Consider the following 72089-nt stretch of genomic DNA (forward strand, 5'->3'; position numbering starts at 1 on the left):
GCAGAGTCCCAACACCTTACCACTGCTACACCTGGCTATCAGAGGAGCCTTGTCTGGCAACGAAACAGTTAATTCAGCCTCATTTACTGCCTTTTAAAAAAACATAGCTGACATGGCTGACTTGCTTAAACAAATGTGGTTTCTACTGACAATTGAGATGTAGAAACTATGGCATAAGGGGACGACAAGCGGATAAGAGGCAATCCGTAATTTCAATTAAGACATTAATGAGCGAGCGACGATGGACGTAGTCAACATAACTATTGTTTAACACTTTTGAAATGTACAGTGGCAGAATTCAGAACAGGCCATTCTTAGTGTTCTCCCTGTACACCAAGTCAGAACCATAGGATAAATAAAGGGGGCATATAAGCAGACAATGAAAGCTCTTAAAATATTAAATGATTACATTCCTGTAGGTTATAGGCTACATGTGCACCACCAAGTACGTACAGTAGGTGAAATTAAGAGGGGAAAATAGACCAACTTATTAGGGTGAAGCCCAACAGGCTACTAACAGCTTACTACACAAATTACACTTAGTATTACTGTAGCTAATTGTTGGCTGCTTTTCCTTCACTCTGCGGTCCAACTCATTTCAAACCATCTCAATTTGATTGAGGTTGGGGGGCTGTGGAGGCCAGGTCATCTGATGCAGCACTCCATCACTCTCAATCTTGGTAAAATGGCCCTTACACAGCCTGGAGGTGTGTTGGTTCATTGTCCTGTTGAAAAACAAATGATAGTCCCACTAAGCCCAAACCAGATGGGATGGAGTATCGCTGCAGAATGCTGTGGTAGCCATGTTGGTTAAGTCTGTCTTGAATTCTAAATAAATCACAGACTGTGTCACCAACAAAGCACCCCTACGCTATAATACCTCCTCCATGCTTTACGGTGGGAATCACACATGCTGAGATCATCTGTTCACCCACACCGCGTCTCACAAAGACACAGCAGTTGGAACCAAAAATATCCAATTTGGACTCCAGACCAAAGGATACATTTCCACCGGTCTAATGTCCATTGCTCGTATTTCTTGTCCCAAGCAAGTCTCTTCTTATTGGTGTCCTTTAGTAGTGGTTTCTTTGCAGTAATTCGACCATGAAAGCCTGATTCACACAGTCTCCTTTGAACAGTTGATGTTGAGATGTGTCTGTTACTTGAACTCTGTGAAGCATTTATTCCGGCTGCAATCTGAGGCTGGTAACTCTAATGAACTTATCCACTGCAGCAGAGGTAACTTTGGGTCTTCCATTCCTGTGGCGGTCCTCATGAGAGCCAGTTTCATCATAGCGCTTGATGGTTTTTGCGACTGCACTTGAAGAAACTTTCAAAGTTCTTGACATTTTCCCTATTGACTGACCTTCATGTCTTAAAGTAATGATGGACTGTCATTTCTCTTTGCTTATTTGAGCTGTTCTTGCCATAATATGGACTTGGTCTTTTACCAAATAGGGCTATCTTCTGTATACCCCCCTACCTTGTCACAACACAAGTAATTGGCTCAAAAGCATTAAGAAGGAAAGAAATTCCACAAATGTACTTTTAAGAAGGCACCCTGTTAATTGAAATGCATTCCAGGTGACTACCTCATGAAGCTGGTTGAAAGAATGCCAAGAGTGTGCAAAGGTTTCATCAAGGCAAAGGGTGGCTACTTTGAAGAATAGGGGTTGCAACAATGGCGGCGGATAATTTTAGAAAGAGAGGGTCCAGATTGTCTAGCCCAGCTGATTTGTACGGGTCCAGGTTTTGCAGCTCTTTCAGAACATCTGCTATCTGGATTTGGGTGAAGGAGAAGCTGGGGAGGCTCGGGCAAGAACCTGCGGGAGGTGCGGAGCTGTTGGCCGGGGTTGGGGTAGCCAGGAGGAAAGCATGGCCAGCCGTAGAGAAATGCTTAATGAAATTTTCGATTATCATGGATTTATCGGTGGTGACCGTGTTACCTAGCCTCAGTGCAGTGGGCAGCTGAGCGGAGGTGCTCTTGTTCTCCATGGACTTTACAGTGTCCCAAAACTTTTTGGAGTTAGAGCTACAGGATGCTAATTTCTGTTTGAAAAAGCTAGCCTTTGCTTTCCTGACTGACTGTGTGTATTGGTTCCTGACTTCCCTGAACAGTTGCATATCGCGGGGACTCTTCGATGGTATTGCAGTCCACCACAGGATGTTTTTGTGCTGGTCAAGGGCAGTCAGGTCTGGAGTGAACCAAGGCCTATATCTGTTCTTAGTTCTACATTTTTTGAAAGGGGCATGCTTATTTAAGATGGTGAGGATATTACTTTTAAAGAACGACCAGGCATCCTCGACTGACGGGAGGAGGTCAATATCCTTCCAGGATACCAGGGCCAGGTTGATAAGAAAGGCCTGCTCGCGGAAGTGTTTTAGGAAGCGTTTGACAGTGATGAGCGGTGGTCGTTTGACCGAGGACCCATAGCGGATGCAGGCAATGAGGCAGTGATCGCTGAGATCCTGATTGAAAACAGCAGAGGTGTATTTGGAGGGCAAGTTGGTCAGGATAATATCTATGAGGGTGCCCATGTTTACGGATTTAGGGTTGTACCTGGTGGTTTCCTTGATAATTTGTGTGAGATTGAGGGCATCAAGCTTAGATTGTAGGACTGCTGGGGTGTTAAGCATATCCCAGTTTAGGTCACCTAACAGAACGAACTCTGAAGATAGATGGGGGGCAATCAATTCACATATGGTCTCCAGGGCACAGCTGGGAGCTGAGGGGGGTCTATAACAGGCGGCAACAGTGAGAGACTTATTTCTGGAGAGATTCACTTTTAAAATTAGAAGCTCGAACTGTTTGAGCATAGACCTGGAAAGTATGACAGAACTTTGCAAGCTATCTCTGCAGTAGATTGCAACTCCTCCCCCTTTGGCAGTTCTATCTTGACGGAAATGTTGTAGTTGGGGATGGAAATCTCAGAATTTTTGGTGGCCTTCCTAAACCAGGATTCAGACACGAAAAGGACATCAGGGTTGGCGGAGTGTGCTAAAGCAGTGAGTAAAACAAACTTAGGGAGGAGGCTTCTGATGTTAACATGCATGAAACCAAGGCTTTTTCGATGACAGAAGTCAACAAATGAGAGTGCCTGGGGACACGCAAGGCCTGGGTTAGCCTCCACATCACCCGAAGAACAGAGGAGGAGTAGGATTAGGGTACGGCTAAAGGCTAGCAAAACTGGTCGTCTAGTGCGTTGGAGACAGAGAATAAAAGGAGCAGATTTCTGGGAATGGTAGAACAGATTCAGGGCATAATGTGCAGACAGGGGTATGGTGGAGTGCGGGTACAGTGGAGGTAAGCCCAGGCACTGAGTGATGATAAGAGAGTTTGCATCTCTTTGACATGCTGGTTATACTGGGTGAGGTCACCAAATGTGTGGGAGGTGGGACAAAGGAGGTATCTGAGGCATGTACAGTGGGACTAGGAGCTCCGCAGTAAACTAAAACAATGATAACTATCATAAACAACAGTATACAAGGCATATTGACATTTGAGAGAGACCTAAAGCGAGGCATAAAGCAATCACAGGTGTTGATTGGGAGAGCTAGCTGAGACAACAACGGGTAAGACAACAACAGCTAATCAGATAAGACAACAACAACAGGTAAAAGGGCGATGAATGGGCAGAGAAGGTCGGTTAACTACACACAGGGCCTGAGTTCGGGGCTAGGGCCGACAGATAAACAAAGGTAAACAAAGTGGAGTATGTGATAAATGAACAGTCCAGCAGGCATCAGCTATGTAGCCAAGTGATCATAGAGTCCAGGGGACAGCAATAGATGGAACAGGGAAGCCGCGGGGTAGTCGTTGCTACGCTAGCACGCGGGAGACACAGTGTTTAAAGTTAGCAGGCCAGGGTAAGTAGAAGCGTCTGCTCCGACATCCGGCAAAAGCCGGTTGAAGGCACAGCGGATGTAATTACGTCTGCGGATCAGTCGTGGTGGTACTGCGGGGCGCCGTGTCAACGAAGGGACCGGGCCAGATGGCGAAAGAGGTATTGTAGTTGTGGTAATTTTGTTTGCTAGCCAGGAGATGCACCTGGCTCAGGGCTAGCTTCGGGGCTGGGTCACTCGGTGGCAGCTAGCTAGCTGTGATGATCAGGAGTAATGGTCCAGGGTTTATGGCAGGAATCCGGCGTTGTAGTGGAGAAAAACAGTCCGAGGCTGGCAGGTATTATTGCTGGCAGGTTTGTTGTCTGTAGTTTATGCCTGCCCATACCATAACCCCTCCGCCACCATGGGGCACTCTGTTCACAACGTTAACATCAGCAAATCTCTCGCTCACACAATGCCATACATGTGGTCTGCGGTTGTCAAATTCTCTAAAATTAAGTTTGAGGCAGTTTATGGTAGAAAAATTAACATTAAGTTCTCTTTCAAGAGCTCTGGTGGACATTCCTGCAGCCAGCAGGCCAAAATGAAAAAAGCTGATTTCCTTTTATGTCCAACAATAAATAAATGAAACATATATATATATATATTTTTTTTTGGACTGCTCAGAATACTTGCGGAACCAAATCAAACCAAATAGAACCCTGGTCTAGGGGTTGATTTGGGATTTGGCCAGACTTTTGTTGAAAGGAGAAATTCCCCTTGTCCTTCTGCAGAGGTGTAACTGTAGAGATAGAAAAACGATTCATCTTTATATCTCTGCTATTCGAGCGTGCTCATGCTAAAATTGATCTTTGGCCATTTTGGCCGAAGAGGAAGAGAGAGGCCCAACTCGGCGGAAAATCTGTCTTCCTCCAGCAGGTGGCGGTGTTTCGTTGTTTTGCCCATCAAGTGGAGGAGGTCAAATAGAGCGTGTCGAATTTGTTCAACAAAAACATGAATGGCTTATGTGCTACGTGACGTTTATTTAATCGAATATAAGTTTTGTAATGCTTATTAAGTTGTTACGAGTGTACTGATATAAGTAGGACTCGTGACATCCCGGCAACTTTGAGAGAAAAACATCTATTATATTAGAGTCTAGAGATGGCTATGCATATTCATGACATGAGGCTAGTAGCATCGTATAGCTCTCGATTGAATACAGGCGGTAGAAGTAAACAATCCTATTCGAATATATAAAAAAAATGTAATTAAATAAATATAAATAATTTAAATAAAGAAGGGGGCTGTCATTTAAAGGACTACAGTTCCCATGTGATAAAGTAAAATTGTGCTTTACGTCATGACGGTCACACAACACACCCACCCTTTCAAGGTTGCGGTTTTTGCGGTGACAGCACACGCCATGTTTAGTGGAAACAAAAGGGGCAAGTTTCACTGCTTGGTTGCCGGTTAAAGAAATAACATCGCTGGCTAGCTAGCTAAGATTGATGAAAAATAAAAAACGAGTATGAGAAGGGAATTTTGGGGGGGGCTGATTGGATTTGTTGGAGGTTGTTACAATGCCCTTGTAAGTATCTCCCTTGGACAGTATGTACTGAGTGTGTTTGGAAAGGGGATTGATTGGGCCTACCGATGCGAGGTTGCCAGTCCATGTCTGCTATAAAAAAAAAAAGAGAAGAGTTAGCAGGTTGTGTAGCGGGAAATGGCATTGAAACAAGATGGAGCACATTGTTTTTGAGTATTGGCTAAGCTAACGTTACTTAGGTCTGACGTTCTAGTCTAGACATTTTAAGAGGTCTTGAAAAGTTGCAAACGGTATCAAGCTAGTTAGCTACATTTCGTAGTTAGTAACGCTAGCTACCGTTAGTTATTTTTTAGCTAGCACGCCGCAATTCGGAACAGCAGTAAATTTGCTATTTTGTGATCACATGTACCTGACTAGTTACCAATCACAATTGACCGCTAACTACGTGTTTTTACTAGCGTCCATGTTGTTGAAGTGTAAATTAATATCCGCAGAAGTAGTTTACTTAGTTAAATAGTCATCAGTGCACGTGACGGAACTTTTGCAATATTGCATGTTGTCTGTAAGATGTAACGTTACTAGTTTTATAATCCTTTTCTCAAACTAAACATGATCATATTCTTCTGGTAGACTACTTAAGTTATAGCTTTTTTTAGCCGTCTCTGACACGAACCTATAGCAGATGCCATCATAATTGCGGAGGACAAATCACGTTTTGGGAGTCTGAGTTACTACTTTTTTTGTGTGTGTATTGTAATGGGACACAATAAGACATGCAAAACATTCTCTTTCGCCATTACAATGTCATGTCAACATGAAACTGTACGATAGGTCACCAAGTTGATGATGATTTCCTTGTTGGTGCTTTACACCCAAACGCAGTCAAAAGACATTTGACTATAACGTATGAGAATACACGTACATGTTTTTACCCAGAGACCAACATTTTATACGTATACCTTCTACCACATCCAAATAAACCACAGCAAGCAACGTAGCTATGTAAATCTGCATAGACATAAACTAAAAGGACACAGTACGAGCAGCAGTTGTAGCTCACTATGTGCTTTTAGATACCATGGAACACTCTGTACGGGTTATCAGGTATATTTTTATGGATATTCAAATCCTTTATTTTTTTTAAAATGTGTTTCTTTGCACAACACCAAGAGAAATTCCTAGTAACATATGTTGCATGGCTATAACGTCTTCTTATTCCGATCACAACCACATCTGTCCTGTTTTCAGTCCGTCTACAAACCAGGTGTTGTTGGGTCGGGAGACACCCAAACACTATGGGATCACTTCTCCTATCAGCCTGGCCCAAGCCAAGGAGGCTGACCTGGTCCTCACACACAGGCTGACTGAGGCCCTGAAACCATACGGGGTGTTTGAAGAGGAGCTGGAACTACAGCGCAGGTAAGAGTAGTGGTAGGATGCGGTCTATTAGGAGAAGTAGTGGTGGTGGTAGGATGAGGCCTATTAGGAGAAGTAGTGGTGGTGGTAGGATGAGGCCTATTAGGAGAGGTAGTGGTATGATGTGGCCTATTAGGAGAAGTAGTGGTGGTGGTAGGATGAGGCCTATTAGGAGAAGTAGTGGTAGGATGACGCCTATTAGGAGTAGTGGTGGTGGTGGTAGGATGAGGCTTATTAGGAGAAGTAGTGGTGGTGGTAGGATGAGGCCTATTGGGAGAAGTGGTGGTAGGATGAGGCCTATTAGAAGTGGTGGTAGGATGAGGCCTATTAGGAGAAGTAGTGGTAGGATGCGGCCTATTAGGAGAAGTAGTGGTGGTAGGATGAGGCCTATTAGGAGAAGGAGTGGTAGGATGACGCCTATTAGGAGTGGTGGTGGTGGTAGGATGAGGCCTATTAGGAGAAGTAGTGGTAGGATGAGGCCTATTAGAAGTAGTGTTGGTGGTAGAATGAGGCCTATTAGGGTAAGTCGTGGTAGGATGACGCCAATTAGGAGTAGTGGTGGTAGGATGACGCCTATTAGGAGAAGTAGTGGTAGGATACGGCCTATTAGAAGTAGTGGTAGGATACGGCCTATTAGAAGTAGTGGTAGGATGCGGCCTATTAGGAGAAGTAGTGGTAGGATGCGGCCTATTAGGAGAAGTAGTGGTTGGATGCGGCCTATTAGGAGACGTAGTGGTAGGATGCGGCCTATTAGTAGAAGTAGTGGTAGGATGCGGCCTATTAGGAGAAGTGGTGGTAGGATGAGGCCTATTAGGAGAAGTAGTGGTAGGATGCGGCCTATTAGGAGAAGTAGTGGTGGTAGGATGAGGCCTATTAGGAGAAGGAGTGGTAGGATGACGCCTATTAGGAGTGGTGGTGGTGGTAGGATGAGGCCTATTAGGAGAAGTAGTGGTAGGATGAGGCCTATTAGAAGTAGTGTTGGTGGTAGAATGAGGCCTATTAGGGTAAGTCGTGGTAGGATGACGCCAATTAGGAGTAGTGGTGGTAGGATGACGCCTATTAGGAGAAGTAGTGGTAGGATACGGCCTATTAGAAGTAGTGGTAGGATACGGCCTATTAGAAGTAGTGGTAGGATGCGGCCTATTAGGAGAAGTAGTGGTAGGATGCGGCCTATTAGGAGAAGTAGTGGTTGGATGCGGCCTATTAGGAGACGTAGTGGTAGGATGCGGCCTATTAGTAGAAGTAGTGGTAGGATGCGGCCTATTAGGAGAAGTGGTGGTAGGATGAGGCCTATTAGGAGAAGTGGTGGTAGGATGAGGCCTATTAGGAGAAGTGGTGGTAGGATGAGGCCTATTAGGAGAAGTGGTGGTAGGATGAGGCCTATTAGGAGAAGTGGTGGTAGGATGAGGCCTATTAGGAGTAGTGGTGGTAGGATGAGGCCTATTAGGAGTAGTGGTGGTAGGATGAGGCCTATTAGGAGTAGTGGTGGTAGGATGAGGCCTATTAGGAGAAGTGGTGGTAGGATGAGGCCTATTAGGAGAAGTGGTGGTAGGATGAGGCCTATTAGGAGAAGTGGTGGTGGTAGGATGAGGCCTATTAGGAGAAGTAGTGGTAGGATGCGGCCTATTAGGAGACGTAGTGGTAGGATGCGGCCTATTAGGAGAAGTAGTGGTAGGATGCGGCCTATTAGGAGAAGTAGTGGTGGTAGGATGAGGCCTATTAGGAGAAGGAGTGGTAGGATGACGCCTATTAGGAGAAGTAGTGGTAGGATGAGGCCTATTAGGGGGGGTGGTGGTGGTGGTAGGATGAGGAGAATAATAACTTGATCCAATATCTTGCCAGTACATCAGCCAATTATTCTTGGCTGATGGGGCGGCAGGTGGCCTAGTGGTTAGAGTGTTGGACTAGTAACCGAAAGGTTGCCAGATCGAATCCATGAGCTGACAAGGTAAAAATAGGTCGTTCTGCCCCTGAACAAGGCAGTTAACCCACTGGTCCTAGGCTGTCATTGAAAATCTGAATTTGTTCTTAACTGACTTGCCTAGTTAAATAAATGTAAAATAAGAACGTTCTTAGGTTGGCGTTTCGGTCAGTACTAGGTAGACTGTATTTGTGGTTATAAAGTGCCATACGTGTTTAGTTATGATTATTATTATTTTTATGTCAAAATATCAAAGACTTCCTCTAAATCATACGTTGTTTTCCATAGAATACATGTGTTGGGAAAACTGAACACATTGGTGAAGGAATGGATCCGTGACGTCAGTGAGACAAAGGTATGCTTTTACTTCCTCCTCCTGACGGTTTCTCTCTGCTACAGCAGGAGTCTGGGGATCAATGTCTGTGTCCCAAATGTACCCTTTTTAGTGCACTACTTTTGACCAGGGTTTTGCACTATGAATGGAATAGGGTGCCATTTGGGACATGGTTGATATTCCAACAACAAGGCAGTGTTGCCTACCATGATGCAGCAGGTTATAATGATTTGAATGTACTGTTTTTTTTTTTTTTTTTGTCCTCCTAGAATCTGCCTGCCTCAGTGATTGAAACGGTTGGAGGGAAGATATTCACATTTGGGTCCTACAGGTTAGGAGTCCACACTAAAGGTAATTATGTCATCTTTAGGAGGGATACAGGTTATTGAGTTGTGGTTAACACATTTGGGATCCTACAGGTCAGGAGTTCACACTGAACGTAGGCTGAACTATTGTACGGTCAGCCTTTCCATTTTAATGTTGTCCTCTAATCTTAGGAGGACTTGTCCAATAGCAACAATTGTTTTTGGTTTCAAAACATTTTCTCCTGTTTGGTTTTTAAAGTTCCTTTGAGATTCTCTTTGAAAAGCACTATATAATACGCTATATAATATACTTATTAAACACAGCCTGGGCGCACTGCACAGGTAAAACATTTCACAAAACTCCTTATCACAATGAACTTAAATAAATTGTTATGTCTTGTCCTTGTGTAGGCGCTGACATTGATGCCCTGTGTGTGGCTCCTCGACATGTGGAGAGAACAGATTTCTTCTCCTCGTTCCTGGACAAGCTGAAGGAGCAGGAGGAGGTCAAAGATTTGAGGGTGGGTATCTGGACTATCTCAATTACATTGCCTTCATTCCTTGCGTCTTCTTTCCTCTTCTCAAACCCCATTTTTACCTCGACTAACCTCTACCCCCGCACATTGCCTTGGTACCGGTACCCCCGCACATTGCCTTGGTACCGGTACCCCCGCACATTGACTCGGTACCGGTACCCCCTGTATATAGCCTCCACATTGACTTGGTACCGGTACCCCCTGTATATAGCTTCCACATTGACTCGGTACCGGTACCCCCTGTATATAGTCTCCACATTGACTCTGTACCGGTACCCCCTGTATATAGCCTCCACATTGACTCGGTACCGGTACCCACTGTATATAGCCTCCACATTGACTCTGTATCGGTACCCCCCTGTATATAGTCTCCACATTGACTCGGTACCGGTACCCCTGTATATAGCCTCCACATTGACTCGGTACCGGTACCCCCTGTATATAGCCTCCACATTTACTCGGTACCGGTACCCCCTGTATATAGCCTCCACATTGACTCGGTACCGGTACCCCCTGTATATAGCCTCCACATTGACTCGGTACCGGTACCCCCTGTATATAGCCTCCACATTGACTCGGTACCGGTACCCCCTGTATATAGCCTCCACATTGACTCGGTACCGGTACCCACTGTATATAGCCTCATTGTTTTATTGTTACTCTTTATTTTAGTAAATATTTTCTTAACTCTATTTCTTGAACTGTGTTGTTGGTTAAGGGCTTGTAAGTAAGCATTTCACAGTATAGTCTACACCGGTTGTATTCGGCGCATGTGACATACCATTTGATGAGAAGGTAAGAGACCCCGCCCCTCTGACCTTCTTATCCAATGGGTTTTGAGAAGGAGGCGAGAAGAGGACGTGAGGAATTAAGGCAATGTAATTGCGATTCTGGTGTTGGTAGACTAGGAGGGGAAGATGCGTGCAACGAGGTGCAAACTGTTCATCAACTCTTCTTTTTTCCCAGGCTGTTGAGGAGGCATTTGTCCCCGTTATAAAGCTGTCTTTCGACAGCATTGAGGTATGACATTTGAAAGTATTTATTGTTTATGATTTTATTTATAGGCCTAAATGTGAAGTTGGTTCAGTTCATCCAATATGAGTTGAGATTTGCAGCTTTTTTTTAAATGAGTTTTGTGTATTTCTAGATTGATATCCTGTTTGCCCGGTTAGCGTTGCAAACCATCCCAGAGAATCTGGACCTCCGAGATGACGGGTTGCTGAAGAACCTTGACATCCGCTGCATAAGGAGCCTTAATGGTAACACAGCTCTTTATATCTCCTGAGCTCTGGTCCTGATGTGGTTCAGTTGGTAAAAGGGTGCCGCTGTCGTCAACGGTGTTGTGGGTTATCGCTGGGGTCACATGGTAAAATGTATGTCGCTTTGGATAAAATCATCTGCTGCATGGTTTCTCCACTTCACTGATGTTGATATCGGATCCATGTTAAAAACACAAGGTCTAACAATTGGTTGTTGGCTCACCTCTGACCCTACCTACACTTAGTTGAAAGGAGCAGGAGGAGTGTTGTAGATTTCAAGTAATCTGCATTGTCAATGTTGTCCCCCTCTCTATTGTGAGTGATAATGACTTGGAAGTTTTTTGATTTCAGGTTGTAGAGTTACAGATGAAATCCTCCATCTTGTGCCCAACATTGAGAACTTCAGACTGACACTGAGGACCATCAAGCTGTGGGCTAAACGTGAGTTGGATCTGTGTGGTGTAGTGTCAAGCATAGGAGTACAATCATTTGCCTTGGTGGAAACGACTGTTGGGTCGGCAGCTCCTGTAAGCGTGTGTCTGTACTTGTGTGTTTTGAGCCGGTCCCTGTACTATATTAGTTTGTACGTCTTGTTGTGTAACACTAGGCAGGTGGGATTATCTCATTCTCACCTTGTCCTCTTCACACAAACAATCAACTAATGGCATGTCAACACGCTGGGCCCAAACTGACAGCCTTCAGGTCCTATTCCTTTAACAGCATTATCCTCTAAAATAAACTGAGTCATGGCATTTTTACACAGGACAGACCACGCCCCTCTTGGCCATGGTGAATTTGTTTGGCTTGCATACGCTGCCTGGCAACCAACTGTCCAATCATGTTTTGTCTTGTGGGAACAACTGCCGCGGAGTCACTCACTGGCTTGTATAATAGGCCAGGTGCATAACTAAGTCCAATTCAGTTACATCCCCAGACCCCCCAACCCTTTGGTGAGCATTATAAACTAGGTAGATGTAAGCTATTTGGAATAAGCATTTCCAAGTTTATTGGGAGGCAAGGCAGAACCATCAAGGAACTAGGAACACTGGTGCCTTGTGGTCATTGACATAATGCCCTTATTAGGTCTGTTTGTCTCACCTGTACCACGTCCTCCCCCAGGTCATAACATTACAGTGATGGACACGTCCTCCCCCAGGTCATAACATCTACAGTGCTATACATGTCCTACAGGTCATAACATCTACAGTAACATCCTGGGCTTCCTGGGTGGTGTATCCTGGGCCATGCTGGTAGCCAGGACCTGCCAGCTCTACCCCAACGCTGTGGCCTCCACCCTTGTACACAAGTTCTTCCTCGTCTTCTCCAAATGGTAAGCAGTCGTTCTCCATTCGGATGTACTCTGTGACCTGTTTCTCATGGCCGTTTAGTTGTTCTGTCTTTTTCTTTGAAGGAGATTTCTTTGTTTCTCTTTAGTCTGAAGTGTTTATGAACCGTGTTTCCATTAGAACACCCTTTCTACGTTGTCCTCACATTTTCTCCCTCCTTGGTGCTTGTGGCAGCTCTACTACTGCTGTTTTCCATAGGAACATAGTGAAACAAGATGGTGTGTGTCTAAACGGGTGACTGACTGGTATAGTGGGGTTGCCTGACCTACTGGTATTACCTGGTCTGTATCATCACACTAAACTTGAGTTGTGTTATGCAGGGAATGGCCCAACCCTGTTCTCCTGAAGCAGCCAGAGGACTGCAACCTGAACCTGCCAGTCTGGGACCCCAGGGTAATGTTGAACCTGTCAGTCTGGGACCCCGGGGTAATGTTGAACCTGTCAGTCTGGGACCCCGGGGTAATGTTGAACCTGTCAGTCTGGGACCCCCGGGTAATGTTGAACCTGCCAGTCTGGGACCCCGGGGGTAATGTTGAACCTGTCAGTCTGGGGCCCCGGGGTAATGTTGAACCTGTCAGTCTGGTTGATACTAGTCCGGTCCTGAGCAACACTGATACGTCAAGGACTGTCATGAACTTAACTACCTCAAGCATTTTACCTGCAGAGCTGCCAAGTTAAGGAAAATACAATAAAAACAGGTGATTAATAAACCCTGTTCCTCCAGGACATATCCCATGGTGTTAACCATTTAAAGTCTATGGCCAGGGGTTTTCCCCTGTAACATCAGTCAGTCCCACTTCTTTCATCTGTTCCAATACAAACACATTTGATTCACCTGCATTAGATGCTTCATAACACTATTATCAAGATGGAACTCTGAGAATGTGTGTAAATATCGTACCATGTGACCCCTTCTGCATGTAGTGTAGGGTTTTGATTGGCTCTGAGTGTCCTAAATGCTGTTCCAGGTGACCCCCAGTGACCGGTATCACCTGATGCCCATCATCACACCAGCCTACCCTCAGCAGAACTCCACCTACAACGTCTCTGCCTCTACACGTGCCGTCATGGTGGACGAGTTCAAACAGGGTGCGTAAAGCCGTCTCAAATTCTAACTTTATACACAAACTCTTGCATCCACTCTTAGGTGCAGACTCTCTGAAACCGGATGCTCTTAATACAAAACCCTTCAGGCCAGAGTCCTAATTTTAAGAGACTTGAGCAAGAAACATACTCCCAACATTCACATAAATGATCCATTGATGTCAAAAAGGGAAGTTACATCAAATGTAAATAGTTTATGCCTATGTCAAGTAAATTCAGCCTCGTCGGGTGACTTTTCTCAAGGGGTTCCTAACGTCTGTCTTCATTGTAGCCTTTAGATGCGTTGTCTCAGCTGTAGTTTTTCCTTTGGTTCTCGTTTTGGTAAACACATTTTCCTTCCTGCTACAGGTCTGTCCATCACAGATGAAATTTTGCAGAGTAAAGCAGAGTGGTCCAAACTATTTGAAGCACCAAACTTCTTTCAGAAATACAAGTATGTATTAAGCAGCTTATCCTGTGGGACACGCATGGTGAGACAAACCAACTATTTCAATAAAGATTTTGATTTTCAAAATACACCAACCACCTCACTCGCACCTTTTTCAGTAAATGTGACGTTCTCTTGTTCCTCTCTGTATATGTAATCCACTCATTCAGTTTGATTTATTTGTGTTATTAAATAAACACTTCAGGCTTAGACAAGACTCAAAATATGCTTTCTTCTGCCCTAAGCACGCTCTCTGATTCTCCAAAACGATGATCGTAAAAACAAATACAATGTTAATGTTATGCAGAGCCTGAAGCCCAGTATAATCACTGCTATTACCTATAGACCTTGCTTCTCTAATGTAAGCACAACTCAATATTTGATGTTTGTATATTTTAATATCTTACTAAAGGTAGGTACTTCAGCTGTAAGGTTTTCTTATTATACTGTACATCTACTTCCCAAATAAAATGCTTTAGTTAAACATTTGCACTATGTATTTCTTGTTAGTCTTCATTTTGTAGATATGTTTTTAAAATTTTTCTTATCAGGTTTTGATCGTGACAAATCCGTAAATTGTAGCACAACATTAGCAGGAAGCCATGTGAAGAATACAAGATTTAAGTAATTGGATCTTTGTTTCGTTCTATACATGTGGGTACCACATCCCTTTTCACTTATCAGTTCTGCTCAATCTTGAGAAATGTACTTGAATGTTGAAATCTGAAGTGGGGAAAAAGTAAAGATGAAAAGTTAATTTTGTTTATCAGTAATATGCATGAGCATGATTCTAGCCTTGGACAGTGGCAACAATTATGTTACTGAAGAGGCCTTGGAAGAGGAGACATTCCTCCTTCTGCAGCTCCAATCAACATGTAGACCTATTTTTTGTTGTTGCTGCCCAGTCCCCTATTCTAGATTGACTTGTGTTCCAATCCCCTTTCATTTACCAAAATCTTCTATTCCTGAGGCTCTATTGGAAATCAAATCCCCTCAAGTCATTTGGGAAATCAGTTTGATCCAGCAACCCTTTCTTTGACAGAGAAGTATCAGAACATGTTGATGTATTATTGCCTTAAAGCACACCCTGGCTTAAGCACCTCTTCTCACCCTCTGGGTTGCTGACAGAGGAAAGGACAAAATGCACCAGCACATTCTGGACAGTCATTTGACAGCACTGGAGAGCCTGAAAAAATGGATACAATTTAAAATGATTTAAATAAATCCAGCCTGTGGATTGGACTGCAGAGTTAGAGGAGACAGTATATATCCAGCCTGTGGATTGGACTGGCGCATTAGAGGAGACATATGTTATTATGCTTTGATTGTTATCCAGGTTAGACTTTTTCCACATCAGGCTTGATGAACATATTTCATAATCAGACCATCCTGCTGGTCTGGTTGGCACCCTGCTGATTACTGCACCGGATTCTCTGTACTGTCGTTGTTTGAATAAATCAATCATTTGTCCTGGGCTCAGACCTTTTATTTTCAACGTGGCCTGAAAATGAAATATCTATCCTTTCCATTCATCTGCTTGGCAATGTAATCCTATTTTATAATATTCTAACCTTATGGGATATGATCAGAACAAGTTCCTGTGATTGGACTAACAGTGAGGTAGTGTGGTTTTCAACAGGTGCAAGGCAGAGCATACAGTAGGAAATAACTATGCTTGGTGCTACTGTGACAACTGTATGGAGATTGTACATGTAGGCAGACAAGAAATGTAAGTGAATACTTTTGTACAGTTAGTGTAATAATAGTGACTTTCACTATACTTGAATATTGTGGAAGATATATTTTACACTAAATTAGGTTCATTCTCAGTTGACGTGAAGAGGCTTTGGTGAATGAATTATCTTGGTAGTGCGATTGGTTTTCTCGGGCTAGTTGGATTTGCTACGGAGCGTTTGTAGCTGTTACTGTGACATGTTTGTGTTCAGTTTAGGACAATGTAGTTTCTTGCCTTTAAAACACAGACGTTGGTAATTATTTGTAGTTTTTAGCTGTTTTAGTTTGACAGAAGTATGTTTTTATAAAGAAACATATTTCTATGACCTGCTGTAGGGTGGTGGCGAGGACTGGGTGATCTGGTACGGGCCTCTCCTAGCCTGGGGCTCTCCTAGCCTGGGTTTCTCCTAGCCTGGGTTTCTCCTAGCCTGGGTTCTCCTAGCCTGGGTCCATTGCCTGGCTGCTGTCTTTAGGGTGTAATGGTAATGTTCTGTCTCTTATGTTCCAAGGCATTATATTGTGTTGCTAGCGAGCGCCCCCACCGAGAAGCAGCACCTGGAGTGGTGAGTACTGGGGGTGGGGGGGGACTTAGAAAAACCTTTGGATGAAATTAAATGACTGACTGAATGAATGAGGGTGGAGACATGGTGTATTACATTTGAATCAATTTCAATGTTACTCTTTAAAGCCTTTATTCGCCTACTGTTAGGGAATACATTAGGAAAAGTGCTGTTTTACTCTGTCCTGGCAGGGTTGGTCTGGTTGAGTCTAAGATCAGGATCTTAGTAGGAAACCTGGAGAAGAATGAGTTCATAACGTTGGCCCATGTCAACCCCCAGTCATTCCCCGGACCCAAGGAAAGCAGGGAGAAGTGAGTATATTATGCAAGGTTGTAGTAAGCTCTTAATGGACTATTTCTCACCTGTCTTGTCTTTTTCCAGAGAGGAGGTCAGCACCATGTGGGTGATAGGGGTTATCTTTAAGAAGATGGAGGCATCAGAGAACCTCAACGTTGACCTGACCATTGACATCCAGTCCTTTACTGACACGGGTATAAAATCACCTCGCTCAATTCAACTCAGGATGTAGAATTTGAAAACGATATTTGTCATGTTTTCTGCATTTGTATCGAGTTCTATTATTTGACACAAACTAGCATGCTAATGTTATATTACAAATATTATATTTTCTAAATGCTTCCTGCAGTGTACCGGCAGGCGATGAACAGCAAGATGTTTGAGGCGGACATGAAGATCCAGGCCATGCATGTGAAGAGGAGACAACTTCACCAGCTACTGCCCAACCTGGTCATGCCCAAACGCAGGAAGGTACCACAGCCTTCCTCCTGTAGCTGCATGTCATTTCATTATTTCTTCTGCTCCTTGTTAACGTTTGGATGTGCATCTGCAGCATCAATAGAGGTGTAACACTCCTTTTATAGAGTGTTTTTATATTTTGCTTTTCACACAGTCTCTTAGCTGACTGCTTGCTTGCTTGCGGTATTGAGTTGTAACCAGTGTCATTTTGTTCTGTCCTCCAGCACTCGACAGAGGGGCTTCGTCAGATGAATGACAGTAGTCTGGACCTATCGTTGGACAGCGACAACAGTATGTCAGTGCCGTCCCCCACGGCCTTGCCAGCCACTGTGCCCACGTCAACCCCAGTGAAGTGTGGCCCACTAGGTCCCCCTCCAAGTCCCATGGCGGCTGCGGCCAGCCAGCCTGAGGCCCCGGCTGTGAAGAGACCTGGCTCCCCTATGCAGGAAGACAGGAAGAGGTTCAAATCAGATGCTGAGGTATTCAATCTTTATTGTCCCACTAGAGAAATTCCATTTTCATTGTGTAGCCAGGAGTTTACAGATAATACTGTAAAATGTATATTCCCTATATGTTTTGTTCCAACTGTTTACTGTCATTTTGGGACGCCTCTCTTCTGTCTACAGATTTGTCTCTTATTTCTGGCATAGTAGTGGGCAGTGTTGGGATAAAAAAAAGAAACACTATATATTATCTTGCGTTACTTTCATTAAAGAAATCTGTTTGTTTGACTGTCGGGAGGAGCAAGGACGAGCTACCAAAGATAGTCTACTTACTATGCGGCAGGTAGCCTAGTGGTTAGAGCGTTGGGCCAGTAACCGAAAGGTTGCTAGATCAAATCCCTGAGCTGACAAGGTAAAAATATGTCATTCTGCCCTGAACAAGACAGTTAACCCACTGTTCCCCGGTAGGCCGTCATTGTAAATAAGAATTTGTTCTTAACTGACTTGCCTAGTAAAGGTTAAATAAAAAAAATACTGACTCCGGTTTGAGCACTAGTTCCCCCTCCTCGATGGCACTGCTTTCCTGTGCTGCTGAATTAGCCATGTACACTGCAAGACAAACATATGTACAGACCCCCCCCCCCCCCCCAAAAAGAAAATGTTAATTCAAGTTCTGGTTATAGACCGCACCTACACAGACCCATAGAGATGTATAGAGGACACACTTCCCACTAGACGGGATAGCCCTCTGTGGGCTTTGCGATCAGAGAAGCGATCAATGGCAAAGATCAGAGGTGCACCCTCTATACATTTCTATTGGACAGCAGCTGTCATGGCGTTTCCCCGAACAGTTTTTCTACGCTCGCATGAGAACTAAATGAGGAAATGAGATATGATTGTGACGTAACCACGCAAGTAACTAATAAAGTTACCCAATTTAAAAAGTAAACCGTTACTTAACTCCGTTACTCATATGAAGTCATCGGAATACGTAACGCGTTACCCTCCAACACCGAGTCCATTTATTGATCTACTAAATAGACTGATAAACTTCTCTTCCTTTGTAGGATTCAGCCATTGAGAAGAAGCCTTCAGGAGACCCAGTCCCCACAAGCCTGACCCCCTCTCCTCCGCCCACCATGGGCCCCCCAGCGGCCCCCCAGACCTCTCGCCAGGAGATGCTGGAGGAGGAGGACCCCTCCCCGGTCCCAGAGACTAGGACAACAGAGGATGGTGCAGCTGCTGGAGAGGAGTGCACCACTGTGGAGACACAGGTACGTTCCAAGCTTATCCATAGTGTCACATCATCATGTATAAATATATTAATTGTTGTAGTCTTTATCTTTTCAGAATATGTTTGACTACATCTTGATGATATTATAAGAAACATATACTGTTAATTAGTGCTAGATTTAGAAGAGTCAGGTGAACATGGTTAGATAGTTGTGATAAACTGTTGTGTGGGTCTTGCTGTTCCCAGGTCAGTGAGGACAGGATGTCTGAGGAGATGCATGCTTCTGAAGGGGAAGGCAAGATGGAGGCAGATATTAAGGTATCAATGCTCTCTATTTTTCTGTCTGTCTTCTCTCTCTCTCTCTCTGCCTCTCACTTTCAGAATTCCTGTCTGAAAAGTGTACAGATCATTTTCTATATGGTCTATATTTCCACTTTGGTCTGTTTGTTGTTAGTTTTGCAGCCAAACTACAACTTAATTATCTTACTCTTCCCTCAGCGAATGGTCAGTGCGGACCTGTCTGATGTGCCCCTCCTGCCAGCCAACCCAATTCCAGTGGTCAAGAACTCTATAAAGCTTCGCCTCAGCAGGTAGGAGAGAGGACAGACAGACGCATCTACTCGCCTCCCCGGCCCCCATACCCTGAACTCTACTGTGGATGTCATAAGACATTCTCAGTCCTCTGCGGAATGCCCACAGTGCTGCAGATAAAGACAGACAGACAACACAGGCGACTAGACAGACGTCACTCTTTTCAACCAGGGACATTGTCAGTTGACATGTAGGACGTAGCTGCAACTGTCTCCACAAGAGGGCGATGTTGCTCTTCTGCTGAATTCTCCTAGGTGGCTTCCAACCTATACCTTACTGGTTAATGGGTAGAAGTCGTCCCATAGACACAGATCTAGGATCAGCACACCTTCCCCTGAGTCTTAGTAAAACACAAAACGGACCCGAGATCACCATGTCGGCATCTTCATCCTACTCCTTCCAAAGCTGCTGGTTACCAGGAATACACAACGTGACATAGAGATGTCATCTTTCCTGTGCATGCAGACGTGTGTTCTGTGCGTGTACGTGGATGCTCATTGGTTCTCTCTCTTCTTCGCTCCTCTTTGTGTTGTCCAGAGAACAGACGATGACGGAACAAGTTCTGACTAATGATATTGGGATTTCTTTGTCCCAGTGGTTTACGGTGTGTGTGAGTGAAGCACCTTGGTATGATGTCAAAACGTACTTTGAGTAATAAAGAAGAGCAGAACGGAAAATGAAGATTGGGTCAGTGGTGTTAGATGTCTTCCTGTTACCGTTGTGATATACTGTAGTGTATAACAGATGACAGGTTGCGTCAAAGGTAGTACACTATTAAAGGGAATAGGGTGCCATTTGGAACGCCCAAGCTAATCACTGTCGGTCAGTCAACTGTTGGGATGTGAGGTGGCCTTTGGGGTTGTATGGAGATGTATAGAAAAGGGTATGAGGATGTTTGAGATGCATCTAAAAGACATGGACACAGTCAGACACATGCAGCTCACGCTCGCTAAAGGAACTAGCTCAGGTTTGAGAACATACACAATAACTTTGACCAAAAACAGCTCACAACTTCTGTGCGAACAGAATAGCTTAGTCTCTTCAGGATAGTTTCCTGTTTTATTAGTCGTATGTACAGGATACACATGGAAAACATCGTCTGACAAAATGCTAACTGGTTCCTCCTGGACAATGCAACAACAATAATAACTAATAAAAGATAAGAATAGGAACATGAAGTAGATGGCTCAGTAGAATAGAACAACTTTTTTTTTATTTTTTAATCATAAGTATAATAACAGGATGTCACAATTTATAGTACAATATTTGGACAGGGTAGGATAGTCAATAGCGATACAGGTTAAGAGTTGAGTTCTACAGGAAGGTTCAGATTATATCAGAGGAGTGCTATGGGTGGCATATTGAGTGGAGAAGTGGTCTGGTGTCTGAGTAGACCATTTAGTTATATATGCATAGAATTAGAATGAATAGAACGGGCGTACTACCTCTGACCATTCTATTCATTCTGATTCTATGTTTACATGCATTGTACAGTAACTGTTAGTGTCATGTACCAAAAACATTAAAATGATGAAAAACAATGCTTTTTCTTTTGCGTGGCACATATAAGACTTGAGCTTTCGCATTGATGGATTATTTGAATGTTGCATAAAGTGGTTGCGATTTGAATAGAAATATAATTACTCAACCATCACACAGAAGGTTAAGAGCACCAGGTTAAGAGCACCAATGTTCTTTGTTGGCTATTAATTTCTGATTTACTAGGTCATAACATAATTGGAATTTGCAAGAATAGTCGACGGGTTGAAAAGTTGATAGTATTGTTAGAGGACGACGCAACAGTTATTTTTGGTTCACTGTTTTTTTGAAAAGTTTTAAAACAACGTGTACTGAATTTTCACTTTCTCAATATTTTGTTGATGTATTAACAAAATGTAGCTTTTGTCTCGATTGTTTTGTGCTAATTGTGTGGGACTCGTATGTTAACGATGAATCTGAATTTAGACCACTGTCAACCTATGGTGCGTTAATCTACATGAATAGATACTTTTCTTCAATGACGAAACATTATTTCCCGTTCTTACAATGCTCTTTTTCAGTTCAAAGTTTTTTCTTGGGTGTATTTGTAAGGACGAGGTATTGTACTTTTTTCCCCTCAAAAATAAAGCTCTACGTTGTTGCAAAGATGCGTTGGTCTTGTGTTCTTGTTCAAAGTACCCCCCCACCATGAACAAAAATAGTGAGCTCTTACACCACAGCGAACTCTTACCCACCGCTGCGGTAGGGTAGGGGCCTCATGGTGCTGTAGGGGCCTCATGGTTCTGTAGGAGTCTCATGGTGCTGTAGGGGCCTCATGGTGCTGTAGGGGCCTCATGGTGCTGTAGGAGTCCTCATGGTTCTGTAGGAGTCTCATGGTGCTGTAGGGGCCTCATGGTGCTGTAGGAGTCTCATGGTGCTGTAGGAGTCCTCATGGTGCTGTAGGAGTCTCATGGTTCTGTAGGAGTCTCATGGTGCTGTAGGGGCCTCATGGTGCTGTAGGAGTCTCATGGTGCTGTAGGAGTCTCATGGTGCTGTAGGAGTCCTCATGGTTCTGTAGGAGTCCTCATGGTTCTGTAGGAGTCATGGTTCTGTAGGAGTCTCATGGTGCTGTAGGGGCCTCATGGTGCTGTAGGGGCCTCATAGTGCTGTAGGAGTCCTCATGGTGCTGTAGGGGCCGCATGGTGCTGTAGGAGTCTCATGGTGCTGTAGGGGCCTCATGGTGCTATAGGGGCCTCATGGTGCTGTAGGAGTCTCATGGTGCTGTAGGGGCCTCATGGTGCTGTAGGGGCCTCATGGTGCTGTAGGAGTCTCATGGTGCTGTAGGGGCCTCATGGTGCTATAGGAGACTCATGGTACTGGTGCTGTAGATGGTTCAAATTACTTTGGCAGTGCTTACATCAGATGTTTCATCACATTTTTTAATAATTGCTGGTAGTTTTGACATTTTCATTACTATTTAAAATGTGGTTAAAATATTTCAGTGAAATCACAGAAGAAATCCTAAAAATCTGAGATGGGAGGAAAGTAAATTCTAAAGTAGAAAAAGTTTCAACTCCTAGTAGACGAAGAGACTCCTACCCAGAGAGTAGAATCACAAGTCAGACAATAGTTTCTGAAATATCACAAAGGAAATGTAAAAGACTGAAATACTGGCTACCCAGAGAGCAGGCTCATAACTCGGCCTAGTTAAAGGTGTCTGTAGTCTGTTGTTATTCCTGTCTGCAACCCGATCCGGTCCGAATTTCCCAAGACGTTATACGGATCTTACAAGAGTTTTTCTCGTTGCTTAGGAACAGTCTTCCTCCTGGCTCAGCAGGTGGTCTGTCTTTTTTTGAATATCATTATGGTACACACACACACCACCTTATTCACTCCCAGATCATCTTTATCACTTTAATTTATTGCTTCAATATGGTAAGGTGTTCATGTCTCTGCTTTACATAGGGCCTAACTTAGACTCTATAGGTCCTATGTATTTACAGCTAGTTGTATATGTGGCACACAGCGTTCAGTCAGCAATCCCTTAGATAAAGAGGCAGAGGTACATAAGAAATACTAAACTTGGTAGTTTGTGTGACTGTCTCTGCTGGCTGTTCCTATGGCGTCGTGATCACATGCAGACTCAGTTTCTGCTATAGCTGGGCTAATTCAGATGGATCCTCATCATAACCCACCGTGTACGTTTCAACCACAGCAGTGGCACCACCATAGAACGTGGATAGGTATGTTCGTTCTAGTGATTCTAGTTCTATGCGTGGATATCCGTCCATACCGTTCTCCATAGAAACACATTCAATTACTGTTGCATTTAATTATATGCTGTTCTCATAAATCATCCTCTACGTGTGGCCTTCATCCAGAGGTGTGTCTGCTCTGTGGGAGAGAAATGGGCTGGGCCATGGGTTACCCCGGTGTTGTGGCCCCTCTTAGCCCAGCAGAGTGTTCTCTGTGTGGGGTAGAGGCCCAGGGCATTGCCCCCTGTCCTCCTGCTGGGCCTCCATCTGCTGGAGGTTGTTAGACCACCAGATTGACGAGACAAGGAGGAAGTGACACGTGTACCATGTGAGTGACAGAGGGGCTCTGTACCACCTACTGGCAAACTTCTATGTTGCCATGACCACACACTATGGTCACCAGGAGGGAATAGTCTGGCAATGCATACTGGGACTTGTATTTTAGTTCAGGATGGCTCCTTTTGAGAGTACTGCGCTGTCTTTAGGTAGTCTGGTTTATCGGCACGCCTGGATTCTATCAGTGAATGAATAGAACATTTTCCTTATTTTCTACGTTGGCTTTTCAATTAATTAATTAAATTTAATTAATTAATTTAGTGATATTATGAGTTGACATAGGGCCATAGTGATATTATGGATTGACATAGGGCCATAGTAATATGAGTTGACATAGGGCCATGGTGATATTATGAGTTGACATAGGTTTAGAGTGACCTTAATAACCTAAGTTGCACCCAGGAGAGTGCAGCCCGGTTCATATTGCAACCATATATTTGGTGCTATGTATATCTACACAGACAGACACACAGACAGACACACAGACACACACACACAGACAGACAGACAGACAGACAGACCAGACTTCCCTTTGCCTTGGATGCCTCCTCCTCCTACCCTGCCTTCTCCTCCCCTGCTTCCTCCTTTTCCTCTCTGAGTTGCTGTCTGTGAAGTCTGCTAAATCCTTTGGTATCCTGACTAATTCAAGTTTCCCTCCCAGTTAATTTCCTTTTAGATGCTCTCCTCTTTACCATGCTATATCTGTTATTGATGCTATCCTCTTTATCGTGGTATACCTGCTATACCTGTTATTGATGCTCTCCTCTTTACCATGTTATACCTGCTATACCTGTTATTGATGCTATCCTCATTACCATGTTATACCTGTTATTGATGCTATCCTCTTTACCATGTTATACCTGTTATTGATGCTCTCCTCTTTACCATGTTATACCTGCTATACCTGTTATTGATGCTCTCCTCTTTACCATGCTATACCTGTTATTGATGCTCTCCTCTTTACCATGCTATACCTGTTATTGATGCTATCCTCTTTATCGTGGTATACCTGCTATACCTGTTATTGATGCTCTCCTCTTTACCATGTTATACCTGCTATACCTGTTGTTGATGCTCTCCTCTTTACCATGTTATACCTGTTATTGATGCTCTCCTCTTTACCATGTTATACCTGTTATTGATGCTCTCCTCTTTACCATGTTATACCTGTCATTGATGCTCTCCTCTTTACCATGTTATACCTGTTATTGATGCTCTCCTCTTTACCATGCTATACCTGTTATTGATGCTCTCCTCTTTATTGTGGTATACCTGCTATACCTGTTATTGATGCTCTCCTCATTACCATGTTATATCTGTTATACCTGTCATTGATGCTATCCTCTTTACCATGTTATACCTGTTATTGATGCTCTCCTCTTTACCATGTTATACCTGTTATTGATGCTCTCCTCTTTACCATGCTATACCTGTTATTGATGCTCTCCTCTTTACCATGCTATACCTGTTATTGATGCTCTCCTCTTTACCATGGTATACCTGTTATTGATGCTCTCATCTTTACCATGCTATACCTGTTATTGATGCTCTCCTCTTTACCATGCTATACCTGTTATTGATGCTATCCTCTTTACCATGTTATACCTGTTATTGATGCTCTCCTCTTTACCATGCTATACCTGTTATTGATGCTCTCCTCTTTACCATGCTATACCTGTTATTGATGCTCTCCTCTTTACCATGGTATACCTGCTATACCTGTTGTTGATGCTCTCCTCTTTACCATGCTATACCTGTTATTGATGCTCTCCTCTTTACCATGCTATACCTGCTATACCTGTTATTGATGCTCTCCTCTTTACCATGCTATACCTGCTATACCTGTTATTGATGCTCTCCTCTTTACCATGCTATACCTGCTATACCTGTTATTGATGCTCTCCTCTTTACCATGTTATACCTGTTATTGATGCTCTCCTCTTTACCATGTTATACCTGTTATTGATGCTCTCCTCTTTACCATGTTATACCTGTTATTGATGCTCTCCTCTTTACCATGCTATACCTGTTATTGATGCTCTCCTCTTTACCATGCTATACCTGCTATACCTGTTATTGATGCTCTCCTCTTTACCATGCTATACCTGCTATACCTGTTATTGATGCTCTCCTCTTTACCATGTTATACCTGTTATTGATGCTCTCCTCTTTACCATGTTATACCTGTTATTGATGCTCTCCTCTTTACCATGCTATACCTGTTATTGATGCTATCCTCATTACCATGTTATACCTGATATTGATGCTCTCCTCTTTACCATGCTATACCTGTTATTGATGCTATCCTCATTACCATGCTATACCTGTTATTGATGCTCTACTCTTTACCATGGTATACCTGCTATACCTGTTATTGATGCTCTCCTCTTTATCGTGGTATACCTGCTATACCTGTTATTGATGCTCTCCTCTTTACCATGTTATACCTGTTATTGATGCTCTCCTCTTTATCGTGGTATACCTGCTATACCTGTTATTGATGCTCTCCTCTTTACCATGCTATACCTGTTATTGATGCTCTCCTCTTTACCATGTTATACCTGTTATTGATGCTATCCTCTTTACCATGCTATACCTGTTATTGATGCTATCCTCATTACCATGTTATACCTGTTATTGATGCTATCCTCATTACCATGTTATACCTGTTATTGATGCTATCCTCTTTACCATGGTATACCTGTTATTGATGCTATCCTCTTTACCATGCTATACCTGTTATTGATGCTATCCTCATTACCATGTTATACCTGTTATTGATGCTATCCTCATTACCATGTTATACCTGTTATTGATGCTATCCTCTTTACCATGTTATACCTGTTATTGATGCTATCCTCATTACCATGTTATACCTGATATTGATGCTCTCCTCTTTACCATGGTATACCTGTTATTGATGCTATCCTCTTTACCATGTTATACCTGTTATTGATGCTATCCTCTTTACCATGGTATACCTGTTATTGATGCTCTCCTCTTTACCATGGTATACCTGCTATACCTGTTATTGATGGTATCCTCTTTACCATGCTATACCTGTTATTGATGCTCTCCTCTTTATCGTGGTATACCTGCTATACCTGCTATTGATGCTATCCTCTTTACCATGGTATACCTGCTATACCTGTTATTGATGCTCTCCTCTTTACCATGTTATACATGTTATTGATGCTCTCCTCTTTACCATGGTATACCTGCTATACCTGTTATTGATGCTCTCCTCTTTACCATGCTATACCTGTTATTGATGCTATCCTCTTTACCATGCTATACCTGTTATTGATGCTATCCTCATTACCATGTTATACCTGTTATTGATGCTATCCTCATTACCATGTTATACCTGTTATTGATGCTATCTTCTTTACCATGCTATACCTGTTATTGATGCTCTCCTCTTTACCATGTTATATCTGCTATTGATGCTCTCCTCTTAGATGCTTCCTATGCCTGGCTGTCATTGTCCAAGTTGAAAAGAAATCTCTCCTGACTGTTTTCAAGCATCTCCACTCGGCAAACAGGTGATAAAAGCGGGAACGGCTTTCACAAACTGAGAGGTGAGGTGAAAATAATGAAACGATGGATGCTACTGTACTGTATACCTTCAAAAGAAAAGCATTTCCAGGGAAACGCCATAATGTGAGACTGTTGGGAGACAGGAAGGGAAACACCATAATGTCTGTTGGGAGACAGGAAGGGAAACACCATAATGTCTGTTGGGAGACAGGAAGGGAAACACCATAATGTCTGTTGGGAGACAGGAAGGGAAACACCATAATGTCTGTTGGGAGACAGGAAGGGAAACACCATAATTTGAGACTGTTGGGAAACACCATAATGTCTGTTGGGAGACAGGAAGAGAAACACCATAATGTCTGTTGGGAGACAGGAAGGGAAACACCATAATGTCTGTTGGGAGACAGGAAGGGAAACACCATAATGTCTGTTGGGAGACAGGAAGGGAAACACCATAATGTCTGTTGGGAGACAGGAAGGGAAACACCATAATTTGAGACTGTTGGAAGGCAGGAATATTAAAGAGTTGTCTACTCAGGGAGATCAGAGAAGATAAACCGAGGTGTGTTATGGTGATGTGATGCACTGAGTGATCTGACCCAGCCTGGTCTTCTAGACTAGGCGTAACATAGTACTTTAAATGCAAATCCGGGACACTCAAAGGGGTATGATAAATGTTATGTTTTGTATGTTTACAGACATACCCGACGACTGAAAGCTGTAATAACTACCAAAGGCGCTTCTGCAAAGTATTGATTTCAGTAAATTAGATCTATTTCATTTTCAGTGTTGCTAAAACTTAAAATAACATGTTTTCATTTTGTCGCTATGAGGTATTTGCATGTTGAGAAATATTTAAACCATTCTGAAATCAGGCTGATAAAAAAAATAGTGGAGTAGGTCAAGGGGTTGAATACTTCGAAGGCACTGTGAATGCCAAGCGTCACGTCTGGAGGAAACCTGGCACCATCCCTACAGTGAAGCATGGTGGTGGCAGCATCATGCTGTGGGGATGTTTTTCAGCTGCAGGGAATCGGAGACTAGTCAGGATCGAGGGAAAGATGAACGGAGCAAAGTACAGAGAGATCCTTGATGAAAACCTGCTCCAGAGTGCTTATTGATGCTCTCCTCTTTACCATGCTATACCTGTTATTGATGCTCTCCTCTTTACCATGCTATACCTGTTATTGATGCTATCCTCTTTATCGTGGTATACCTGCTATACCTGTTATTGATGCTATCCTCTTTACCATGTTATACCTGTTATACCTGTTATTGATGCTATCCTCTTTATCGTGGTATACCTGCTATACCTGTTATTGATGCTCTCCTCTTTACCATGTTATACCTGCTATACCTGTTGTTGATGCTCTCCTCTTTACCATGTTATACCTGTTATTGATGCTCTCCTCTTTACCATGTTATACCTGTTATTGATGCTCTCCTCTTTACCATGTTATACCTGTTATTGATGCTCTCCTCTTTACCATGTTATACCTGTTATTGATGCTCTCCTCTTTACCATGCTATACCTGTTATTGATGCTCTCCTCTTTATTGTGGTATACCTGCTATACCTGTTATTGATGCTCTCCTCATTACCATGTTATATCTGTTATACCTGTCATTGATGCTATCCTCTTTACCATGTTATACCTGTTATTGATGCTCTCCTCTTTACCATGTTATACCTGTTATTGATGCTCTCCTCTTTACCATGCTATACCTGTTATTGATGCTCTCCTCTTTACCATGCTATACCTGTTATTGATGCTATCCTCTTTACCATGGTATACCTGTTATTGATGCTCTCATCTTTACCATGCTATACCTGTTATTGATGCTCTCCTCTTTACCATGCTATACCTGTTATTGATGCTATCCTCTTTACCATGTTATACCTGTTATTGATGCTCTCCTCTTTACCATGCTATACCTGTTATTGATGCTCTCCTCTTTACCATGCTATACCTGTTATTGATGCTCTCCTCTTTACCATGGTATACCTGCTATACCTGTTGTTGATGCTCTCCTCTTTACCATGCTATACCTGTTATTGATGCTCTCCTCTTTACCATGCTATACCTGCTATACCTGTTATTGATGCTCTCCTCTTTACCATGCTATACCTGCTATACCTGTTATTGATGCTCTCCTCTTTACCATGCTATACCTGCTATACCTGTTATTGATGCTCTCCTCTTTACCATGTTATACCTGTTATTGATGCTCTCCTCTTTACCATGTTATACCTGTTATTGATGCTCTCCTCTTTACCATGCTATACCTGCTATACCTGTTATTGATGCTCTCCTCTTTACCATGCTATACCTGCTATACCTGTTATTGATGCTCTCCTCTTTACCATGTTATACCTGTTATTGATGCTCTCCTCTTTACCATGTTATACCTGTTATTGATGCTCTCCTCTTTACCATGCTATACCTGTTATTGATGCTATCCTCATTACCATGTTATACCTGATATTGATGCTCTCCTCTTTACCATGCTATACCTGTTATTGATGCTATCCTCATTACCATGCTATACCTGTTATTGATGCTCTCCTCTTTACCATGGTATACCTGCTATACCTGTTATTGATGCTCTCCTCTTTATCGTGGTATACCTGCTTAGGACCTCAGACTGTGGCGAAGGTTGACGTTCCAACAGGACAACGACCCTAAGCACACAGCCAAGACAACGCAGGAGTGTCTTCGGGACAAGTCTCTGAAAGTCCTTGAGTGGCCCAGCCAGAGCCCGGACTTGAACCCGATCGGCCATCTCTGGAGAGACCTGAAAATAGCTGTGCAGCGACGCTCCCCATCTAACCTGACAGAGCTTGAGAGGATCTGCAGAGAAGAATGGTAGAAACTCCCCAAATACAGGTGTGCCAAGCTTGTAGCATCATACCCAAGAAGACTCAAGGCTGTAATCGCTGCCAAAGGTACTTCAACAAAGTAATGAGTAAAAGGTCTGAATACTTATATAAATGTGATATTTCCGTTTTTCAAAATGTAATACATTTGTAAAAAAATTCTAAAAACCTGTTTTTGCTTTGTCATTATGGGGTGTTGTGATGTCATTATGGGGTGTTGTGATGTCATTATGGGGTATTGTGATGTCATTATGGGGTGTTGTGTGTAGATTAAACAATTGAATCAATTTTAGAATAACGCTGTAACTTAATAAAATGTGGAAAAAGTCAAGGGATCTGAAAACTTTCTGAATGCACTGTAAGACAGAAGGTTACAATCTGCAGTTGCTACATCCATCTTTTGGACCGGTGCTTTAGAGGAGAGAAGACAGTGGTGTCATGGCAGACAGGTTGAGGAGGTCTACATGGATTACAGCTCATGTCAAATTGACTTCAAAAGTATACTTTTTTTTGTTGTTCATTTTTACTAACCTAACTCTTTTCCCAAACCGTAACCTAATTCTCCTAACCTGCTATGTTAATTCTCCTAACTTGCGTAGGTTCTCCTAACTTGCTATGAAAAGTCAATTTTGACATAAAAGCATAAAATAAAATCTTGTCGTAACTGGTTAAGGGTGTGTGGATAATTAGTTGTACTGTTGGAGGTAAGGGAAGGTACAGTTAGCAAAGGCTTAGCTATAGAGGAGACAGTAGCAACGTTGGCCAACTTTTCAGACAGAGGTGTAATGGTGGGGAGGACATGTATGTAGAGGAGGATGTGGAGGGCTGTTTTATAGTTCTGTTTTCAATTAAAATGGGCAAAAAGAAACAAACATTTCTTCTTAGCAAAGAACAATTTCTCAAACACAGAGAGTCTGGGAGTGGTCTGAGTGAGGAAGGGGAAACTGAAAACTAGCTGTTATTGGCAGAGAGGTTTGGACCTCTTTTTCTTATTGATCTATTAATTAATTTATCGCCTGGGGATGTCACCAAAAATACATCCCACCAAAACAGGCAGACATTTCAGACAGTCTTTTCAAACAGCTCTTATGCTAAAATGGCATTATCATAATTTTCACAATTTCACAGTATTATTCCAACATCATAGTGTGGAAATATATATAAAACACAGCAAAATCACATTTTTGACTGCATTGGGCCTTTAACCAATAGAAGAATAGGACCAACTATTGTATTTGGAGCACTAGGAATGTTTAACAGAAAGTTAACAGAAAAATATCCATCGGACGTTATCGGCCCTCAAACAGTATGAGAGACATAGGCCTAACTGAAGTCCACTACAGCAACCGTCAGCATGGCATCGAGGGAAAGGCCAGTGTCTGCCAGGAGACTCTGCCCAGGATGCCTCTCTGTCTGGGGGCTACAGCTACGTCCTGGCTGTGCCTAGGTCTATCTGGAAGACAGGTCTGGGGTCAGATAAACACTGATAACAGATCATAGAGTCGTTAAGGAACGCACACATACTATACCGCAGGCAACCTAGTGGTTAGAGCATTGGGCCAGTAACCGAAAGGTTGCTGGATCGAATCCTCGTAGCTGACAAGGTAAAAATCTGTCGTTCTGCCCCTGAACAAGGCAGTTAAAACCCACTGTTCCTAGGCCGTCATTGTAAATATGAATTTGTTCTTAACTGACTTGCCTAGTTAAATAAAGTTTACATAAACTAGACTGTAGCAGGAGAATGGGTCTCAAACCAATAGTTTGATGTAGTTTTATCAATACGTTGGTTTGAGATCATCATTATTTATGTCAAGGTAAATTCTGATATTTTACCAAAGCTGTGTATTTATTTGTTAGCAGGACAATGTTTTGAGCTCCCACCTTGAGCTGTTGATTTGGCGAGCCCATCTCAACCCCTGCCCTGCACCTTATCCCTGTACTAACTTCCTCCCTGGTACTGTGCCTATCCCTCAGCACCAATACCCCTACCCCCAGTCCCTATACCACCGCACAGTTGCCATCCCACCCCCTAGTCGTGTGCCACCTCACACCCGCTGGTCACACTCTCACTACACGAGCGCTCTCTCTCTCACGGGTGCTTGCACTACACAGAGCCTAATTAAGGCCTTCATATGCAAATGAGTGTCTCCACAGCTGCTGGCACACAGCCTGGCAGCTCCGCCTCTGGGGGTTTGTCAGGAGGGCTACGATGGGGTTTGAAGTGTTGGTGACAAGGAGAGGAGGAGGCTGAGACTGAGGTGGAGGCCTCTCTCTCGCTTGCTCTCTCTCGCTTGCTCTCTCTCACTGGCTGAGACTGAGGTGGAGGCCTCTCTCTCTCGCTTGCTCTCTCTCACTGGCTGAGACTGAGGTGGAGGCCTCTCTCTCTCGCTTGCTCTCTCTCACTGGCTGAGACTGAGGTGGAGGCCTCTCTCTCACTCGCTTGCTCTCTCTCACTGGCTGAGACTGAGGTGGAGGCCTCTCTCTCTCTCTCTCTCTCTCTCTCGCTTGCTCTCTCTCACTAGCTGAGACTGAGGTGGAGGCCTCTCTCTCTCGCTTGCTCTCTCTCACTAGCTGAGACTGAGGTGGAGGCCTCGCTCTCTCTCACTGGCTGAGACTGAGGTGGAGGCCTCTCTCTCTCTCTCTCTCTCTCTCTCTCTCTCTCTCTCTCTCTCTCACTTGCTCTCTCTCCCTGGCTGAGACTGAGGTAGAGGCCTCTCTCTCTCTCTCTCTCTCTCTCTCTCTCTCTCTCTCTCTCTCTCTCTCTCTCTCGCTTGCTCTCTCTCACTGGCTGAGACTGAGGTGGAGGCCTCGCTCTCTCTCTCTTGCTATCTCTCACTGGCTGAGTATGCGGTGGGGGCTGAGCAGCCATTCTTGGGTTGCTCTAAAGTTAAGTTGCTCTTTGCACAATTTCACACTCTATAAACAAACTTAAGGAGAGGACAGTCTAGATCATTTGCTTATAGTAGCCTTGACGTTTCAACCAGTCCACAATTATCATAATATCATATAGAAATGAATCACCTGAGTAATCAGCCAATCTGAAGTACTATGACACAGTAGCGATGAAGTAGACTAGATGTATAAAGGACTAGACTTTATGACTTTGAGACTTCCTTACCTCTGTGATACTTTCTTTTATTCAGCTACTCAAGTGTTCATAAAAATCTCCCCTTTTTCCATTCTGGGTGAATGGAGCAGATATCTGCCCCTCCTCCACTTCCCAGGTCCTGTCTATGCATTGTGAGACTGTCTCCTCTACTTTGTCCTTGGGTGATCTTAATTACTGTGCTGCGAGCCGAACGCATTTAAATCAGAACACATCACACCAGCCTCCATTATGGGGATGCCGGCTTGGCATTTGGTCTTTGTAACCCATTGCTCTTAAATTACATACTGCCAATCTCTGTGGGCACTGGGTACAGTAGACGGAGGATATGGGAGAGGGTGTGAGGTAAGAGAGGGAGGAACAGAGAGGAAGTCCAGAGGTGGGTATGTCACATCACCAACCTGACAACCCATCCTCTCGGTCTCCTGTTAAACAGCAGATAAAATGCATTCACATATCCTGATTGTCAGAATCAACTTAAAGCATTCCTTTGATAACGTGATTGACCGTCTGAAAGGGTTCAAATGACTGCTCTTTTATGGTTCTCCTCATCCAGGAGTCAGAGGGCGTATTCGCGATGGCAGGCCTATAGATGAAGTGAACTCGGGCAGGTCTGATCTGAATGGCTCTGCTCTGATTGAATAATAGTTTGTCTTTGTGCGGCCGTGTGTTTAGAGGGGATAACTAGACAACCTTTGTAATGATTGTAATTAGAGCGATGACTGGTCATGTCAAATATGACACGGTGAACCACTGCAATTAACCTTTGTTATCCACAACGACCATGGAGAGGAATGGAATCACACCCTGGAGCTAGCTGTCCTCTGTCTCGGGTGTCGAGGGTGTGTCGGTGTGTTTCACCTCTGCTGTGGCATGAACAAGGAGCGCTGAACGCATGGGTGGTCTCTGTGTGTGTGTGTGTTGTGTGTTTGTGTGAGTGTGTGTTGTTTGTGTGAGTGTGTGTGAGTGATCTCCTCAAGTCCCAGGGAAAGGAAAGGTAGCTGGTTAATTTACTGTACAATCAGAACCACTGGTGTTGATGACTGCAAAGCCACGGGAGGATCTTAAAACACATTATACATTGTAGATCCAGAAACGTTAACGGTGGGAAAGTGACACAAGTACTGCAACACTGTAATAACTTCATCAGCTTAATCCCTTTAGGGCTATATGATCAATGTGAAGGATGACATTTTAGGCCACCTTCTCCACCTCCCCCCTCTCTCTCTCCACCCCCCCTCTCTCTCTTTCCATATCTCTCTCTCCCTCTCCATATCTCTCTCTCTCTCCATATGTCTCTGTTCCCTTCCTGAGGACTCTACTCTCTCTCCCTCTCCTACTGCTCTGGGTGGCATCTTCAGACCTCTCTCTCTACTCCCTCTCTCCCCTCTCTCTCGCCGTCTCTCCATCCCTCCATCTCTCTTCCTGAGGACACTACCCTCCCTCTCCTCTACTGCTCTGGGTGGTGGCTGTATGTTCAGACCTTTTTCCTTTTAATTAGATTTGTAAAAACAATTTTTGGAGTGCTTTATTCGCTAAAAGCTCTCCGGGGTTAACATCCGCAAAGCACTTCTGTTCGGCTTCTTTTCACCAATGGAGCATAAATTATTTAAATTATTCAGAATTGCTCGACCTTTTATCTCACCCCCTTTGAAGGCAGCAAATTAAAAATGCAAATGGACTAACTAATTAATATGCAAATATATTCGTTCGCAGTTAACAATTAGCAATTAAACCTGCAGTGTCTAGGAAGAGCACAGGCAAAATTAGCAACATATTTTTTCGTTTGAAAAATAGAAGACAAGACCCGGAAAAATTGATTGACTAAATGACTTTTACTGACAATCCACCTGTCCCACTGCAAACGGAATTAATTTAATGTCATTTAGAATACTCTAAGAAAATCTTAGAAGACGAATGTCACAAACAAGAAAATGTCTTGTCATTTTGTCAGGGTTTAGTTCTAGACTCATATTTCATAACTCAATCAAAGTTAATTGAAATGTGAGTGTCTGGTAAGGAAAGTGTGTATGTGTTCAATTATTTATTTATTTTCCTGTCAGAGAGTGAGAGAGTAGAATTACACTAGATGAATGAATGAAACTTTGACTTACTGTAGCAGAGCTCTTCAGGGCACAGCCATTGTCATATCACACAAAAGAGGCAGCTAGGACCATTACCAGAAATCAAGAGGAGAGCGTCAATCAACTGAAAAACAACACTTTCATTTCTGTCAAAGACAACCCTTACATGACAACAACCTCCTTTCAGTCAAATACAACCCCTACATCACCCTCCTTTCAGTCAAATACAACCCCTACATCACCCTCCTTTCAGTCAAATACAACCCCTACATCACCCTCCTTTCAGTCAAATACAACCCCTACATCACCCTCCTTTCAGTCAAATACAACCCCTACAACACCCTCCTTTCAGTCAAAGACAACCCTTACAAGATAGCACCCTCCTTTCAGTCAAAGACAACCCTTACAAGATAGCACCCTCCTTTCAGTCAAAGACAACCCTTACAAGACAGCACCCTCATTTCTGTCAAATACAACCCTTACAGGAAGCTAAGATACAATGAATATATACTCTGCTACACCTTATGAAACCTAATACAAAAGAGGACATCAATCACACATTCCTGCCTGACAGCCTGCCTGTCTTCCCTTCCTCTGCATGACAATCTATCTGCACCACTGCCTTATCCTTTCATGAGATAGATAGGGGCAGAGCGGAGGGCAGGAGGCGTGAACTACACCTTACTCTAAAGGTTATCACTGATACACAGACCTCGGGGGCATGCTCTAGTCTCTCTACAGAGATTTCATACAGCGAGAGAGAGAGTTCACGCACACACACACACACACGTCGCTTCCTCACTGTTATTCTATTAATGTGGGAACATGCACCGTGTGATGTATGGAGATCACTGTACTGTCAGCTCGTTATTCATTACAGAGGTCAGTCAGGATAGCACAGCGGAGGGATTTCTCTTTATCATCATCTGAAGCACTGTTGCTAATCAAATTAAAACAATTATCAGGACCTGTCTGTCTCTTGTTGGCTTGAACTGGGCTTGTAAGTTCAACAAGGTATCATGGTTTGTCTGGTGGGGAGGTAAACGTACAATTTTGACAGTTAAGTTTAGCCATTAATTCTGACTGGTTAAGGTTAGGGACAGGGTAACCCACCTTCCTCAGAGCTCTAGCAAGCATACTAGATAGCAATAGGTTCTCACGTTGTCCCTAGTGGACAGTATTGAAGACATCTCCCTACTAGATGATAATAGGTGCTCACGTTGTCCCTAGTGGACAGTATTGAAGACATCTCCCTACTAGATGGTAATAGGTTCTCACGTTGTCCCTAGTGGACAGTATTGAAGACATCTCCCTACTAGATGGTAGTAGGTGTTGACGTTGTCCCTAGTGGACAGTATTGAAGACATCTCCCTACTAGATGGTAGTAGGTGCTCACGTTGTCCCTAGTGGACAGTATTGAAGACATCTCCCTACTAGATGGAGGTAGGTGTTCACGTTGTCCCTAGTGGACAGTATTGAAGACATCTCCCTACTAGATGGTAGTAGGTGCTCACGTTGTCCCTAGTGGACAGTATTGAAGACATCTCCCTACTAGATGGTAATAGGTGCTCACGTTGCCCCTAGTGGACAGTATGGAAGACATCTCCCTACTAGATGGTAGTAGGTGTTGACGTTGCCCCTAGTGGACAGTATGGAAGACATCTCCCTACTAGATGGTAATAGGTGTTGACGTTGCCCCTAGTGGACAGTATGGAAGACATCTCCCTACTAGATGGTAGTAGGTGTTGACGTTGTCCCTAGTGGACAGTATTGAAGACATCTCCCTACTAGATGGTAGTAGGTGTTCACGTTGTCCCTAGTGGACAGTATGGAAGACATCTCCCTACTAGATGGTAGTAGGTGTTGACGTTGCCCCTAGTGGACAGTATTGAAGACATCTCCCTACTAGATGGTAGTAGGTGTTGACGTTGCCCCTAGTGGACAGTATGGAAGACATCTCCCTACTAGATGGTAGTAGGTGTTGACATTGTCCCTAGTGGACAGTATGGAAGACATCTCCCTACTAGATGGTAGTAGGTGTTGACGTTGCCCCTAGTGGACAGTATGGAAGACATCTCCCTACTAGATGGTAGTAGGTGTTGACGTTGTCCCTAGTGGACAGTATTGAAGGCATCTCCCTACTAGATGGTAATAGGTGCTCACGTTGCCCCTAGTGGACAGTATTGAAGACATCTCCCTACTAGATGGTAGTAGGTGTTGACGTTGTCCCTAGTGGACAGTATGGAAGACATCTCCCTACTAGATGGTAGTAGGTGTTGACGTTGTCCCTAGTGGACAGTATTGAAGACATCTCCCTACTAGATGGTAGTAGGTGTTCACGTTGTCCCTAGTGGACAGTATTGAAGACATCTCCCTACTAGATGGTAGTAGGTGTTCACGTTGTCCCTAGTGGACAGTATTGAAGACATCTCCCTACTAGATGGTAGTAGGTGCTCACGTTGTCCCTAGTGGACAGTATTGAAGACATCTCCCTACTAGATGGTAGTAGGTGTTGACGTTGTCCCTAGTGGACAGTATTGAAGACATCTCCCTACTAGATGGTAGTAGGTGTTCACGTTGTCCCTAGTGGACAGTATTGAAGACATCTCCCTACTAGATGGTAGTAGGTGCTCACGTTGTCCCTAGTGGACAGTATTGAAGACATCTCCCTACTAGATGGTAGTAGGTGTTGACGTTGTCCCTAGTGGACAGTATTGAAGACATCTCCCTACTAGATGGTAGTAGGTGCTCACGTTGTCCCTAGTGGACAGTATTGAAGACATCTCCCTACTAGATGGTAGTAGGTGTTGACGTTGTCCCTAGTGGACAGTATTGAAGACATCTCCCTACTAGATGGTAATAGGTGTTGACGTTGCCCCTAGTGGACAGTATGGAAGACATCTCCCTACTAGATGGTAATAGGTGCTCACGTTGCCCCTAGTGGACAGTATTGAAGACATCTCCCTACTAGATGGTAGTAGGTGTTGACGTTGCCCCTAGTGGACAGTATGGAAGACATCTCCCTACTAGATGGTAGTAGGTGTTGACGTTGCCCCTAGTGGACAGTATGGAAGACATCTCCCTACTAGATGGTAGTAGGTGTTGACGTTGTCCCTAGTGGACAGTATTGAAGACATCTCCCTACTAGATGGTAGTAGGTGTTCACGTTGTCCCTAGTGGACAGCATTGAAGACATCTCCCTACTAGATGGTAATAGGTGTTCACGTTGTCCCTAGTGGACAGTATTGAAGACATCTCCCTACTAGATGGTAATAGGTGCTCACGTTGCCCCTAGTGGACAGTATTGAAGACATCTCCCTACTAGATGATAATAGGTGCTCACGTTGCCCCTAGTGGACAGTATTGAAGACATCTCCCTACTAGATGATAATAGGTGCTCACGTTGCCCCTAGTGGACAGTATTGAAGACATCTCCCTACTAGATGATAATAGGTTCTCACGTTGTCCCTAGTGGACAGTATTGAAGACATCTCCCTACTAGATGATAATAGGTGCTCACGTTGTCCCTAGTGGACAGTATTGAAGACATCTCCCTACTAGATGGTAATAGGTGCTCACGTTGTCCCTAGTGGACAGTATGGAAGACATCTCCCTACTAGATGGTAATAGGTGTTCACGTTGCCCCTAGTGGACAGTATGGAAGACATCTCCCTACTAGATGGTAGTAGGTGTTCACGTTGTCCCTAGTGGACAGTATTGAAGGCATCTGCTGACGTCCTGGGGATCTGCACAAATGTAGAATACTAAAGTTTACCTGGTGTGACCTGGCTGTTCATTTATAAAGGGTAATTTCCATGTAAAAGGACCCATGAGCACCAACATGAGAAGTTCATAGGAGCATGTCAAATGAAATCTAATATTCTATGTTTTTTTTAAATTAAGGCATATATACATTTTATCAACCATTTTCCTTCCTTAAAATTAGAAAGCATCTACCAGAAAAAGTCTTAAGGGTATCAGAAATACATCAAAACACAATGTTGAAGATTCCTGCCTAATAATATCAACACTTATATTTAGTTTTGCACACATTTTTCTGCCTCCTGTAAGTTTAAGAAAGATTGACTTGTGCCTTAAAATTCTGTTACCAAAAAGGCACGTATCTAACTCTACTGAACTCTACTGTACTGTACTGAGCTCTACTCTAATGAACTCTACTGAGCTCTACTGAACTATACTCTACTGAGCTCTACTGAGCTCTACAGTACTGTACTGAGCTCTACTCTACTGAACTCTACTGAGCTCTACAGTACTGTACTCTACTGAGCTCTACTGTACTGTACTCTACTGTACTCTACTGAGCTCTACTGAACTATACTCTACTGAGCTCTACTGTACTGTACTCTACTGAGCTCTACTGAGCTCTACTGAGCTCTACTGAACTATACTCTACTGAGCTCTACTGAACTCTACTCTACTGAGCTCTACTCTACTCTACTGAGCTCTACTCTACTGAACTCTACTGAACTCTACTCTACTGTACTCTTCTGTACTCTACTGAGCTCTACTGAACTATACTCTACTGAACTATACTCTACTGAGCTCTACTCTACTGTACTCTACTGAACTCTACTCTACTGAACTCTACTGAACTCTACTCTACTGAACTCTACTGAACTCTACTCTACTGTACTCTTCTGTACTCTACTGAGCTCTACTGAACTATACTCTACTGAGCTCTACTCTACTGAGCTCTACTCTACTCTACTGAACTCTACTCTACTGTACTCTTCTGAGCTCTACTGTGCTGTACTTTGATGTTCAAACTTCTGCTTCAGATTTGGTCCGGTCCAGACCAACCAAATTTGGTCTTGTTTGGAGGCAGAGCTAATTAAAATAATAGTGTAAAGTAATACCCACATATTCCATGGACAATATTGCATACTTATACCTTTGTGTACATATTTAGGATACATCACCATTGAGAGAATGACAATATCCATAATTATTCATTTCTGTGTAGTACAGCAGGGACCCATGATGAAATTCTGTTACCGCAATTCCGTTACCGGGTATAAATCCACTTCACTTACCGTAGTTCAATAACAAAAATAGATTTTTTCCAACTCAAGATGTCATGTCATAGTTGACACCCCATTCTTTCTGCAGACATCGTTACATTTTAATTCGAAGGAGATATTCAAGAGTTTTTGGAAAATGTGGATGCAAAAAAACTGAGGGAGATTTTACTGAAATTCTGTTACCAAACTTTTCATCTGCCCAGGTCTTCCAGTAAATGTGTTTTTGTAATATTTTCAGTATACATTTTTAAAAGTAGTCCTTATAGAGGTGCACTTTTTGTTGAACTTTGAAATCAATGGTTTTTGTTTGGCATACATTTTAAGTGAAAAATCTGAGTCTCAGCACAATTCCATTACCAGCCTATCATTATTATATTTAACTAGGCAAGTCAGTTAAGAACAAATTCTTATTTACAATGACAGCCTACCGCGAAACAGTGGATTAACTGCCTTGTTCAGGGGCAGAACGACAGATTTCTACCTTGTCAGCTCGGGGATTCAATCCAGCAACCTTTCGGTTATTAGCCTAACGCTCTAACGCTCTAGGCTACCTGCCGCCTATCTCTTGGAACCTATGCAAAAAGATGGAGGCTGTTTAATTTAATTCAAAGTGTGAAATTACGTTTTTCACTATTTACAATACTTATTTTCCACCATAATTTGCAAATAAATTCATTAAAAATCCTACAATGTGATTTTCTGGATTTTTTTTCTCATTTTGTCTGTCATAGTTGAAGTGTACCTATGATGAAAATTACAGGCCTCTCATCTTTTTAAGTGGGAGAACGTGCACAATTGGTGGCTGACTAAATACTTTTTTGCCCCACTGTATGTTGTTTTTGAGTGTTTGGTGTTTGCTGCCTTTAGGCCTGCCTCTTCATCACACTATACTCTTTCATTTTTCTCCAGAATGACGTTTGATTAAAATGTCCTTGCAATGTGTTACGCTACACCAGATGTTTTTACATGATGTTTAGATTAGGGTCACAAGTTATAGATTTACCACCTACAGTGCCTTGCAAAAGTATTCATCCCCCTTGGCGTTTTTTCCTATTTTGTTGCATTACAACCTGTAATTTGAATGGAGTTTTATTTGGATTTCATGTAATGGACATACACAAAATAGTCCAAATTGGTGAAGTGAAATGAAAAAAATAACTTGTTTCAAAAAATTCAAAAAAAATTAAAACAGAAAAGTGGTGCAACCAATTACAACCAATTACCTTCAGAAGTCACATAATTAGCTAAATAAAGTCCACCTATGTGCAATCTAAGTGTCACATGATCTGTCACATGATCTCAGTATATATACACCTGCTCTGAAAGGCCCAGATACTGCAACACCACTAAGCCAGGGAAACCACCAAGCAAGCGGCACCATGAAGACCAAGGATCTCTCCAAACAGTTCAGGGACAAAGTTGAGGAGAAGTACAGATCCGGGTTGGGTTATACAAAAATATTTGAAATTTTAAACATCCCACGGAGCACCATTTAGTCCATTATTAAAAAATGGAAAGAATATGGCACCACCAGGCAAGGAGGGCATTAATCAGCGAGGCCACAAAGAGACCAAAGATAACCCTGAAGGAGCTGCAAAGCTCCACAGCGGAGATGGGAGTATCTGTCCATAGGACCACTTTAAACATTACACTCCACACAGCAGGGCTTTACGGAAGAGTGGCCAGACAAAAAGCCATTGCTTAAAGTAAAAAATAAGCAAACACGTTTGGTGTTCGCCAAAAGGCATGTGGGAGACTCCCCAAACATATGGAAGAAGGTACTCTGGTCAGATGAGACTAAAATTGAGCTTTTTGGCCATCAAGGAAAACCCTATGTCTGACGCAAACCCAACACCTCTCATCACCCCGAAAACACCATCCCCACAGTGAAGCATGATGGTGGCAGCATCATGCTGTGGGGATGTTTTTCATCGGCAGGTACTGAGAAACTAGTCAGAATTGAAGGAATGATGGATGGCACTAAATACAGGGAAATTCTTGAGGGAAACCTGTTTCAGTCTTCCAGAGATTTTAGACTGTGACGGAGGTTCACCTTCCAGCAGGACAATGACCCCAAGCATACTGCTAAAGCAACACTTGAGTGGTTTAAGGGGAAACATTTAAATGTCTTGGAATGGCCTAGTCAAAGCCCAGACCTAAATCCAATTGAGAACCAGTTGTATGACTTAAACATTGCTGCTGTGGAACCCATCCAACTTGAAGGAGCTGGAGCAGTTTTGCCTTGAAAAATGGGCAAAAATCTCAGTGGCTGGATGTGCCAAGGTTTTGAGACATACCCCAAGAGACTTGCAGCTGTAATTGCTACAAAAGGTGTCTCTATAAAGTATTGACTTTGGTGGGTTGAAAAGTTATGCACGCTCAAGTTTTCAGGTTGTTTGTCTTATTTCTTCTTTATTTCACAATAAAAAATATTTTACATCTTCAAATTGGTAGGCATGTTGTGTACATCAAATGATACAAACCCCCCAAAAAGTAATTTTAATTCCAGGTTGTAAAGCAACAAAATAGGAAAAATGCCAAGGGGGGGTGAGTACTTTGAATTGTTTAGTCATTTAAATTGCATAATGTGAGGTCAATAACTTCCTGTATTGTTCTGAAGGGAAACTCTTTATACATTTTGACCTAGTGGATCGCTGCACACCAACACATACGCTAGGTAGTCTAGCGGTTAGGAGCGTTGGGCCAGTAACCGAAACGTTGCTGGTTCGAATCCTCGAGCTGGCAAGGTGGTTCTGCCTTAGAGTAAGGCAGTTACAACTGCTCCCTGAGAGCCGATGACATGAACGTTTATTAAGGCAGCCCCCCGCACCTCTTTAATTGAGGGGTTGGGTTAATGCGGAGACACATTTCGGTTGAATGCAACTGACCTTTCCCAGTGGGGAACTGTGAGGGCCTTAAGGATTTTTTTATACAGTTTTTCACAATTCCTGACATTTAATCCCAGTAAAAGTTCCCTGTCTTAGGTCAGTTAGGATCACCACTTTATTTTAAGAATGTGAAATCTCAGAATAATAGTAAAGAAAATGATTTATTTCAGCTTTTATTTCTTTCATCACATTCCCAGTGGGTCAGAAGTTTACATATACTCAATTGGTATTTGGTAGCATTGCCTTTAAATTGTTTAACTTGGGTCAAACATTTCGGGTAGCCTTCCACAAACTTCCCACAATAAGTTGGGTGAATTTTGGCCCATTCCGACTGGCCCATTCCTGTTGACTTCTGTAACCGTAAAAGCCTTGGTTTCTTGCATGTTAACATTAGAAGCCTCTTCCCTAAGTTTGTTTTATTCACTGCCTTAGCAGACTCTGCCAACCCGGATGTCCTAGCCGTGTCTGAATCCTGGCTTAGGAAGACCACCAAAAACCCTGACATTTACATCCCTAACTATAACATTTCCCGACAAGATAGAACTGCCAAAGGGGGCGGAGTTGCAATCTACTGCAGAGATAGCCTGCAGAGTTCTGTCTTACTATCCAGGTCTGTGCCCAAACAATTTGAGAAACAAGTCTCTCACCGTTGCCGCTTGCTATAGACCACCTTCTGCCCCCAGCTGTGCCCTGGACACCATATGTGAATTGATTGCCCCCATCTATCTTCAGAGCTCGTGCTGTTAGGAGACCTAAATTGGGACATGCTTAACACCCCGGCCGTTCTACAATCTAAGCTTGATGCCCTCAATCTCACACAAATTATTAATGAACCCACCAGGTACAACCCCAAATCCGTAAACACGGGCACCCTCATAGATATCATCCTAACCAATCTGCCCTCCAAATACACCTCTGCTGTCTTCAACCAGGATCTCAGCGATCACTGCCTCATTGCCTGCGTCCGTAATGGGTCTGCGGTCAAACGACCACCCCTCATCACTGTCAAACGCTCCCTAAAACACTTCAGCGAGCAGGCCTTTCTAATCGACCTGGTATCCTGGAAGGATATTGATCTCATTCCGTCAGTAGAGGATGCTTGGTTATTCTTTAAAAGTGCCTTCCTCACCATATTAAATAAGCATGCCCCATTCAAAAAATGTAGAACCAGGAACAGTGAACCTTGGTTCACTAAAGACCTGACTACCCTTGACCAGCACAAAAACATCCTGTGGCGGACTGCACTAGCATCAAATAGCCCCCGCGATATGCAACTTTTCAGGGAAGTTAGGAACCAATATACACAGGCAGTTAGGAAAGCAAAGGCTAGATTTTTCAAACAGAAATTTGCATCCTGTAGCACAAACTCCAAAAAGTTCTGGGACATGGAGAATAAGAGTCCATGGAGAATAAGAGCACCTCCTCCCAGCTGCCCACTGCACTGAGGCTAGGAAACACTGTCACCACCGATAAATCTGCGATAATTGAGAATTTCAGTAAGCATTTTTCTACGACTGGTCATGCTTTCCACCTGGCTACCCCTACCCCGGTCAACAGCCCTGCACCCCCCACAGCAACTTGCCCAAGCCTCACCCATTTCTCCTTCACCCAAATCCAGATAGCTGATGTTCTGAAAGAGCTGCAAAATTTGGACCCCTACAAATCAGCCTGGCTAGACAATCTGGACCCTCTCTTTCTAAAATTATCCGCCGAAATTGTTGCAACCCCTATTACTAGCCTGTTCAACCTCTCTTTCATATCGTCTGAGATCCCCAAAGATTGGAAAGCTGCCGGGGTCATCCCCCTCTTCAAAGGGGGAAACACTAAACTGCTACAGACCTATATCTATTCTTCCCTGCCTTTCTAAGGTCTTTGAAAGCCAAGTTAACAAACAGATCACCGACCATTTCGAATCCCACCGTACCTTCTCCGCTATGCAATCTGATTTCCGAGCTGGTAATTATAACCATAAACATAACAATAATGAAAAAAGTTGCAAATAATGATTTTTAATTGAAATAATAATTGTATCCTTCAAACTTCCCTTTTGTCAAAGAATCCTGAATTTACAGCAATTACAGCCTTGCGGACCTTTGGCATTCTAGTTGTCAATTTGTCAATGGTGTTGACCTGTATGTTGACCTGTTGACCTGTATCTATCCTACCCTGCCTTTCTAAGGTCTTCGAAAACCAAGTTAACAAACAGATCACCGAACATTTCGAATCCCACCGTACCTTCTCCGCTATGCAATCCTCAGCCACGCTCAAGGTCCAAAATGACATCATAACTGCCATCGATAAGAGACAATACTGGGCAGCTGTATTCATCGACCTGGCCAAGGCTTTCGACTCTGTCAATCACCACATTCCTATCGGCAGACTCAATAGCCTTGGTTTCTCAAATGACTGCCTCGCTTGGTTCACTAACAACTTCTCAGACAGAGTTCAGTGTGTCAAATCGGAGGGCCTGTTGTCCGGACCTCTGGCAGTCTCTATGGGGGTGTCACAGGGTTCAATCCTCGGGCCGACTCTTTTCTCTATATACATCAATGATGTCACTCTTGCTGCTGGTGATTCTCTGATACACCTCTACGCAGACGACACCATTCGGTATACTTCTGGCCCTTCTTTGGACACTGTGTTAACTAACCTCCAGACGAGCTTCAATGCCATACAACTCTCCTTCCGTGGCCTCCAACTGCTCTTAAATGCAAGTAAAACTAAATATGCATGCTCTTCAACCAATCACTGCCCACACCTGCCCGCCCGTCCAGCATCACTACTCTGGACGGTTCTGACTTAGAATATGTGGACAACTACAAATACCTAGGTGTCTGGTTAGACTGTAAACTCTCCTTCCAGACTCACATTAAGCATCTCCAATCCAAAATTAAATCTAGAATTGGCTTCCTATTTCGCAACAAAGCCTCCTGACTATCCTACCGATCCTTGACTTCGGTGATGTAATTTACAAAATAGCCTCCAACATTCTACTAAGCAAATTGGATGCAGTCTATCACAGTACCATCCGTTTTGTCACCAAAGCCCCATATACTACCCACCACTACGACCTGTATGCTCTCGTTGGCTGGCACTCGCTTTAATATTCGGCTCCAAACCCACTGGCTCCAGGTCATCTATAAGTCTTTGCTAGGTAAAGCCCCACCTTAACTCAGCTCACTGGTCACCATAGCAGCACCCACCCGTAGCACGCACTCCAGCAGGTATATTTCACTGGTCACCCCCAAAGCCAATTCTCCCTTCGGCTGCCTTTCCTTCCAGTTCTCTGCTGCCAATGACTCGAACGAACTGCAAACATCCCTGAAGCTGGATACTCATATCTCCCTCACTAGCTTTAAGCACCAGCTGTCAGAGCAGCTCACAGATCACTGCACCTGTACATAGCTCATCTGTAAATAGCCCATCCAACTACCTCATCCCCATACTGTTATTTATTTTATTTATTTTGCTCCTTTGCACCCAAGTATCTCTACTTGCACACTCATCTTCTGCACATATATCACTCCAATGTTTAATTGCTATATTTGTAATTATTTAGCCACTATGGCCTATTCATTGCCTTACCTCCCTTATCCTACCTCATTTGCACACACTGTATGTAGACTGTTTCTATTGTATTATTGATTGTATGTTTGTTTATTCCATGTGTAACTCTGTGTTGTTGTATGTGTCGAACTGCTTTGCTTTATCTTGGCCAGGTCGCAGTTGCAAATGAGAACTTGTTCTCCAATAGCCTACCTGGTTAAATAAAGGTGAAATATATATATATTTTTAAATTAGAGTAGTAGTCAGTAGAGTAGTAGTCAGTAGAGTAGTTGTTATTAGTGTAGTTGTCAGTAGAGTAGTTGTTATTAGAGTAGTTGTTAGTAGAGTAGTTGTCAGTAGAGTAGTTGTCAGTAGTGTAGTTGTCAGTAGAGTAGGTGTCATTAGAGTAGTTGTTGCTACCTGTCCCAGACCTGCTGTTTACAACTCTCTAGAGACAGCAGGAGCGGTAGAGATACTCTGAATGATCGGCTATGAAAATCCAACTGACATTTACTCCTGACCTGTTGCACCCTCGACAACCACTTTGATTATTATTATTTGACCCTGCTGGTCATCTATGAACATTTGAACATCTTGGCCATGTTCTGCTATAATCTCCACCCGGCACAGCCAGAAGAGGACTGGCCACCCCTCATAGCCTGGTTCCTTTCTAGGCAGTTTTTTCTAGCCACCGTGCTTCTACACCTGCATTGCTTGCTGTTTGGGGTTTTAGGCTGGGTTTCTGTACAGCACTTTGTGACATCAGCTGATGTAAGAAGGGCTTTATAAATACATTTGATTGATTGAATAAAAGGCCACTCTAAAATGTGCAGTTTTGCCACACAATACAATGCCACAGATGTCTCAAGTTTTGAGGGAACATGCAATTGGCATGCTCACTGCAGGAATGTCCACCAGAGCTATTGCCAGAGAATTTAATGGTAATTTCTCTACCATAAGCCGCCTCCGACGTAGTTTTAGAGAATTTGGCAGTACGTCTAACTGGTCTCACAACCGCAGACCACGTGTTACCACGCCAACCCAGGACCTACACATCTGGCTTCTTCACCTGCGGGATTGTCTGAGACCACGGACAGCTGATGAAACTGTTTTTTTTTTCACAACCAAATCATTTCTGCAGAAACGTCTCAGGGAAGCTCATCTGTGTGCTCGTCCTTCTCACCTGGGTCTTGACCTGACTGCAGTTCGGCATCGTAACCAACTTCAGTGGACAAATTTCTCACCTTCGATGGCCACTGGCATGCTGGAGAAGTGTGCCTTTCATGGATAAATCCCTGTTTCAACTGTACCGGGCAGATGCCAGACAGTGTGTATGGCGTCGTGTGGGTGAGCAGTTTGCTGATGTCAATATTGTGAACAGAGTGCCCCATGGTGGCAGTGGGATTATGGTATGTGCAGGCAAAAACTACAGACGTTTTATCAATGGCAATTTGAATGTACAGAAATACCTTGACGAGATCATGAGGCCCATTGTCATGCTATTCGTCAGCAGCCATCACCTTTTGTTTCAGCATGATAATGCACGGCCACATAATTCCTGGAAGCTGAAAATATCCCACGGAAACTGAAAATGTTCTTCAATCCGCTTCATACTCACCAGACATGTCAAACATTGAGCATGTTTGGGATGCTCTGGATCTACATGTACAACAGCGTGTTCCAGTTTCTGCCAATATCCATCAACTTCGCACAGCCATTGAAGGGGAATGGGACAATATTCCACAGGTCACAATCAACAGCCTGATCAACTCTATGTGAAGGACATGTGTCGCGCTGCATGAGGCAAATGGTGGTCACACCAGATACTGACTGGTTTTTATGATCCACGAGCATACCTTTTTGTTAAGGTATCTGTGATCAACAGATGCATATCTGTATTCCTAGTCATATGAAATCTATCAATTAGGGCTTTAATGAATTCATTTAAATTGTCTGATTTCCTTATATGAACTCTAACTCAGTAAAATATTTTTGTTCAGTGTAAATGTTTGTGTCCTTACCTTGAAAGCAGTCTATGGACAAGGAGACCACAATCTATGATCGCGACAAGTAGCCTAGTGGTTAGAGTATTGGGCCAGTAACTGAAAAGGTTTCTGGATCGAATCCCTGAGCTGACAAGGTAAAAATCTGTCGTTCTGCCCCTGAACAAGGCAGTTAACCCGCTGTTCCCTGAGCCGTCATTGTAAATAAGAATAAGACTGCCTGGTTAATTTAAAAAAATGTAAAAATGATTTGGTGACCCACTGCCATCAACCATTAATATGAGTATTTCCTGTGCAGAGCCTTGGTCTACCACGTGGTAACACTCTGCAGCACGTGGCACAACTCTCCACCTGAGAACAGTCAAATCTTTCCGGGGGAGGACCCCCAGACCCTCCCATCTTGGGGTTGTGCCAGGCGGCAATGAAGATCACATAGCAAATCTCACACCAAGCTTTCTGCAAAAGTTGACTGCCTTGATTGTTGCATTTAAAACTTTAGATCACCGGTTAGTGTGATGAACGTGATAAAATATATTTGCAATGGGAAGTAATAGCTGATTTTTTTTACATTTCCGTTTGGAAATGAAATGGTTGTGCTTTGGTAGTTCTGATTTGATGGTGTTAAAGGAATTTAATTCCTATATGTTAGCAACCAATTCAATTGGATGGGCTGCTGTTTCTGTAACATTATTTGATGCTGTGTGTGACTGCTGTCACCTGTCTATCAGCCGTGTCTGTGTTTTACCAAAAACTGTCTCGGTCGCCGTCCTTTCAGCAATATGAGCCTGTCACCTTTGATGTGACACGGTTGTTGTTGCTATTGGTGATAGCGGTGTAAACAGTGTATTTAGGCTAACATAGGTTGTGTAAACTGTGTTTTTTTTGTTTTCTGCTGGTGAGATTATTTTATGCTGTGTGTCACGTGTCCATGCCGGTGCTGTCTCTGTGTGTGTGTTACAGTGTGTGTTTGTGTGTGTGTCCATGCCGGTGCTGTCTCTGTGTGTGTGTGTGTGTGTGTGTGTGTGTGTGTGTGTGTGTGTGTGTGTGTGTGTGTGTGTGTGTGTGTGTGTGTGTGTGTGTGTGTGTGTGTGTGTGTGTGTGTGTGTGTGTGTGTGTGTGTGTGTGTGTGTGTGTGTGTGTGTGTGTGTGTTACAGTTTGTGTGTGTGTTACAGTTTGTGTGTGTGTCCATGCCGGTGATGTCTCTGTGTGTGCGGCAGCCCGAAGCGCAGCCAGGCCTGTTTCAATCATTCAGAATGTCATCAAAAAGCATTGCTCCTCCTTCACTACAACTATAATGGTCTGACTACAGAAGATAATGTTGGGCGCATTAAGATTTCACTTATTTTCTTCATTGTTTGAGTGTGTTTGTTACAGTGTGTGTGTGTGTGTGTGTGTGTTACAGTTTGTGTGTGTGTGTGTGTGTGTGTGTGTTACCGTTTGTGTGTGTGTGTGTGTGTTACAGTGTGTGTTACAGTGTGTGTTACTGTGTGTGTGTGTGTGTGTGTGTGTGTGTGTGTGTGTGTGTGTGTGTGTGTGTGTGTGTGTGTGTGTGTTACAGTGTGTGTTACTGTGTGTGTGTGTGTGTGTGTGTGTGTGTGTGTGTGTGTGTGTTACAGTGTGTGTTTGTTTGTGTGTGTGTGTTGCAGTGTGTGTTACAGTGTGTGTTACAGTGTGTTTTTTGTGTGTGTGTGTGTGTCGTCAGGTTAGTTCTTATGACTTGATGCTGTGGACCGTGCGGTGACATCTCTGCTGATTAGAAAACCTTTATTTATTAAAACCTTTAAATCTTATTCAACAACTTTTATTACAAATCATCTATTCATCTTTTGCTTAGAGTTTTCACATATTTTAAACTGATCTTGATCTATGAGACCAAATACTGTTTAGGCTGAGGTTTTGTCAATTCATTCATTGCTATCTCTGTGCTTAGCCTGTTGCCTGACAAACTTGCATTGTAAAGAGGTCAGTTGATATATGTGTATTGGCCACAGCAGATGTTCATGTTGGATAGATGTTGGACCTGAGATTGAAAGCCTCATAGTAGTTCCTTGGATGACTCATTGTCTGAAGAGGACATCAGAGAAACGGATAGCTAGATACACAAACACTGTTGTTCGTTTGTCGTTAAAGGCTGTGTGTGTGTTTGTGTAGGTGGGAGTATGTAGGGTCTTCGTGTGTTACGGACACCTGTGGTTGTTAAAGGCTGTGTGTGTGTTTGTGTAGGTGGGAGTATGTAGGGTCTTCGTGTGTTACGGACACCTGTGGTTGTTAAAGGCTGTGTGTGTGTTTGTGTAGGTGGGAGTATGTAGGGTCTTCGTGTGTTACGGACACCTGTGGTTGTTAAAGGCTGTATGTGTGTTTGTGTAGGTGGGAGTATGTAGGGTCTTCGTGTGTTACGAACACCTGTGGTTGTTAAAGGCTGTATGTGTGTTTGTGTAGGTGGGAGTATGTAGGGTCTTCGTGTGTTACGAACACCTGTGGTTGTTAAAGGCTGTATGTGTGTTTGTGTAGGTGGGAGTATGTAGGGTCTTCGTGTGTTACGAACACCTGTGGTTGTTAAAGGCTGTATGTGTGTTTGTGTAGGTGGGAGTATGTAGGGTCTTCGTGTGTTACGAACACCTGTGGTTGTTAAAGGCTGTGTGTGTGTTTGTGTAGGTGGGAGTATGTAGGGTCTTCGTGTGTTACGAACACCTGTGGTTGTTAAAGGCTGTGTGTGTGTTTGTGTAGGTGGGAGTATGTAGGGTCTTCGTGTGTTACGAACACCTGTGGTTGCTGGCAGCGCGGCACAGCTGGTGGGTTTGGCTCCGGAGGGACCTAGAGAGCCTGACGCCGTGCCGCCCGCACCGCCGCTGTGGGAGAGATGAGTCTGTCCTGTATGCTAACCGTAATTAGCATGGGCCTGTTGATTTACTGATAATGAGTGGGAATTCATTAGCGCTGCGCTAATTGCTACCTAGACTAGCTACTCCACCAAAACCCACCAACACCTACCCCCCTCCAAAAAGTTTCCACTTCCTATCAGCCCATACATGGTTTGTTACTAATTACTTTTTAGATGATGGTGGGAGTGGGGGGAGGTTAGTGTGTAGTCCATTGATCTCTGATAGGAAGGACGGTGTATTCCTCCTCCTATTTGTGGTTTGTGAGGAGTCGGGTGACATGGGAGAATGGCCATGTCCTAGGAGAGGAGAATGTTATTAGGGTAATAGACTATAGTTTAAACAGCCAGATCGCTCAAGATTGACTTTGAAATTGGACGTCTGTCCATGTCTTGAGGACTTTGGGAAATGCCTTCAAAACTGGCCACGAGAGGCAACCATCAAGTAGGCTTGGGTTTTACTAAGCTGTTCTGGACCAGGGTGGCTAATGGGTGTAATCCATTGACTCTGGATCCAAAGGTGGCATGTTCAATCCCAGTGGTAGACACTCATAAAAATAAATAAATAATGTTTTAATCCCAAACCTTGAAATTTGACGTTTTGAGCAACGGAACTCTGCGGAGCATCCCAGGTTGTCAAAACACTTTGACATTTGGAGAAAAGTGGATCAACCACAGAAGTCAAATTGGTAAAAAACCTTGATGTTTTTTAGAGTTTAAGCAGTGTTAGCAGAAACTCTGCATCATTGTGCCGATGAAGCTTGAATACAGCCTGCAACAGCTGCATGTAGGCCTCTTCGTTATCTTGGTCACTGTAAGAAAGGTTACAGTTTAAGGTAAATAATCTGCTGTTTTTAAGCCTTGTTTAAAAACTCTTTCGTTAACAGCAACAGTCAGAATTCACAACACTGTGCTGCAAGTCAATTATGATTAGCATTTATTAGGAAAAACACACACAAATACTGCACGTGGACACACGCACACACACACGCACGCACGCACGCACGCACGCACGCACGCACGCACGCACGCACGCACGCACGCACGCACGCACACACACACACACACACACACACACAAATACTACACGTGGACACACTTACACACATATATACACACATGTACACAAACACACCACTTAGCATTGAATCCCATTGTTCTCCTAGCTGTTTGTCTTTGCCTGAGTGTTAATTAGCCCTCAGAGCTGACTGATTCGTTTTGAAAGGGTGTTTTATATGACTGTGGCCTTGGCTACTTCTTTATCTATTGGACTAGATAGAATATTCTGTTTGCCTGTTGATACTACCATCTTCAATGAGTCTATCTTACACTACGGTGATTGACATAGGGTGGTGAATGTTGTGTCCAAAGACTCTAGTGATTCTGCATGCATGTTAATTGCCATTGGAGAGAAGGACACCGATCTTGTGTTACAATGAGAACATTGGACCAAGACCAAGTTGTTTTGCTGTAGTACACTGCCATACAGATTAAGATACAGAATGTGTCTATTCAACTGAGTAAATGGACAACAACAGCCTATGTATCTCTACATAACGAGTGTCCGTTAAGCAATCTCAAGAGTGTCTCCTCTCAAGAGTGTCTCCTCTCAAGAGTGTCTCCTCTCTCCTGCTCTGTCCTGTTTGAGAGGCCAAGGCTGCACCACTAGGCGACAGGGATGGACTTGGACCAGAAATTGTCCAAAGTATTTCTAACACACCAGACCATTTTTTTCCTCGGGGCCCCCAATTATTAACCAAAATAATGAAAGGAATCCCCCCCCAAAAATCAAAACAATAAATTTAGACAGGCCCACTGGGCTAAAGATTGATCATCCCATCTGCCAGCCCGTCTTTGCTAGGCTACAACGAGGCCCGGATGAATTCTCAGCAGACAGAGCGTGCCCTTCTCCACTCCATCACCACTCCACCCAGGCTTAGAGTGAGCATGCATTTAAATTAACCTGCTTCTCCACAGCTACCGACGCCCACGTATGGCACAAGGACTTCTAAACTCTGTGTCTCTGTCAAGCATCAAACACAATAACAACACACAGCTCAACACTCCCCTGCTTCATCTTCCCTCCCCTTCTCTCCTGCTGGTTTTCTTGACACCTTCCTGTCTTTGTCCACCAAAGACTCCTCTTCCAGCATTCACTCATTCTCCCTTTTAAAAGGTACGTCACATTCCACATTCGTTATCACTCTCAATCAAACCATAACAAGTCATGACATCATCCTCTTTTCTGTTCTACTCCCTCCTCCTCCCGTCTTTTTCCTCCTCCTCTTGGTTTCTTGTGGAGGTGAGAGATGCAGGGGCCCGGTAATCATAACATCAAAGCTGACAGTGTGCCCCCAGGCAGATGCTCCGTACCGGGGGGATAGACGTGCAGCACCAGGCGTACAATCCCTGGACCATGCGGCTAAATGCTACAACTACAACTGGGCTAATTAGAAAATACACTAGCTAGCCGCTGCTCACTAGCTAGCCGCTGCTCACTAGCTAGCCGCTGCTCACTAGCTAGCCGCTGCTCACTAGCTAGCCGCTGCTCACTAGCTAGCTGCTGATGTGATGTCACAGATCTCATGGTGATGATGAAACGGAACTTTTGACACCAGTTGTTTTTTATTGCACCTTGGCCAATGTAAATGGTTGACATCGTTTTAATGCTCATCAAACCATTCTGTGGATACAGCCAGGTCACACGTGATACAAGTCAGTATTCAACGTTCATCCATGTCTGAGGACGTCGGTAGATGACGTGGAAACGGGCCACTAGGAGCAACAGTGAGCGTTCTTACCTTCAAGTTGGTTTTCGGTTTTTGCTAGGGCGTTGTGAACGGGGATGGCGGATTGGTGTAAGCATCTGCCTCTGGTGCCAAAGGATGCATTTCGAATTAAACCTATCCTAAACCTTAACCCTTACCGTAACCATTCAGAGTTAATGTCTAACCTTAACCATTCAGAGTTAATGCCTAACCTTAACCATTCAGAGTTAATGCCTAACCTTAAGATTTTGGAGTTAATGCCTGAACTTAATCCTGAACTTAACCCTAACCTTAAAAATTTAGAGTTAATCCCTAAACTTAACCCTAACCTTAAAAGTTCAGAGTTAATCCCTAAACTTAACCTTGAACACTTTGAAATTTGACGTTCGCAACAACTTCGAAATTTGACGTTTGAGAAACATGATGAACGTCTAATTCTGGTGTGAGACTGTGAGAGCTAGTTGTTGGATGGCGGCATTGTCATCCTATGGGGGCATAGCCATGGTAGCCAAAATAATGGCCTACGGTGGTGTGTGTGGGTGGAGAGAGAGAGAGACATTATTCTTTTGAAACTTCTGTATGTGTAATGTTTACTGTTCATTTTTATAGTTTTTCTTCACTTTTGTATATTATCTACCTCACTTGCTTTGGCAATGTTAACACATGTTTCCCATGCCAATAAAGCCCCTTGAATTGAATTGACAGAGAGAGACACACAGAGAGAGAGAGAGAGTGAGAGAGAGAGAGAGAGAGAGCTTTAACACATTTAGTACCACAAACTGTTGATTGTCTTTTGATACTAAACATCTGTATGTAATTTTTTTTTTTTACCCCCTTTTTCTCCCCAATTTCATGGTATCCAATTGTTAGTAGTTACTGTCTTGTCTCATCGCTACAACTCCCGTACGGGCTCGGGAGAGACGAAGGTCGAGAGTCAAACCCTCCGAAACACAACCCAACCTAGCCGCACTGCTTCTTAACACAGCGCGCATCCAACCCGGGAAGCCAGCCGCACCAATGTGTTGGAGGAAACACCATACACCTAGCGACCTGGTCAGCGCGCACTGCGCCCGGCCCGTCACAGGAGTCGCTAGTGCGCGATGAGACAAGGATATCCCTACCGGCCAAACCCTCCCTAACCCGGACAACGCTGGGCCAATTGTGCGTCGCCCCATGGACCTCCCGGTCACGGCCGGCTGCGACAGAGCCTGGGCCCGAACCCAGAGTCCCTGGTGGCTCAGCGCCTGAGACCACTGCGCCACCCGGGAGGCCGCGACATCTGTATGTTTTTGACAAAAGGTGTGTGTTTGTGTGTTTTTGTTTCAATGTGTGTGTGTGTGTGTGTTTTGTGTGTCATACGTGCCAGCGTGAACACATGCCACCAACACCCTCACCCATGTGACTAAGAGAGGGAGATAGTGTCTGAATGTCTTGTGTAGCTGATCAAATGGACACATATCAATACCCCTTGACCTTAGTCTCTGACCTCTGTCAACCAATCACATACATTTGAACCAGCTGCTACTGATTCAACACTAACCTAAATGACCTTCCCCAAACACTATTTCCCCTTCACCCCTGTAATATTACACACTAACCTAAATTACCTTCCCCTTGACCCCTGTAATATTACACACTAACCTAAATGACCTTCCCCTTGACCCCTGTAATATTACACACTAACCTAAATGACCTTCCCCTTCACCCCTGTAATATTACACACTAACCTAAATGACCTTCCCCTTGACCCCTGTAATATTACACACTAACCTAAATGACCTTCCCCTTGACCCATGTAATATTACACACTAACCTAAATGACCTTCCCCTTGACCCCTGTAATATTACACACTAACCTAAATGACCTTCCCCTTGACCCCTGTAATATTACACACTAACCTAAATGACCTTCCCCTTGACCCCTGTAATATTACACACTAACCTAAATGACCTTCCCCTTGACCCCTGTAATATTACACACTAACCTAAATGACCTTCCCCTTGACCCCTGTAATATTACACACTAACCTAAATGACCTTCCCCTTCACCCCTGTAATATTACACACTAACCTAAATGACCTTCCCCTTCACCCCTGTAATATTACACACTAACCTAAATGACCTTCCCCTTCACCCCTGTAATATTACACACTAACCTAAATGACCTTCCCCTTCACCCCTGTAATATTACACACTAACCTAAATGACCTTCCCCTTGACCCCTGTAATATTACTGATGGTCCTCAAGTCTCTTTTCTGTCTGCCCTGTTTTCCTCAGGATAGCAAATTGACTATTCTCCAAGTGAGATATAGCCGTCAGCGTGTGTATGTGTGTGTGTGTATACCTGTGAGCGTGTGTGTGCATGCATGCATGTTTGTGTGTGTGTGTGTGTGCGCTCTGTTCAGTGTTGTGCTCTCTATAAATAAGTGGTGGGTCTCAGCTTGCCCAGGCTGTTGGCCAGGTGGAAGGATATTTGCATATAGAGCTGTGATAGGGCTCCCCTGGGTCTCTATGGCGATACAGCGAGTAGGGGGCCCGCACCGACTCAAATTAGTTCTGAATTTGAACCTAACAGCTGCACTGCCCTGCCCTCCATTTTGTGTGTGTGTGTTGTGTGTGCGTTTGTGTACTGTGTGTTGTGAGTACACTGTGTGTGTGTGTGTGTGTTGTGTGTGCGTTTGTGTACTGTGTGTTGTGAGTACACTGTGTGTGTGTGTGTGCTGTGTGTGCGTTTGTGTACTGTGTGTTGTGAGTACACTGTGTGTGTGTGTGTGCTGTGTGTGCGTTTGTGTGCTGTGTGTGCGTTTGTGTGCTGTGTAGGCACGTAGCTATGCACATGCATACCCAGGAGACTGATGGGGACGTGTTGACAGACTGCAGCAGTATATTGATGAGATGCGTAATCAATAATCAACTGACCTATTGACTGATTTATTGATTATGTATCCATTGACTATTGCAAAGTTTGTGATATTTCAATGGGCTTTTAGGTGCTCTGTTGATAAATAATGCCAGCACAATCATCATTGGGATGGGTTGTCTGTTCGATTCCCACATGGTTCACATGTGGCGTAAGACAGAAGTGCCTGCTAAATGACCATATTGTTATTATTATCTTTATATCACGGCCGAGGCTGTGAATCGGACTTTTCCCGAACCCTAAAATGTATTCAGCTTTGATCTGACTTATTAAACGAATACTATACATCAGAGTAGCAGAAGCCTCGGGACCTCTAGCTGTTGGGAAGAAGTTCCCGGGAATGTCGGATCAGCAGCCGCTCCGTATATTAAATTCCCTTGAGGCTGAGGTGATCTCCACTCCAAAGTCCAGTCTGGACTTTACCACTGGTAGCTTCCTCTGATGTCCCCACTCTCTAATGACAGTCAGAGAAACACTAATCAACTCTGTCCTCTCACTGTCCTAATGACGCTGGCACCGAGAGAGGGAGAGAGAGAGATTCATTTCACTGGTCTGGCCTCGTAACACAGGCCCTCCAGCACTGTACCACAGCTCCTGATCCAGTCTGACCCTCCACCACTGTACCACAGCTCCTGATCCAGTCTGACCCTCCACCACTGTACCATCGAAGGCCCTCCACCACTGTAACCACAGCTCCTGATCTAGTCTGACCCTCCACCACTGTACCATAGCTCCTGATCCAGTCTGACCCTCCACCACTGTACCATAGCTCCTGATCCAGTCTGACCCTCCACCACTGTACCACAGCTCCTGATCCAGTCTGACCCTCCACCACTGTACCATAGCTCCTGATCCAGTCTGACCCTCCACCACTGTACCATCGAAGGCCCTCCACCACTGTAACCACAGCTCCTGATCTAGTCTGACCCTCCACCACTGTACCACAGCTCCTGATCGAGTCTGACTCTCCACCACCGTACCACAGCTCCTGATCCAGTCTGACTCTCCACCACCGTACCACAGCTCCTGATCCAGTCTGACTCTCCAGCACCATACCACAGCTCCTGATCCAGTCTGACTCTCCAGCACCATACCACAGCTCCTGATCCAGTCTGACTATCCAGCACCATACCACAGCTCCTGATCCAGTCTGACTCTCCAGCACCATACCACAGCTCCTGATCCAGTCTGACTCTCCAGCACCGTACCACAGCTCCTGATCCAGTCTGACTATCCAGCACCGTACCACAGCTCCTGATCCAGTCTGACTCTCCAGCACCGTACCACAGCTCCTGATCCAGTCTGACCCTCCAGCACCGTACCACAGCTCCTGATCCAGTCTGACTATCCAGCACCATACCACAGCTCCTGATCCAGTCTGACTCTCCAGCACCATACCACAGCTCCTGATCCAGTCTGACTATCCAGCACCATACCACAGCTCCTGATCCAGTCTGACTTTCCAGCACCATACCACAGCTCCTGATCCAGTCTGACTCTCCAGCACCATACCACAGCTCCTGATCCAGTCTGACTATCCAGCACCATACCACAGCTCCTGATCCAGTCTGACTCTCCAGCACCGTACCACAGCTCCTGATCCAGTCTGACTCTCCAGCACCATACCACAGCTCCTGATCCAGTCTGACTATCCAGCACCATACCACAGCTCCTGATCCAGTCTGACTCTCCAGCACCATACCACAGCTCCTGATCCAGTCTGACTCTCCAGCACCATACCACAGCTCCTGATCCAGTCTGACTATCCAGCACCATACCATAGCTCCTGATCCAGTCTGACCCTCCACCACTGTACCACAGCTCCTGATCCAGTCTGACCCTCCACCACTGTACCACAGCTCCTGATCCAGTCTCAGTCCCTCCAGCACTGTGGCATTGCTCCTGATCCAGTCTCTTCTCCACAGAGGATTCTCATTTAGCCATTATCTGTGATTTTCCTCTCTGGAAACAAGCAGACCATTTTCTCATAGACATACTCATTAACCGACAGGCTGCTCCCGACCAGGTTCAACGTTTGAATATTCCCGTGTTGACATCGAAGGTCTGATCGCTTCCATTAGAGCCAGTTCTGACATGCCAGGTAGTGGAGAGACTCTGAGGAATGGAGACCTGGTGGTCACCAGGCAATAAGCCATAACAACTGACTTAACTTCAGTATTCTAATCCTGACATGAGAGAATGCCTGTCTATCTGAAGCTAATTATAATGTACATCTTGATCTTCAGAGACGTAAATGAGGTACAAATTAGGATATATTGGACATGAACATGATAGTAAGTGTGAGAACGTCATCCTCTACAAGCGATTAAACACACACACACGCACACGCACACGAACACACATGCACACACACACACACACACACACACACGCACACACACACACATCCGTCAACATCTCCATTAGTTCAATGCAAGAGGCAGATTGTATTTCCCTAATATGCTCTGCTTTAAATCACCGTTGTCTGTTGCCATTGAAATCCAGAGAAAGATAAATATAATAGGTTTGGCACTGAGCCGAAATCACCCCTGACAACGTGTGGCGCGCGCCAGCCAGGCATTTGAAATCATTGGTGCATAACCAGTGCGTTTGGAGGATAAAAATAATTCCTCTCTCTTGTCTTTGCCAGGTAGCCGTGTGTATGTGTGTGCGTGCGTGCGTGCGTGTGTGTGTGGGTGGGGGGGTGTGTGCCTGAGGGAAGAGGTGCCACCCAGGTCTTCAAATTGGCTCGGGTCATCAGACACGGGCATCTGAATGAGATGCAAGTTGAGGAGTGGAGAGACGGAGAGGACGGAGGTAAGAGAGGGAGAGGAGAGGGGGTGGGAAACCATTTCAATGATTTCCCCAACCTGGCACTGTGTAGGATGAGGATGACTGAACTGGAGAAGAACTGCAGAGGGTTCTGTTCTCTTCTTGTTAGGGGATTTAGTGGCTTTGTCTGTCTGTCTCTGTCTGTCTGTCTCTGTCTGTCTGGCTGTCTGGCATCAAAGTTATGAAAGTGGAGATGGAAGTGAAGAAGGTGTAGAAAAATTATAATTTGGATGAATTTGTTCTCATTTTCTCAGTCCCTCTGGACTGCAGATCATTCCAGTCCTCTGATATTTCTACGAGAAGTATTCTTAATTTATAAAGTCTGTGGATATTTGAATGTCAATTTATTGTCCAACATCTGCTGTGACTCAAAATTTCCAGACAATGATGAGCATATTTATAAAAGGGGGTGTTTAAACACACACACAGACACACACACACACACACACACACACACACACACACACACACACACACACACACACACACACACACACACACACACACACACACACACACACACACACACACACACACACACACACACACACACACACACACACCTGGCACCCTGCAGACTAGGCTGGTGCAACGGAAGTCTCTGCAGGAGAGCAAGATATAAAAAAAATGACAATCACTCTACGGTACGTAGCGCTGTGGTTCATTCACCACAGGCAGCACAGGTGTCTTTGTTAAGAGACATCCAGCGTTCTGAGACGACTAATTATCTGCAGTTATTTTGGCAGTTACAGATAGAGAATAAATCCCCTGCACAGCCACGGCCCCAGACTCCTACTGATAGAAATTACACGCTGTGAGGCAGTGAGTGAGTTGTTATACACTATATATTCAAAAGTATGTGGACACCCCTTCAAATTAGTGGATTCAGCTATTTCGGCCACACCCATTGTGGACAGGTGTATAAAATCAGCCATGCGCAATGGCCTTACTGAAGAGCTCAGTGACTTTCAATCTGGCACTGTCATAGGATGCCAACAAGTCAGTCTGTCACATTTCTGCCCAGCTGGAGCTGCCCCGGTCCACTGTAAGTGCTGTTGTTGTGAAGTGGAAACGTTTATGAGCAACAACGGTTCCGCTGCAAAGTGGTAGGCCACACAAGCTCACAGAACAGCACCGCCGAGTGCTGAAGCGCATAGCGCGTAAAACTCATCTGTGCTCGGATGCAACACTCATTACTGAGTTCCCAAACTGCCTCTGGAAGCAACGTCAGCACAAGAACTGTTCGTCGAGAGCTTCATGAAATGAGTTTCCATGGCCGAGCAGCCGCACACGAGCCTAAGATCACCATGCGCAATGCCAAGCGTCGGCTGGAGTGGTGTAAAGCACGCTGCCATTGGACTCTGAAGCATTGGAATATCATACTTCACCATCTGGCAGACCGACGAACTAATCTGGGTTTGGCGGATGCCAGGAGAACGCTACCTGCCCCAATGCATAGTGCCAACTGTAAAGTTTGGTGGCTGAGGAATAGTGGTCTGGGGCTGTTTTTCATGGTTCAGGCTCCTTAGTTCCAGTGAAGGGAAATCTTAACACTACAGCATACAATGACATTCTAGACAATTCTGTGCTTACAACATTGTGGCAACAGTTTGGGTAAGGCCCTTTCCTGTTTCAGCATGACAATGCCCCCGTGCACAAAGAGAGATCCATACAGAAATGGTTTGTCAAGATCGGCGTGGAATAACTTGACTGTCCTGCACAGAGCCCTGACCTCAACCCCACTAAACACCTTTGGGATGAATTGGAATGCCAACTGCCAACATCAGTGACCGACCTCACTAATGCTCTTGTGGCTGAATGGAAGCAAGTCCCCCACAGCAATGTTCCAACATCTAGTGGAAAGCCTTCCCAGAAGAGTGGAGGCTGTTATAGCAACAAAAGGGGGGACCAACTCCATATTAATGACCATGATTTTTTTGTTGTTCGACGAGCAGGTGTCTACATACTTTTGGTCATGTAGTGTACCTTAGATTACCTAACCTAGATAACCTAAACTTGACAAAGTAGATGTATCAGATGTCATTTTAACTACTTGAATATCTGTAGAATCTATACAGAATGTCCGTAGTTATTGATTAACTATCTATAGTATGCATACAACGTATGTATCATCAGTACAAACGAAATGCCGGTCAGGTAGGTATTGAATGGAGATTGCAGTGTGGTTATAAGAAACTCTTTAAAATACTGTATTGGCTTGTTATCATTTTTTATTATAATGAGTTTCCTTCCGAGTGGCGCAGCGGTCTAAGGCACTGCATCTTAGTGCTAGAGGCATCACTACAGCCCCTGGTTCGATTCCAGGCTGTATCACAACCGGCCATGATTGGGAGTCCCATAGGGTGGTGCACAATTGGCCCAGCATCATCTGGGTTTGGCCGGGGTAGGCCGTCAATGTAAATAATAATTTGTTCTTAACTGACTTGCTTTAGTTAAATAAAGGTTAAATAAAAAATGAACTTCTAGATAAAAACCAGTGTTGTAAAAATGGTTGAGAGACAGTGGTATCCCTCAGCATTCTGAGGCCAGGTGGCACTGTTGGGCTTTCACACAGCCCATCCTGCTCCAGAGCCAATGAGTAGACAGCGTTACACGCAGAATGTATCAACTCAGAAGAGGAACTTAAAGCATCTAATTATCAACACTTGGCTGATGTCATTCAAATGCACAAAATACAAATACAACAGAATTTGAACAAAGGAGAACTCACAACTAAATAATGCATACTTCACCTAGAGGAAAACAAAAATACTCCACTGCAGGATTTCTCTAATGGTATTCATTACACTAAGGCTGATGTTCCTTGGTGTTGATTGTCTTTTTTCAACTGAGTGTGTGTGTGCGTGTGTGTGTGTGTGTGTACATGTTTGTCATTTTGCCCCACCAATGCCCCCCCCCCCCCCCCCCTTTACCATACATACAGTATTGTATTGTCACTTTCTGTTAAACTCTCCTCATACTGTCTCATAATGTCATCAGGCCTATCTATGTTGAACACGACCACTGTCTGTATCCCTTGGGTAATGTCACTGACCTGAAATTAGTACTGAATGCAGGTAAAACTAAGTATATGTTGCTCTCTAGAGCACATCAAAATAACTCTGATTTAAGCGTAATGTACGTTGGACGGTGTCCATATTGATCGTGTCCGTGCATACAAATATCTGGCCATCTGGACAGATGAATAGCTGTCTTTTAAAAAATATATATATATTGATGAGTTAGTTAAGAAGCTGAGAATAAAAATGGGTTTCTTCTATAGACATAGGGTCCTGCCTCTCGCTAAATAGTCGAAAGCAGATTATTCAGTCAACGTTCCTATTGGTCCTAGACGATGGTGACATCATCTATATGAACATACAGTTGCCACTTCATTAAAGCCTTTAGATGCACTGAGCTTTATTACGAGAGACGATGTTAGTCGTCATCACTGCCTTCTCTACCAGGAAGTTGGTCGGCCCTCTTCCATGTCACGTAGGTTAATACATTGCTATGTTTTCATGTATAAGAGCCCTTTTATAAAACGTCCCCACTGTACCTAACATCATGACTACTCTTCAGACATAGGAGTTACCGTCCCCAGGTCTCAGGGATGGAGAACTCTGGGCATTCCTTTGGTCTCTACTGAGTTAGGTAAATCAGCTTTTAGTTTTCTTGCACCTTATTGGTTGAACAATCTTTTAAGTATTCTAAAAACTTGATGTCTCTAGGTCAATTCAGACTGCTGATTGAGGACCGTATTACTGATGAATGGGATTGTTTTCTATGACCCTGTTTTTCTTGCATTTTGTATTTATTTTGATGTGTGTAGTTTCTGTAATTTATGTAATTCAGGGCTCATCAGTAAAATAGACCTTGGTCTCAGTATGACTCCCTGATAAATTAAAGGTTAAATAAAACTTTTAGCTGTTACCTATAACATGTATCCTCCATGAAGCCTACTGCCCACTACATTACAGTAGCTGTTACCTATAACATGTATCCTCCATGCAGCCTACTGCCCACTACATTACAGTAGCTGTTACCTATAAAATGTATCCACCATGAAGCCTACTGCCCACTACATTACAGTAGCTGTTACCTATAACATGTATCCTCCATGCAGCCTACTGCCCACTACATTACAGTAGCTGTTACCTATAACATGTATCCTCCATGCAGCCTACTGCCCACTACATTACAGTAGCTGTTACCTATAACATGTATCCTCCATGCAGCCTACTGCCCACTACATTACAGTAGCTGTTACCTATAACATGTATCCTCCATGCAGCCTACTGCCCACTACATTACAGTAGCTGTTATCTATAACATGTATCCTCCATGCAGCCTACTGCCCACTACATTACAGTAGCTGTTACCTATAACATGTATCCTCCATGCAGCCTACTGCCCACTACATTACAGTAGCTGTTACCTATAACATGTATCCTCCATGCAGCCTACTGCCCACTACATTACAGTAGCTGTTACCTATAACATGTATCCTCCATGCAGCCTACTGCCCACTACATTACAGTAGCTGTTACCTATAACATGTATCCTCCATGCAGCCTACTGCCCACTACATTACAGTAGCTGTTACCTATAACATGTATCCTCCATGCAGCCTACTGCCCACTACATTACAGTAGCTGTTACCTATAACATGTATCCTCCATGCAGCCTACTGCTCACTACATTACAGTAGCTGTTACCTATAACATGTATCCTCCATGCAGCCTACTGCTCACTACATTACAGTAGCTGTTACCTATAACATGTATCCTCCATGCAGCCTACTGCCCACTACATTACAGTAGCTGTTACCTATAACATGTATCCTCCATGCAGCCTACTGCTCACTACATTACAGTAGCTGTTACCTATAACATGTATCCTCCATGCAGCCTACTGCCCACTACATTACAGTAGCTGTTACCTATAACATGTATCCTCCATGCAGCCTACTGCTCACTACAGTAGAGATGATACTGTGCCACTGCAGGAATAACAGCCCTTGTAATTGAAATGAATAAAAAAGAAGAGGAACATCCCTAGTGAGAATTCCAAACTTCTCTCTTCTCCTTACAGAGAGGTGTCAGTGGGAGTATTCAGGAGGGAGGGAACATTGATCAGGCACCACGAGGCTGTGGTTGTGTCAGTCAAGGGGGCTGAGTTGTGTCTGTATCCACGATCGGAGGTGGCACAGGCGGGGAGAGGAAGAGAGTGCTCAGCGTGGGGTAGAGGATTGGGGACGGTCCCCTACGGTCTCTCTCTCTATCTCTCTTGCTCTATTTCTCTCTCTTTTTCTCTCTCTCTTTCTCTCTCTCTCTCTCTCTCTTGCTTTATGTCTCTCTTTCTCTATCTCTCTCTACAGTCTCTCTCTCTCTCTCTCTCTCTCTCTCTCTCTCTCTCTCTCTCTCTCTCTCTCTCTCGTTTTATGTCTCTCTATCTCTCTCTACAGTCTCTCTTTCTCTCTCTCTCTCTCTCTCTCTCTCTCTCTCTCTCTCTCTCTACAGTCTCTATCTCTCTACGGTCTCTATCTATGTCTCTCTACGGTCTCTCTATCTATCTCTCTCTCTGGTCTCTCTCTCCCTATCTGTTCCAGTGAGTGCGTTTATAAAGACATCTATCCCTCTGTTCTGTTGTAGGAGAGGCCTGGATGTGAGGTTTGTGAGATAGATCCCGTTCAATCTCGTTCCCTCCATCTCTCAGAACTATATCCCTACGTCCTTTCCTCTCCCTCTATCTCCCTCTCCCTTAGTTGGGTGTGAGGAGTTTTGAGGGGTGGGTTAGGGGTTAGTGAAGACCTGAAGGTGACCTGAAGGTGGCACTGGAGTACACCCATTGTCTCTTTCTGACTGTGTTCCAACTCGTAAAGTTTCTGGCATGCTGCCCGTACTGCTTTTACCTACGCATGCATGCAGTTGGAGGGGGAAGTTGGAGCTATGGACAGCTCCTTAAGCCCTATATCCTGACCACGCATACTTGACTAAACCACATGCACACGCTCAGCCGTCACCACGTACACACATGTCACACAGTCACATACTACCCATCATCACACCTGCATCCCTCATGTTCTAACAATCCCACAATGCCCTCTGCCAGGATACAGCCCCTGAGAGAGTGGATTATTGTTCTGTCTCTCCCCCCCCCCCCTGTCTCTTCACTTTTCTCTCTCTCTATCTTTCCATCTCTGTCTCTGTATACACATTATTTAACTGAAGACCCAATATGAATTCCACTGCTCCATCAGTCACACAGAGGGTTTTTTCCACCAGAGTCTTTTATAATCAGGGCACATGAACATCGCAATAAACACCAAGGCTTCTTTATCTACTTAGTTCATTCTTTCAATTCACTGACACCACAGAAGTGGTTATTAAAGGCTATCATACTTTGTTTCTGTATGTGTCTATGTTTAGTTAAAAACAAGCAACAGTAATGCAACTTTCTATTTACAACAAAATAAGCTAAATATATAATTTATATCGAGCAAAAATAGGCTACTTTTGTCTACGTAAAGTTGGTGACAAGCAAACGCAAACTAACTTTTAGACGGTTATCATTAAATGTTTATCAAACATTACATATTAATAATGAATGAATAATAATAATGAAAAAAAGGCTTTGCAAACACGGCAACAATATCTACATAGAGGACAAATAAAATACTGACATTAGTGACCATGTCCAGCTGAAGACCAATTACATCCATTTATGCTGAACAAAATTATAAATGCAACAATTTCAAAGATTTGACTGAGTTTAACAGTTCATATAAGTAAATAAGTCATTAGGCCCTAATCTATGGTTTTCACATGACTGGTTACGAGAGCAGCCATGGGTGGATTCAGAAAGTATTCAGTGCAGTTGGAAAGTATTCAGACCCCTTCACTTTTTCCACATTTTGTTACGTTACAGCCTTATTCTAAAAATTGATTTGTTTTTTTCCCTCATCAATCTACACACAATACCCAGTCTGAGGTCCTGAGTGCTCTGGAGCAGGTTTTCATCAAGGATCTCTCCGTATTTTGCTCCGTTCATCTTTCCCTCGATCCTGACTAGTCTCCCAGTCCCTGCCACTGAAAAACATCCCCACAGCATGATGCTGCCACCACCAATCTTCACCGTAGGGATGGTGGCAGGTTTCCTCCAGACGTGATGCTTGGCATTCAGGCCAAAGAGTTCAATCTTGGTTTCATCAGACCAGAGAATCTTGTTTCTCATGGTCTGAGAGTCCTTTATGTGCCTTTTGGCACCAGGAACTCTGGAGGTCTGTCACAGTGACCATCGGGTTCTTGGTCACGTCGCTGACCAAGGCCCTTCTCCCCCGTTTTTTTTGCTCTGACATGCACTGTTAATTGTGGGACCTCATATAGGCAGGTGTGTGCCTTTCCAAATCATGTCCAATCAATTGAATTTACCACAGGTGGATTCCAATCAGGTTGTCGAAACATGATCAATGGAAACAAGATGCACCTGAGCTCAATTTCTAGTCTCACAGCAAAGGCTCTGAATACGTATGTAAATACAGTATTTCTGTTTTGTATTTGTAATACAAACCTGTTTTCGCTTTGTCATTATGGGGTATTGTGATGTCATTATGGGGTATTGTGATGTCATTATGGGGTATTGTGTGTAGATTGATGAGGATTTTTTTTTATCTAATCCATTTTAGAATAAGGCTGTAATGTAACCAAATGTGGAAAAGGGTAAGGTGTCTGAATACTTTCAGAATGCACTGTAGGCCCACCCAATTGGGGAGCCAGGCCCAGCCAATCAGAATTTTCCCCCACCAATTGGGCTTTATAACAGACAGAAATACTCGTCAGCACTAATCTTTTTGTGCATATGGAACATGGGACCAACACTTTACCAACACTTTTCACTTTGACCAACACTTTTCATGTTGCGTTTATATTTTTGTTCAGTGTAGATACGGTCTACACAGATCAATCTGTCCAGAGTATCATATGTTACACAGTCACATACACCACCACACTATTTCTCCTCAATTATTCTCACATAACCAGATAGTGTGTAACATCAAACCAGGCGGGGGGGGGATGCAGGCTGATGCTCCAGCAGAGAATACTCTCTCCTATCATTTGATCTCGTATTGTAATCCCAGGTGTTTTGAATAATTTATAGGATACAGCTTCTCGTTAAACAATAATTTATATGTGTCTATGAGAATTAATTCCACGGCAATGCAACTGTAAATAATGAGACAGACCAGAACCACAGCTTGAGCTGAGAGAGGAGAGGGGAGCTTTTATATAGGAAATAAATAGATAATAATAATACATAAAAAAATAAAAAAAAGTATATTTAAGATCTCAGTAATGCTCTTGTGGCTGAATGGAAGCAAGTCCCCGCCGCAATGTTCCAACATCGAGTGGAAAGCCTTCCCAGAAGAGTGGAGGCTGAAAAGGTGGGACCAACTCCATATTAATGCCCATGATTTTGGAATGAGATGTTCGACAAGCAGGTGTCCACATACTGTAGTGGTTAATTGAATGGCCAACGTTTAGATTTAATGTATACTGAACAAAAATATTAACACAACATGTAAAGTGTTGGTCCCATGTTTCATCAGCTGAAATAAAAGATCCCAGGAATGTTCCATACGCACAAAAAGCTTATTTCTCTATAATTTTGTGCTCAAATTTGATTGCATCCCTGTTAGGGAGCCAATATAATCCATCCACCTGACAGGTGTGGCATATCAATAATCTCATTAAACAGCATGATCACTACACAGGTGCACCTTGTGCTGGGGACAAGAAAAAGACACTCTAAATGTCTCAGGGATTGTCCACCAGCGCTGTTGCCAGATAATTGAATGATAATTTCTCTACCATAAGCCACCTCCAATGTCATTTTAGAGAATTTGGCAGTACGTCCAACTGGCCTCACAACCGCAGACCACGTGTAACCATGCCAGCCGAGGACCTCCTCATCAGGCTTCTTCACCTGCGGGATCGTCTGAGACCAGACACCCAGACAGCTGATGGAACTGAGGAGGATTTCTGTCTGTAATACAGCCCTTGTGTGGGGAAAAACTCATTTGGATTGGCTGGGCCTGGCTCCCCAGAGGGTGGGCCCACGCCCACCTATGGCTGTGCCCCTGCCCAGTCATGTGAAATCCATAGATTAGGGCCTCATGAATGTATTTCAATTGACTGATTTCCTTATATGAACTGTAACTCAGTAAAATTGTTGAAAGTGTTACATGTTCCGTTTATATTTTTGTTCAGTATAATTGTAATATTAAAACCTCTATAGGCCGAGAGAGTATTATGACGATGTGACTTGTTCTACGATGATACATTCATGTTCTTATTAATTTCCACTTACCAATCCACGTGGGAGGAGCATAGTCATACTCTCATCCGTGATATAGGGATTTTTTTTATGTTAATGCAGAAAGCTTGTACCGCCCAGTGCTAACGTATCAGGTGGAATGATGCCACTGATTCCTTCTGAGAAGGTACACTAAGGATGGTCCTCAGGGTAGGAGATGCCATCTGTGTGTTTGTGTTTTTGGTAATTTGTACATGTACAGTGCCTTGTAAAAGTATTCATCCCCCTCTGCGTTTTTCCTATTTTGTTGCATTACAACCTGTAATTTGAATAGATTTTTATTTGGATTTCGTGTAACGGACATACACAAAATAGTCCGAATTGGTGAAGTGAAATGAAAAAAAGTACTTGTTTAAAAAAATATATACAAAAAAAGAAAAACGGAAAAATGGAGCGTGTATATGTTTTCAACCCCTTTGCTATGAAGCCCCTAAATAAGATCTGGTGCAACCAATTACCTTCAGAAGTCACATAATTAGTTAAATAAAGTCCACCTGTGTGCAATCTAAGTGTCATGATCTGTCACATGATCTCAGTATATATACACCTGCTCGGACAGGCCCCAGAGTCTGCAACACCACTAAGCAACGGGCACCATCAAGCAAGCGACACCATGAAGACCAAGGCGCTCTCCAAACAGGTCATGGACAAAGTTGTGATGATGTACAGATCAGGGTTGGGTTATAAAAAAATATCCAAAACGTTGAACATCCCATGGAGCACCATTAAATCCATTATAAAAAAATTGAAAGAATATGGCACCACAACAAACCTGCCTAGAGAGGGCCGCCCACCAAAACTCACAGACCAGGCAAGGAGGGCATTAATCAGAGAGGCAACAAACAGATCAAAGATGACCCTGAAGGAGCTGCAAAGCTCCACAGCAGAGATTGGAGTATCTGTCCATAGGACCACTTTAGGCCGTACACACAAAGCTGGGCTTTACGGAAGAGTGGCCAGAAAAAAGCAATTTCTTAAAGAAAAAAAATAAGCTAACACGTTTGGTGTTTGCCAAAAGGCATGTTGGAGACTCCCCAAACATATGGAAGAAGGTACTCTGGTCAGATGAGACTAAAATGTAGCTTTTTGGCCATCAAGGAAACCCTATGTTTGGCGCAAACCCAACACCTCTCATCACTCCGAGAACACCATGTCGATGTTTTTCATCGGCAGGGACTGGGAAACTGGTAAGAATAGAAGGAATGATGGATGGCATTAAATACGGGTAAATTCTTGAGGGAAACCTGTTTGTCTTCCAGAGATTTGAGACTGGGACGGAGGTTCACCTTCTAGCAGGACAATGACCCTGAGCATACTGCTAAAGCAACACTTGAGTGGTTTAAGGGGAAACATTTAAATGTCTTGGAATGGCCTAGTCAACGCCCAGACCTCAATCCAATTGAGAATCTATGGTATGACTTAAAGATTGCTGTACACTAGCGGAACCCATCCAACTTGAAGGAGCTGGAGCAGTGGGGGGGGGGGGGGGGGGGGGGGGCTCAAGTTTTCTGTTTTTTTCACACAAAAAAATATTTTGCATCTTCAAAGTGGTAGGCATGTTGTGTAAATCAAATGATAAACCCCCCCCAAAAAATCTATTTTAATTCCAATTTGTAAGGCAACAAAATGGGATCTTTTGGGGGGGGGGGGCGTCAATGTAAATAGTCTGGGTTAATTTGATTAATTGAAGATGAAGATGATTATCAGGGTAGAGGTCATAGAGTTGATATGATATGATGTATGACACAAATACACACACACACACACACACACACACACACACACACACACACACATTGATTTAGAGAAAACGATCAAGCCAAACTCGTGTTCGGAGCTCTCCAAAGAGAAGGAAGTGTGCTCGTTTTTTTTTACAGGAAGTGCAGGGGACCGATTGTCTCTGTGTGCGACGCTGAAACAACTTCACCAATCTTCACAAGTCTCCTGACACCTTCAAAGCGTAAAACGAGAGCTGTTGATGAATCTCACAAACTGGAGTGAAAAATCGCATACATAAGTAGCAATTTATAAGCATTAGTGAAGATATACGTTTATTTGTTTGTGAAAGAGATACGTTGAGCATTTTGTGTCATCACGGACCCTTTCCTATACAGAGATTTCACAGACGTTGTTTAAATTGAAATAACTGACATTAAAAAACACTAACGTCCCTTATTAGCGACAAGATCCAAGATGTAATGGCAATCACAGAGAAATCTGAAAAATAAGATGATAAAACATAGATTAGCATTTCACTAGGACTACCTCTGCCTAACGTTTTCCGCATCATTCTGCTTCAAAGAAGAAAAAGATAAATGATGATGCCATTAAAAGTGAACTAATTAAGGAATGCTTATTTTAAAAACTCATTAACTACAACCTCATTTACATAATGATGCATATAAATTAAGTTTTAATGAATCTCTCTTTGGCAGTGTATGGAGCCATCTCTCTCACCCAATTGAATAAATACGGTTTGAGTACAAAATGGCACCCTATTCCCTATTTAGTGGCTCCCTACTCCCTATATTCCCTCCAGTTAAAAGTAGTGCACTATGAAGGAAATAGGTTGCTATTCGGGGTGCATACACTGTTCTGTTCTTCAGTGTGGTTCTCTCTCACTCAGTGCAAATGGGAATGGGGTTTAAACAATGGTAACAAATAAACAAAACAACTAAAATAGTCCTTTCAATTTTCAATCCCGCGCCAATAAATGTCAAAACATCAACGCAAAACAAAAGATTGAAGGTTGAATGTCAGATGCAGAATCTATACAAACCTATTAGCAGTAATTGAAAATATTTAGAAAAGATTCCACAA

At 43.7% G+C, this 72089-nt stretch overlaps 1 protein-coding gene across 3 annotated transcripts; it reads left to right on the top strand.

Moving 5' to 3' along the window:
* Positions 1-5211: 5211 nt before the first annotated feature.
* Positions 5212-30143, top strand: LOC139555990 (poly(A) polymerase type 3-like). 3 transcript variants are annotated; one of them, XM_071369426.1, is made up of 22 exons: positions 5212-5413; positions 6620-6790; positions 8997-9063; positions 9312-9393; positions 9759-9868; positions 10850-10903; positions 11031-11142; positions 11494-11583; positions 12334-12472; positions 12809-12881; positions 13457-13577; positions 13941-14025; positions 16263-16316; positions 16505-16624; positions 16695-16804; positions 16960-17081; positions 17294-17548; positions 18580-18786; positions 18993-19064; positions 19245-19336; positions 26869-26988; positions 29584-29599. In XM_071369426.1, exons 1-21 carry the CDS (start codon positions 5406-5408, stop codon positions 26954-26956), a joined length of 2232 nt encoding a protein of 743 aa, XP_071225527.1. In that variant the 5' UTR covers positions 5212-5405; the 3' UTR covers positions 26957-26988; positions 29584-29599. The 3 variants fall into 3 exon arrangements, with proteins under 3 accessions (XP_071225527.1, XP_071225528.1, XP_071225529.1); XM_071369427.1 differs by lacking the exon at positions 26869-26988 and having other exon boundaries at positions 29584-30143; XM_071369428.1 differs by lacking the exons at positions 26869-26988; positions 29584-29599 and having other exon boundaries at positions 5213-5413; positions 19245-21482.
* Positions 30144-72089: the final 41946 nt, after the last annotated feature.

This window comes from Salvelinus alpinus, chromosome 27 (assembly GCF_045679555.1).
Source record: "Salvelinus alpinus chromosome 27, SLU_Salpinus.1, whole genome shotgun sequence".
NCBI classification, from domain to species: Eukaryota; Metazoa; Chordata; class Actinopteri; order Salmoniformes; family Salmonidae; genus Salvelinus; species Salvelinus alpinus.

What these genes read in the sequence shown, in the direction of transcription:
- LOC139555990 (XM_071369426.1), top strand. An exon ending in CTGCATAAGGAGCCTTAATG is followed by an intron (nt 11,143 to 11,493) that starts GTAACACAGCTC and finishes TTTTGATTTCAG; the next exon opens with GTTGTAGAGTTACAGATGAA. An exon ending in ATAAAGCTTCGCCTCAGCAG is followed by an intron (nt 19,337 to 26,868) that starts GTAGGAGAGAGG and finishes CTCTCCTCTTAG; the next exon opens with ATGCTTCCTATGCCTGGCTG.